The following is a 63461-nucleotide window of genomic DNA, read 5'->3' on the forward strand; positions in this document are numbered from 1 at the left end:
GTCCAGGCAGCTCACAGCTGCCCCATGACCACTCACACTAGTTCTGCTAATGCAATCGGAGGTAGGCAGAGACAGAATAGCTGGCTTTATGCTATCCCTTTGCAAGAATGCAGGAGACCTGCATGGCATGTTCCTGGAAATGAAGGGGGCTTTGTCCAGTGGTTTCCTATATCCCAGCTAATAGATCAGTTCACAAGGACAATTAGCAGCTAAGCACAATTTAAGGCATCCCCTGTGCACAACAGCAAACTATTCAGCACCAAGGAATTTCAAACTATGGCACAAACCCAATTTTGCTTTGAGCATAGTTCTGGCAGGCATGTGAACTTGGCCCTTCTATCACAGAGGTGAAAGTCTCGACAGCATAAAAGTTTGCCTTCAGTTACAATGCATGACCTCGGCAACTGAAATCCCATCAAATCCACTGAAAGCCTATCACAGCTTGTTAAATTACATTGATAATGTCAGTGCTAGTGAGGCCATGTGACAAGCACTGTCATGAAAAGTTGTGTGCTACAGCTTCTTTGAAAAAGGACTAACAAGTTACTAGAGGTAATAAACTGCTCACCATCTACCCTTCACACCAAGAATGATTTATTGCTAGCAGACACTGTCCTGCTAGACTGCTGATGCTCTGCACGAGGTTGAAGGCACCTTCCTTCTCAGGACCATCTATATGCCAGTGACTTTGGCAAGGCTGAATGGGAACAGATTTGGCAGATTATTTTTATAGGCCAAGGAGTCAGCAAGACTAAAAAGGAGTCAGCATAGCACAAAGGCCTGTGACCCAAGACATCTGCTTTTTATGCCCTGCTTTTTACTCTGTCACTGGCCTGCTGAGGGGGATAGAGTGCTATATAGGATCCAGAGATCCAGATATTATTACTTCAGAAATAAAACACTACTTGGTGTTTGCATAGGTCCAAGGTCAATATAGTTTTCTTAACCTTCGCTATTTCATGGCAAGTCTCATGTTATGTGACCTTTTCCTTTAAGCCCTACGTCGGAGTCCTGCACATATACCACCTGACACTCAGCTTTCATCTTTTCCCTTCGTGGCTATGGAGGAGTTCTGGAAAACAAGATTCTCATACTGCAAAGCCCAGAAAGGCTCCACATCTATTATATTGTAACTTGCAGGATTTGTGTGTCAATAATGATTTTGGGGCCTGACTCCTGGAGTTTGAATTCTGGGGTTTGACAATCCCCTATTTCTGCCCTTGCCTTTTATTTCCTCAGAATATTTGCAAACTAGTTTCTTTAACAAATAAGGTTATGGATAGGTTTGGATCATTGCCTCTCAGCTGGTTATGAGGTAGAGGGTTTTATCACCCCTATGTAAAGAACAGTCTATTTTGCATTATGCTAGTCTAATGCAGAGAAGTCCAAGTGCAGAGTTACGTATGACACTTTACTTTCTGGAATGTTACCTGTCCAGGGTAACCTGGCAGTTAATTAATTACAAAAGGCACATGGAGTTTGTATTTTAAAAGCTAACAAAACCACGTGCTGGGGCTCCTGCATGATCCTTTTTGCCTCCTTGCCAGGTCTACTGAGGGGCTGAATGTTGGTTAGCTTTTATCCTGCTTCTTTTTTGAGCATTATTCATGTTTTTCAAATTTAAAATATCAGCCATGTCAACTCTAACATGAGTTTGCTGGAGCATCTGTTACTTCTCCTACCTTGGCTGAAGGCATGAAAATGTTGAATCTTCAGCCAAAAGCTAGTCACTGAGGTTAAAGCAAAGTGTTCAGGGCCTCTCTAGACAACATTAAAAAGGGAGCAGGAATGGGTTTGTTTTTTTTCCATCTTTAAGGCACAGCAAAATCTCTGGATTTATTCACTTTGTTGGCATCTTCACTATGAGAGACAGTGGCTATAGCAGCCTATAACGTAGATGGTTTGCAGTGTCTCATGTGACCTTCTAGTCCAATCCAAGATTGGCATGATCTGTGGCAGTGGCTGTGAGTGAACGTATCATGGTTGGGTGGTTTGGGAGCCGCTTGCTTCCTATGGACTCTTTTCTCTTCAAGCTGTTCAAGCCAATTCCTGTCACGGATGTTGATGCCCTGGTGGAGACGATGACACCGATTGTTCCGATTGCTTGCCAAGGTTTCCTACTGGTCAGGATCAATTCCAAATGCCTTCGTATCCTGCTTGCATGTGTCTTTGTAGTGAAACTTGGGACATCCTGTTGTTCATGTTCCCTCTGATAGTTCCCCATATAGCATGTCTTTGGGTATACATCCTTCTTCCAATCTGCTCAGATGGCCTAGCCAGCACAGACATCTCTGCTTAAGTAGGGCTGTCGCACTTGGTAAATTTGTGCTTTGAAGAACCTCTGTGTTGGTAACTTTATCTTGCCAGTTGATGTTCAGCATGTGGTGTAAACAGCGCACGTAGAAGCTGTTTCATTTTTTCTCCTGATGTGCATAAGTTATGCATGGTTCCTCACCATACATGAGCGTGCTGAGTACACAAGCCTTGTACACTAGCATTTTGGTCCTGATAGCAAGCTTTGAGCTAGTCCATGCTCTTTCAGTTAGTCTGCAGAAGGTGGTGGCAGCTTCTCCAATGTGAACACTAAGGTTTTCATCCAGGGAGAGGTTGGTGGTCACTGTAGAACCTAGGTAGCTGAACTTCTGGATTACTTCTAGCTGGTTCTCATTTAGGGTGACTGATGGATCTTGTGGATCTTCCTGTTATAATACAACGGTCTTCTTTATGCTAATGGTGAGAGCAAAAGCTTGGCAAGCTCTTGAAAGGCAATCCATGAGTTCTTATAGTAGGTCTGCATCATGAGCTGTAGGGGCAGCACCATCGGTAAATAGAAGCTCCCTGATAAGCACCTTTCTAACTTAGTCTTTGCCTTAAGTTGTGACAAGTTGAAGAGTTTCCTATCCAGTCTTGTGTGGAGGTACACTCCTCCTTCTATGTTTTTAAACACATGGTTCAGGAGAACCAAGAAGACGATTCCAAAGAGTGTGGGGGAAAGAATGCATCTTTGCTTCATTCCGCTTTCATCTCAAAGCTGTCCAAAGTGGACCCATCAAACTGAACAGTTGCTTTTATGTCACTGTGGAAGGAACATCTAAGACTTAACAGGATTGGTGGACATCCTATCTTTTCTAGGACTGCAAATAGGCCTGCTCTACTGATGGTGTCAAATGCTTTCGTTAGATCCATGAAGGCAATGTACAATGGTCGGTTTTGGTGTCAGCACTTTTCTTGAAGGTGACACGGAAAATACCATGTCTATGGTTGAACTTCCAGCCCTGAACCCACACTGAGATTCAGGGTAGACACAATTCACCAGCTGTTGTAGGTGCACCAAAATGACCCTTGTGAAAGCTTTTCCTGCTATACTTAGTTGTGAGATGCTTCTAGTTGTTGCAGTTATCCTCATCTCCTTTATTTTTATACCGAGTGACGATGTTTGTGTCATGCATGTGTTGTGGTTCCTCACCCTCTTTCCAGCATTTGAGTAGCAGCTGATGAGATGGCATAGAGAAATCTCTAGATTTATTCACTATTGTAAGAGGATTTGTAATACTATCATTTGAGCACGAGAATAAATAAATCCTTCTGTGGCAAAGACAGTCCTGCATTCATTGCTCCTGCCAGCTGCAGACAACTACGAAATTACAATGCACTCACTTAGATGAAGTGAATACTTCATTAAACAATTAAGCAATAAGGCTGAACAGAGACTGTGGTTTCCCTGCCTTATTCTGTAGTTGTATCCTCGAGCATTAGAAGTAGTGGTGTGGGGTTAGTGCTGTGATTTAGGTTATGATTATCCTGTGAAAGCCTAGTCACATGGGATTAGGATGTTGCCCCAGTGGAGTTTTCTTCTGTTTTCTTGGATTTAAATAAAAGAAGTCATGGGTGTGACACCTGAATGGAGTCGCAACAACAAACTGGAAAGTTGGGCTAAAATCTTGGCCCCATTCAAGTAAATAGTAAATCAGATACTGCCTTGACTGGAGTCAGGATTTCATCCCTGTTTCCTGTGTGTGGAGGGGGGCACCTACAAGACCTTTAATTCTGACTGAGCCATAAAAAGCAGGCCTTCATCCCCAGGATGGTGAGTTAAGGAAAGATATGGAGGCATCTAGACCCCATGGTAGCAGACCATGGAGAAAATCAGGCACACAAAAAGGATGAGCCAAGAAATTTCACATCCTGAAGGAGTGACATCTCGAGCTAGCCAATAGGCAACTGGGGCATGTAGTCCTCCATAGTCTCCCAAAGCCAGGCTACATGCTTTTATCTGCTCAAGATCTAGCACCCAGTGTCCCCTTGTGAGGTAGATACCTAACAGAGAGGTGCTGATTCTTTTTTAAACACAGGGTGTAGTGGTGTCCCTCCCCACTTTTATGTCATAACCTTGTTGGTAGAATATCCACCATGGAGCCTGGTTTTCTCTGACTAAAAAAATCCACATTTCTCTGATTAAAAGAACCCCAAATCTGCATTTTTCCACTATGAAAGTAAAATGCCGATACACACACACACATTCTAATATTATAAAAGCCTTAGTCGGTCGGTCTGTCTGTCCATAACGCTTTATTCGCACTCCGATTGGTTGTCTGAAACAACCAATCAGAGTGCTCCAAGAGCATTCTGAACAGAAGGTGGCAGTGGCGGCACAGTGGAGTGCCACCATGTCAGCAGGGATGGAGAGAAAGGAGCAGGGGGGCAAGGCTGGGAGTACTGGCCTCCAGGGAAAAGGCCGGGAGGGGGGCAAGGCGGCGGTGAGGAAGCAGATGGAGCAGAAGGGTGAGGCCCCAGACTCAAAGCGGGTGGGGGGAGCAGCCCCAGCCCCGAAGCAGCAGGGGGGAGCAGCCCCGGCCCTGGCGCAACAGGGGGAGAGGGGGGGAGTGGGCCCGGTCCCAAAGCGGGAGGGGAGGAGCAGGCTCGGCCCCAAAGCAGCCGGGGGAGAGGGGCTGGACACAGGCCTCTGTCGCTGCCTGCCCCCCTCCATCACTCTTGATGGGTAATTTGTGTGTGTGTGCGCGCGCGTGCACGTGTGTGTGCGTGTGTGTGTGTGTGTGTGTGCGCGCATGCGTGCGCACGTAGGTGTAGGCATCAGTTGAACCCAATGATTATTAGTATATTTACAAATTTAAAGCAGTTTGGAAGCCTTGCAGTGCCTCAATCATTATAATACAAATAATTCTAAATACCTATATATTTTGGCATTTGATTTTGGTTTTTTTATCACAGAAAATCAGAGCTCCCCCTTCCCCTTTCAAACACCAGGATGTGGGTCCAGCTGCAGCTGTGTGCCGCCCCCCCCCGCTGCTTTGTGGTGCTGAGCAGCCCTGCAGGACTGCAGCCTGGCTGGACCAGCTCTGGGCAAGAGCTGCCTCTGCGTTCCAGTGGGAGAGACCTAGTGTGGAAAGCAGCATCATGCTGCCATGGCTGCCAAAATGAAGCACAGCCGCGTAGAGTTGTGACCCCGACTGCTGCAAGGTAGGCGGGGTGTACCTCACCTTGGCAGCCATGGCAGTACAGTGTTCCCTCCCATGCCTGCTCCTGCCCAGAGATGGTGCAGCCAGCCTGCATCCCCATACCCCATACCCTGCTGTGGGCACAGAAATCTGGGGAAGGCATGTGCCTTTCCCCACCCCCCACATGTCACCTATGCCCCTTCCTGCCCCCAACTTTACCTGGAAGGTAAAGTTTCTTTAAAGGAGAAAATCCATGCTTTTGCCATGTTTTTCTGTGGCAAATGAAAAACCCAGATCCCTGCTACTCACTCAAAAAGTTTTGAGCTCTGGACTTGCCTTTTCTTGAAGGGTCTCAAATTGATGCCAGGAGAGCTCTGTAATGACAAGGCTATAGGATGGGCTAGATGAAATCAACCTCTGCCCTGCCTGTTGAACTAGGTTGCTGTGTAGCCAACAACATACGAATCACAGGGCCCAAAGGAGAGCAAGCAAGGGGAGCCTGACTCTGGAGTACTTGGGAAGGGGAAAAAACACTGAATTCTTCCCCTTTGCTCAATTCTACCTGCTTCAACCAGCCCAGCCCAGGTGTGGAGAAAGGCCCCAAAATGAAAACTATTAATGCAGAAATCTGACAAGAATTAAGAAGGATTTTTTAGTATAAATAAGGTTCTCCCTGCATCTAGTTTCCCAATGCAGTACACCTAGACTCAGTCACTTAGCACAGTATCGACATTGTGTAGGGCGCAGATATACCTTTGGTCTGGACGCTGAGTGACCTCCTTCTCCACTTGGGATGCCCAAGGGATGGTTTCACAGATCTGTGCTCAGTCCTACACATAAAATTCATGATTGATTACAGGATTCGGCCCCAAATAGATACAACAGCACTGACTGTATCATCCGGTATGCTTAGTTGTTGTGCTTTTTTTCTGGATAGTTGCCGAGCAATGATAAAAGCACACACAGTTCTGTAATGACTTGTTCAGCAATGACACAAATGCCAATACCCCATGCTTATTAGCAAGCAGTGACATAGGAAGGAGTTATGTGCCTCAGATATTTTTAAAACAAGTATGACAAGTTATCAGAGTGCTGGGTGAGGAAATGCTCTATAGAATATTCTGTCCAGGTCAGATGCAGGTAACCGTACACCATGAATGTCACTACCTTCAAGACTGCAGGTAGATCATGTCTCTGTGTTCCCAGAATAGCACTGGCCCTTTAAGATGAGCAATTAAGCTCACAGACAATGCTGAAGAATGAGGAAAGAAGACAAAAGCAAAAGGTTAAATAAAAATAATATTTTGAAAAATTCCTTCCAGATATGCCACAGATGAAAGAAAAAATGTAGCTAGAACCAGTTTCTGTGCATAGTGTCTTGCATTTTGTTCTACCAGACACTGAATGACGCAAGTACATAAAATAAATGTTGTATTGGAGCCACTAAGTTTTGGAAAGGGATGATCTCCCTCTATGTCCTCACCCACTCTGAGAAGAAGCCTTCAGCTCACCACATATGGAGTTAAGATAGGCTAAACAGTATGCAGTACAAATAACACTTTGCAGTTATATGTTTCGTTAGTGGATCTCGAAGCATTTTATAAACACCGTACAAGAGCCCCGATTTAGAAAAGCACACAAGTGTAAGCTTAACAGGAAGCACATTCTTCAGGTAGACACATTCCTGAATTCAGATGCATTTTCTGAATCAGGGTCTAAACACTCTGTGAGATGAAAATGGGGACAAGAATCATTCCCATTTTACATATTGACAGCATGAGGCTCATCTGTTAGTAACACAGTTCAATATTGTGTATGTGTGGTTGACACCTGTCCAGAATTATACAGCAAGCCACGGGCAGAGACAGGGGTGATGAGGTATTGCTAGAAATTTCAGATGATCCATTTCCTCAGGAGTACCATCATCATGAAGAGGTTCCCTCTGTTGGTGATAAGTATTTCATAGCACCCCACACACGCATCTCAGTTACGCTCATTTATGTGAACCTAGCCTTTTCTTTTGAAAGCCTCCTTCTGCTTCTCTTTGAAGTACTACAGAAATCATTATGTCATGGGAATAGGTACAGAGTCAAGATTTCCACAAGAGCAGTATAAAGTTCAGTCCAGATAATAGTTTGAAATCTCTGCTCTGGTTTGGAAAATAAAGGCGTTGATCTGATGACTATCATAGAGATATGATAGCTTTCTATTAATACCTCAGGGCTAAACGCCAGGAAGAGCTATTTAAGATAATGGATCATGTTGGAACAAGAGAATAGTTATAAACTGACCATTGGTTTAAGTTCAGGCTAGATACACAAGGTTTCTAACATCTTTAACATCCCAGCTTTCCAATGGGAGAACTAGGGCAAACACACTAACTAGTTTCAGGATAAATGTATGAATGGGATTCAATGACATTGTTGCCAGGGGCAGGGCTTGACTTGATGACCCAAGAGATCCCCTCCAGGCCTCTCCTGTGCTCTTTTGACCACATGCATTGTAAAGTACTGTGGCTGTAACTGGACTATCACAATATGTTTGTTAATGTCATGACTTATAAGGGACTTTACAATTGATTCGGTTTCTATGCTACTCAGTTTAGAATCTTATGTCAATAACCAGGGTGTTTGAGCAAAAGTGTTATGGCTACTTTTGAAATGTTTTATACACTGTTTTATATGTATCAGATCTAGGACTCTAACACATGCCATGTGCAAGCCTCCGGCCTTGTAGACATCTTCCAGTATATACCCCAGGAGTACAAGGATGCATCCATCATCCACTTGTACAAGTAGATGTACAAGCATCGACCGCTTGTACAAAGGCAATAGACAATCCTGTGACAACTATCGGGGTATCTCCTTGCTGTCAATAGGCGGTAAAATCCTAACCAGAATTCTGTTGAATTGCTTTGTGAGAGTCAGTGTGGTTTCAGGAAAGGACACAAGACCATAAACATGGTGTTTGCAGCTTGTCAACTTCAGGGGAAATACCAGGAAGAGAACTCCAACCTGTACGTGACTTTCATTGACCTGAATAAAGCATTTGATACAGTCAGTTGGGAGGGCCTGTGGAAGATCATGGCAAAATTCAGCTGCTTGGAGAAATTCATTGCAATGATTCAGCAATTCCACGATGGTGTGCTGTCTCGCATTGTGGATGACAGTGAGTCATTTGAACCATTCCCAGTCACCAGTAGAAACAAGCATGGCTGTGTCCCCCAACCCTCTTTAGCATGATGTTCTCTGCCAAGCTTATAGATGCCTTTCATGACTATGACATTGGGGTTGAGATCAGTTACTGGATTGATGGCAAACTCTTCAATTTGAGGAGACTACAGGCGAAGACGAAGTTACAGGAAGTGACTGTTCATGATCTTCTGTTTGCTGATGTCTGTTTCCTGAATGCCAGATCTGAGTCTGGCATGCAATGGAGTATGGACCATTTCTCTTCAGCTTGTGACAGCTTTGGTCTTACAGCCTCAACCATACTGGAGCTACCGTCTATGAGTGGAAAAAAAACTGCTGAGGCAAAGAAGAAACGCAAACAGCATAAATCTCACAACAGCAGCAGTCCACCGTTGATCAAGCAATCCAAAATAGCATCTCTTGCTCAGCGTGCCACAGGCAGTTCAAAGCACAAATTGGCCTGATCAGCCACGCACATGTTCACAGAAACCAAACCAACCAATGATGTCATGGTCATCATCCAATATGAAGGATGAACAACAAAGAGAAGTGCAAAGTACTACAGTTAGGAAGAGAAAAAAAACAAACGCATGAATCTAGAATGAGAAAATACTGGCTAGGCAGCAGTACTGCAGTAATGGGGATTAGAGTGGATTGCAAACTGAATGACAGTCATCAAGCTGATGCTGTTGTAAAACAGAGGTTTAACATAGTGCTGTTTGTGTAAGACAAGGGAGGTGACTGATGCACACTACTCAGTGGTGGTGAGGCCTCAGCTAGAGTACTGTGTCTAGCTTTGCACATCACATTTTAAGAAAGATTCATCTAGATTCATTAGAAAGTATGAAGGAGAGTAACAAGAATGATAAAAAGAATTAGGGGTGTAGAAAATATCACCTAGAAGGAAAGGCTGAACAAATTCCATTTGTTTAGTTCAGAAAAGATTAAATGTGGTCATGATGACAGTCTTCTAGTATGTAAAAGACTCATAAGGACAGAACAAAAACAGAAATTGATTTGATTTCAGCAAAGACTGTTTAGGTTTGAAGGCCAGTGAATCAGTGGAACAGGTTAACTAGGGAGGCTGAGGAATTTCTCTCATTGGAAGTTTTTAAGAGCAGGTTAGAAAAACACATTGGTGATTCAGACATACTTGTTGCTGCTTCAGACAGGGGGATAGGTTAGATCAACGGTGGGGGCCAACATTTCTGCTAGGCTTGCCATAAAATTAGCCTGTGCCCTTCCTGAGTGCCACTCCAATCCTTTTTTGCTTCTGCTCCCTGCCCTGCGCTCCTTTCCTGATTTGCCATGTGCCGTATACAAAGGCTGCCCCTGGACTAGATACCCGACAGCCTACTTGTCTCTGACCCTGTATGGTAGTTACTGTCTCTTACTAGTTGTGCACAGCATGTAGCACAATCATAACACAGGCCCTGTTTGTGCTCAAATAATACAATTAAATAATAACTAGAAACATGCACTAGAAATCCAAGCTAAGTTTCAAGGAGTGCGTTTCAAAAAGGCAATGCTAAAACTTAAAATTGTAAAGAACTTTCCAGCTGTGTTGGCTTAAATTTATCTTTGGAGAGATAATGATATTTGTCACAGAGATGGAGAATTCATGGGTGGCACTGTTTAACAAGGCACGCAGTGAAGACAAAGGTTAAGAGTGGGAACAGCTTGTTTTTCCTCATTAGCCTCAAAAGAAAAAGATTTGGGGGGAAAAAAATCACTCCTCACTTGGACACTTACTGATTTTTTTTCCATAAGATTTGTCACCAATGCGGTCCCAATAAAGATTACAGTGGCAGAGGATCTAGGGCAGATACTGACAGACACTGCTTGTGGTTTATCACAAATCTCTCAATATTCAATTTGCCTCTTACCTCAGAACTTGTAGGCAGGCAATTACGTCACAATTTTGTCCTTTTTTGAAAAATAAGTTGGATTGCAAAGAAAAGCTTGAAAAAATGCAGCCAAAAACCTCAGAAGGCAACCAAAAAGGAGGCCTAAATCCAGTAAAAAAACCAACAACACCAACAACCCCTACAACTTCTAAGCCAGTCAAATGCGTGTTTTTGGTTTATGTTTTTGAAACACTTGGAGTTGGCATTGTCCACAGGCTGGCTTTTAACCACCACGCCTTCTCTCCCCAGAGTAGGTGACATGACTTAGTTTGGGATGGTTTAGTCAGGGGTGATCCTGACTTGAGCAGGGGACTGAACCTGAAGTGCTCATGCCTACTTTTCTATGATCCTATGGCTGAAATATTAGAGGCCGCTGGAGCCCTATTACAGCAACGCACTCAGCACTGCTAGAAGCACCCATGACAATGTGAAGATATGATGGAGCAAGTCACCTAGTGACTCCATCTCTGGGTTCCCATGTCCAGAGGGATCCAAGGGGGTGCAGTTGCACCCTGCTTTGATTGCTGGTCCACCCAAACTTTGAAACCAATTGCCTGGGAGGGACAGCAGCATTTCTGTTCAGACAGTGCTGAGAATGCCAATTGATTCATGGCTCATCATCATCTCCCTTATTCCTGCTAATCTCTCTCCTTTTTACTGGTCTTGGCATTCCACTATGCAAATGATCCTTTCTTCTGCAATTCTGCTGTTTCTTAGCCATTCCTGGTACATGCCTCTCTTCTTTTTCACAGCCCTGCAGACTGTTTTTAGCTGTAGCTAAAACCGTAACACAGGTGTGATAATATTAACTCAGGTGTAGAAATGACTGGCAGCAATGCATTGGAGGCACTGTTAGAACATTCAAGCAGGCTAGACTTTGTTTAACGAATCTGAATACCAGATGTACACTTAAATGATGACACATACAGGACTAATGACACAGTATCTTTGGACTATTGTTTGCCTAGCTTGTTCTGTTTCTCTATGTAATCTTAATATATTAACAGGTGCAATATATATTATATATAACTATTGCAAATTAGCACCCATTGCAATAGTTACAGTCGTTTATACCTTAATCTTAAACCGAATAACGTGGCACTGGCCCCCGAGCAGATTAGCAGGGATCCTGATTAAAAAAAAAAATCCTCAATTTTTGGTTATAAAAGTAACCCCAAATCCACATTTTTTCCATGATTTAAATGAAACATCACTAATATATATAATATTAGTGGTTTCATTTAAATCCTGGGGAAAGGTGTCACTAATATTTCATGTCACTAAAATATCACTAATATTATATATATTAGTGATGTTTCATTTAAATCATGGGGAAATGTGTCACTAATATTTCGTGTCACTAAAATATCACTAATATTATATATATTAGTGAGGTTTCATTTAAATCATGGGGAAAGGTGTCACTAATATTTCGTGTCACTAAAATATCACTAATATTATATATATTAGTGAGGTTTCATTTAAATCGTGGGGAAATGTGGATTTGCGGTTACTGTTTTGTAACTGAAAATTGGAGATTTTTTTTAAATCAGAGAAAAATTAGGATCCCTGCAGATTAGTAAAGCTTCTAGTTTCTCTGTAACTGGAGAAAAATGGGTGTTGTGATATATGGGATGATACGCCACACTACCTGCACTCTCCACCCCCTGCTTCTCGAAATCATACATCCATGAGCAGGGCTCTGAGGTAGCGAAGGACAGCGTTGCCACTGCTCGAGGTTTATATCACAAGTCTCTCACTCTTCCCTCAGATGCTAGAAGGTAGGATGGAGAGGTTTGAAAACGTGGGGTGAAGATGCTACGATGCATCGTCCCTTCTGAAACAACTCAGATTTTTTTCTCCAGTTAAAAAGAAACTAGAAACTTTACTCACACACACGCTCAGGGCCTAAGGCTGGATGATTCAGTTGAAGAGGGAAGCAAAAACCACTAGGGCTTCATGGAAATGAGTTAAAATCTGCCATTTTGACCCGCGTGGAGGGACTTAATACACATGACACCACGGGTTTTACTTGCCTGACACCCGTCCACCTTCCCCACAGCGGGGGCCGCGTCTCAGTGACAGTTGAGGCGGTTGAGGGCGGCGTGGGCGTGGCCAAGCGCGGGAGGGGGCGTGGCCGCCGGGCCGCGCATGCGCCCAGCCCGCCTGAGTCAGCGGCGGGCGGGAGCGGGAGATGGTGCGCGCTGCACCTGCCCGCGCCCCGCACAGCCGCGCCGGCGAGCGGTGAGTGCGGGGCCGGGGCTCACCTCTGCCGCTCCCCCCCTTGACAAGCCAGCGGGAGGAGCCCAGCACCCAGCCCAGGGGTCCCCAGCTTGTCTGCCCCCCACACCCCAGGCCCCTCAGAAACTCCAAGCGTCTCCTGATTTGCCTTTGATCACATTTTTGTTCCTGTTGCAAAGACCTCCCACGGGTGTTTTTAGCCCTGACGGAGGATCTGCTCCGGGCAGACAGGGAGGCAAAAGGCTGACTAGATTCCAGTCCGCGTCGAGTGGATTTTTATTTTTGGGGGGTGGCTAAGTGATAATAGTTGTGCGGTTTTCGTCCCGAGCCGTGCCGGCGTTGGGGTGACGTCCCCATCGAGGTGATGGACTGAGGAGCTCGAGTCGGGGTGCAGGTACGAGAGCCCGGTGCGGTGGTGGGAGTCTGGGTTTTAAAAGATCGAGTGGGCTTTTTTCTGTCTTTGGCTAACACAAAGTATTATTGTTGCGAGACGGTGGTTTTTAGTGCACGATCTTAACTCGCGGGCGTGGAAGCAACAGTCTTGGCGTAGGTTGCCGGTAATTGGTGTCTTCCCTTTGGTGTTACGGCAGTTTCAAAACAGGACTAAGCTTGTCGTTGAACGTGAATGAAGACGAGCGCTTTATTAAACAGGCAGATGCACGTGAAACTAGTGTGAGATGCTTTGTTGCTCAGCAATAGAAGAGACTTTATAAAGTCGATAAATGTGTTTAATGTATATACTTCCCCGCTAAGATTAAAGGGACAACACATTTTCTGTTTAATGTATATTCTTCCCCACTAAGATTAAACAGAAAATGTGTTGTCCCTTTCATGTATATACTTCCCTACGAAGATTAAAGGGACAACACATTTTCTGTTTAATCTATGGTTTTTCAACCCTAAAATTAAAGGGACGACAGTCCCAAATACATTTGAGCTTCTTTATGGACGAGGGCAACTAGTAAACGCCCGAGATGAGGATTTTTGTTCTTTCGCTGTTTCTCTTACTCTTTGAATTTTCTTCAGTCGCACAGTTTCTCTCTCTTGTTTGTATGCCTGCCTCAGAAAGAGAAATATTACCCAGGAACGTTGGCAGGGGATTGCTTAGACGGGTGTAGCATCCCAGGCGACTTAACTCTTTAAAAATTGACTAGAGTTCACTGTACCCATGTCCTCTAATGACCAGAATATGCAAATATTTGTAGGAAGATGCCTGAAAAAGCGACTGCAGTGTCGCTTGGTACCAAAGAGTCCGGTATCCAAACGCCTGTCAAAACAAGAACATCTGTAAAAGCAGTCCCTCGTCACATAGTGATGTTGATAATGTGACTAATGGCTTCAGTAGCCTCGTCTCCAGCCGGCTGTTCTGGTTAGCCTTATACCTGTAATGAGGGATAAGCTTTTGTCCATGCAAGTCAACAGGGAGGATTTTTGACAGCCTCTTGCCCTTTGCAGATGGCCCTTCACATGCTGACCTACTGTGTATGTCTACCTCTCCTACTGTCTCTCTTTGGGGATAATCATCCCCTGACCACTTTGTGTGCGTGAATCTTCTCCAGCAGTCTCGCAGCATGACCAGGCAGGCCGATAGCCCCCGGTGACTTGCAAATCCTGTTGCTAGCCTGTGATGCAGCAGCGTAAGGGTGGGCTGCCTGGAATGGATGAATATTCCCGTGCCTTCCCAAATACAATGTGAAGCTGTACTTGGTTCACCGCCACTGTGTACAGCTCTAGCATCAGTTATATAATGAAACCCTAAACCCCTGTGATGTTACACCTGTAACAAGACAGAAGTTGGCTAATTACAGAAGAGTCTGTACTGTTAAATTGTTTCTGTAGCTATGTCTTTCCAACATATCAACTATTGCAGCTGACAACCTTGGATTTCTCCGTTTGGTAAATTAAACTTAAGTAGCTTTTAAAGTCCTTTTGGGGCAGTTTGCACAGACGTCAAACTCTAGGGAGACTTCTAATCTAGGACATGGTGAACGCCCTGCATAAAAGGGGTCTCGACTTTCATGTTTGTATCTTGTTCTTCCCTGAAACAGACGCAGGCAATCAAATCTCTGCTGTAGCCTCTCAGTGAAAGCCTCCACATTTATCCTCTGGTAAGAAGTTAATCTAAAGAAAACTGTTTGTCATTGGCTGAGTTTCAGTTTTAGGTGCGGCAGGAGTGATTCTGTTTCTGCTAATAGATCAAGTTAAGAGACCTTTCTCTGGTGGTTTAACCCAGTCTAGTGCATACCAGTCTTTCGCAATTGTTTTTATTTGCCTTTGAGTTGATAAAACTGCTTTTTATGTGGCGCAACCTGGATAAAACTGTTACTGAGTCCGAGTTACAGCTGCAGGTATTCACAAGCCAAAAGGCAAAGACTTGAAACAACTTTTTCCTCTGTGTTGTTCAGATACATTCTTTTGTGAACCTGGGTTCAAGCTTGAAAAGCAACGTGCTAAAAATCAGGCTCGAAATTGTAAACATGACTCTAATGCGAGGTCTGAAGGACTCTTTTATGTGACCATCTTAAGGCAGCATTTCCAAAACCATACAGATGGGCTGGAATCATGTGGCACCTTTATAACAAAGGTCGGAAACTGCTGGCACGTGTGGTAGAGCCTGGCACGTGATACCATTTTGCCTGGCACTCCACAGCCAGCCCGAACCCTGGGCAGCTGCTTCCGGCCATGCAGCCCAGGCTGCTCGCAGCAGGCGCCTGAGAGGCTGCAAGGCCTGCTGAAGGCAGCCTGGGCTCCGTGGCTGGCAGCAGCTGCCGAAAGCCTGGGCTGGTTGCACCCAGGAGGTTGCAAGCAGCTGCACCAGGCTCTGGAGGCCCAGCTGGGCTCTGTGGTGGCAGCAGCTGCATGTGTACCTCTGGGCAGATGGCAAGGGAGGGGTCTGGGGCAGCGCAACCCCAGCCTCACCCCCTCTGTCTGCCTGGAGGCACGCGTGTAGCCACCACTGCTGTTAAGCCAGTGTGCTCCAGAGTCCAGTGCAGCTGTTTGCAGCTTGCCTGCTGCAGCTGCTCAGAGCCTGGGCCAGCTATGGCAGGCAGCCTAGAGGTTGCAAACAGCTGTACTGGGCTCTGGAGCCCTTGGCTGGCTTTCGTAGTGGCAGTGGTGGCTTCACGCACACCTCTGAGTGGATAGTGGGGTGGGGCTGGGGTTGTGCTGCCCCAGGCCCCTTCCCTGTTGTCTTGCCAGAGGTGTGCGTGCAACCACCAGCAATAAGGATTGGGCCCCTTGTGGCTCCTCCCACGGTCTGCCCCTGGCATGCCAAGTCAAGGAATGGGTCAGGGTTGGGGTGTTTTTGGCACTCTGGCTAAAAATGTTACTGCCCCCTGCTTTCCAACATGGAATATAGTAAAAGTTTCTCATTGGAGCACCAATGATTATCTTACCTCCACAGCTTAACAGTCTCCTATTGTTTGGTAAATACTTGCAGAAGTGTATTCCTACAAAGAAAAAAAAAAAGTTGCTCTTGAAAATCCAGAAAGACCAGTTAAGAAATGGGGAATAGATCTATTTTAAGTATATTGAGTCTCAGAGTAGCTCGGTCAAATCTGTAACCTTAACCATCAGTGTTATACAAAATGATACTTGAGTGTCTGTTGTGTGAATTGAGGTTTCCTGTTGTCTGGAGGGTCCACTGGAAGCAATTGTGAACCAACATTTCCTTATTCATTGGGCCACTCTCTCCTAAATTTTAAGCTCAAACTTGGCCATAATTCTAAGCATGGGCTTAAGTCGCAGCAACGTCTGTGGGACTCGAGCAGGTACTTAAATGCTGTGATGAAACCGCACTTGATTCATCTGTTGTTTAAAACCTTAAGTGTGTAGGGTTTGTTTCAGTGTTGGCAGCTCTTGTGACTCTTATTATTGTCTCATGATATATACAGACACATGAATCTGGGAATCAGGGCTTTCAGAAATGCACTGTAAGAATCTCTGCTTTCATTTAAAAAAAACCCTTACCTTCATGATTGTGGAGAAAACCTTGAAAATGTGACCCCAAAGCATCTTCAGAGCTCAGCAGCCAGAGAGTTAATATTGAGACTAAGGTTTTACAAATTTGGAGAGCCTTATATGCCATCTGAATGCTTGAGTTAGTAATATTGTGCTAGTGTTCACCTGTTCCAGCCTATTAAGTGCTGCCCAAGTGTGTATAAAGTCATGGTCTCTGCACTGAGCTCTGTTTCCATGCTGCTGTGGCTAAATGACACTGTTTACCTGGCTTGTGTAGGTTAGATCATGCTATAACTTTATTTTTTTTTAAAAGCCAGTACACAAGTAGTCTTGTCTGTCATCAGTCTTTAGGGTACAACAGTTACCATAGCCCACAGGCTACAGCACTTCTATGTTGACCAAATCTGGGTTAAGCTCACTTCCAAAGTACAGCTAAGGAAAATATATCTTATACCCTTTCCTCAGTGCATTTAATTAGTATGACAGTCAGCACTGTGTTTTCCGCAGCCTGAATGAGGACAGTCATGTTCTGTGAAAATGTCACCTAGTTATGGTTAATAACAGTTTTTAATGCAACTTGGTCCTGCCTATGCTTGATGTCAAGCAGTATAATACCTGTTTCTTAAATTTTGTTGTGGTAATTGCACATGTGGGATTGAGGAGGGGGAATTTAACTGTAGCGGCTAATCCCAGCATAGTCCAAACAAATTCCTAGCTTAATCTCTATTTCCTGCAGAGGAAGCAAAGCAGCTTAACTGAGGTAATATCTGTAGTTGTACCATCTTTGTTAGCGTTTTAAAACTAGCTGTGAGCTGTCCTGTTTTAGGCTCCTCTTCTTTGAAGTCTAAACAACGCATTTTCAACCCTCGCACATGTCTGTAGCATTGACATGCCCATTGGTCCTGTGCATCCAGTGCTGTTAAACATGTTGTCTTCTCGCTCCCTTTATCTAGAATGTCTCTGTTTCTGTCTCCCTGCTCATTTTATTGCTAGAGAGCAGTTTATTTGCAGGGTTTAATTCCTAGATTAGATCCTGGAGGAGTTGATGAAAGCTACTGCAGTTGGTTTGCGTTCCCCAATTTAATGAGTAGACCTGTCCACACCATTAAAGCAAACATACTTTGGAATGGCCTATAAAAGTTTATAGCCGAACCAGTCTTATGTTTGTTGCATTGGCTGCTCAAACCAGCTTGTTCAGCCGTAATCTTGTGCAGGCTGTTTGGGAGGATGTTTGTTCCAGTAGCCTTTAGCTTAATAAGGCCCTGATTCCAAGACCAGTGAAGTTAATGGAAGGACTTCTGTTCACTAAAGGGGGCTATCAGGCCTTCAAGCATATTTTCAGGTGCTTAAATCTAATGGTGTTTCATGCTTGTGCATGAAATTTTACCTATGTATTCCCATGTAACTTAAGTGTGTGCACATGCTTAAGGAGTACAATTTTTGAGGAAGGGTGGGGCGGAAATTCATCAAAGATTTTTCTGGTATATTTCAATTGTATCTTTTTTTAACTATATATTGTGATCAGGTTTTTAAAGAACAGACAAAGAATTTGCGTTTAGGACCCGCAGAAAGTTCCAATAGCATCCTGACTTGGATAAATTCAGTTTGGTGAAAAGAGATTTCTTTCCAAATAACCTTTATATACTTCAAAATAACCTTCATGTACAGTGGAGAAAACGGAATGGTACATCAACATTGTGGCTTTTTAAAAAAATTGATAACTTTCCAAGAAGTGTGATCATTTCCTTAAATATATCGTTGTGTTCGCGTAACTGGAATGGTGCTCTCTACATCTGCTACCTCACTGAGTCATGTAGCGCGTGACTTTTTTAACCTTTGGATACTTTCCATTTTGGAATGATCAATCTTCTGGCTATTAAGCTAGCTCTCTCTCACAATTTGTTTTTGTGGTTTACTGACAAGTACGTTACTTAGGTCTATCTACTCAAGACAAATATTCTGGATCTTTTAGATGCTCAGTTGCATAATAAACTCACATGGCAAAGTAAGAATTTGGCTTATTGCAATAAAAGACCATTCCTTAAATCTTTACAGAAACTTGGTATAGTGCCTCCAAGCCATATCTTAGGTTAAAATTGAACTTTTGAACTAAAATTCATTGTTAATTAAAGAATACTCAATTTTCTTTCTATCAACTATCAGTGTACTTAATTGCAGTTCGATGTAAGACTCTTGTAGCTTCTAAATCAACCTTTTAAGTGAAAAGTACCACACCGTGCATAATTGGGCAGGGGCCATTTGGAAGAATGAAAACGCTTCTGCTCTCTGGCAAGAACTGGCCCAAATATTGCAATGAAAGTTGATGGCAAGTCTGTTTTAGCACCATATTCGATTACTCCAGTGGCACAGGCAGTGCATCTAAAGGCCTGTAATATGTCCATAATTAGTGTGTTGGGTAGACTAAGAAATAAACCCTGTTGTGAGTAACTTTCATTTTTAATGCATCTCTGAAGGTCAAGAAGAACAGTTTCCTATTTAACCTGCTGTTCCACCTCTCTGAGATTTGTTATGCTATTTTGACCCCTCACTGGTTACCTCGGCAATTCTGTTGAAGCATACTCTGGGGTCTCCTTTTGAAGCATCTTGGCTACCTCTGATCTAAATTAATAAAATTGTCCCTTCAACCCTCCCTAGTACAATTAGAGGCTGTATAGACCTGCCCATATAGTGTGTGGCAGAGCAGCATATCAAACCCAGATCAAATCTCCTTCACAGTAAGACTTCACCATGACCATTGCCCTCTATTTCAGGTGAAAGTCATGGAGCCTGTTGAAGGCTTAGTTGTAGAAGCACCTAATTTGTTAATCAGTTGCTAGCTTGGGTAAAGACCTTTGTCTGAACTGTGTTCTGCTTCATTAGGAAACTGCTTTGATTAAACTACCTGTGCAGTTGGGGCATAATGCTGTTAAATGTAGCCTACAAGACCAAATCTGCTATTAAAACTTTTTCTTCTAAATTAAAGAAGCACACTTCTGCTTTTACTATGCCAGAATGCTGAGCCTGTTAACTGATACACTGTGGGCATGTCTACATTAAAGAGCCATAATCAGCAGTAGTGCGCATTAGGTCCGATGAACACTTCTTGTGCATCATTTAATACCCACTGGAATAATCTGCTGTGCGGTAGTGCATTATCCTGGCTTTTGCCAGCCGCGTTAATATGCAGTAGAATTAGTCCAATGGGCATTAAGTTTCTTGTGTAGATGCGCTCTGTGTCTCTGAGCCTGATGTGAACAAAAACTGTAAAAAAGCTAGGGCTTAGAGGACAAGGCCATAATTTGGTATATTAATACCTGCTGCCTGTTGTTGTAGCTGAAGTGCAGCCTTTTTTAAATCTCCGGTGGCTGTGTTTAATCATTGAGGAGTTATGCAGAGCTTCTGAGCCTGCAATCTGGAATGAACAGCAGAGGGTTACTGGAAAAAAAGTTGCTCTACAAGTACTAGTTAGTTGTACCAGTAACACACACATTTCAGTACTGCTCATTATATCTATGTGTTCTCATTTTTGTGTGCAAAGAATACCCCACTGAAGTGCTGGTCTCTTTTAGGTCAAGCCTTTGGTCAGAGATTCTCTTTTGTTTTGGTAACCCTAGTTCAAATCCTGATAAGGTTACTTATTTAAACACTTCCAAGCTTTTAAATATTGGCATAGATGCCACTGATGCAGCCCATGCAGGTTCATTCATAGTTAAACAATAAGCCATGACCTTTTGTGACAAAGGATAGGGTTGTGAATGGTACAGAGGATCCTAACCTTGTGCCTCACCAAAATTCACTGTCAAGAGAAGGAACAAATTGGACACGCCATTGCATTAACTTTGACTCCATATTCTCTCACACACTATGGGGGTAGGTCATTTAGAGACTCAGCTGAGAAGCTGGCACCAAGTTTCATTGCATTTCAGTGGAAGATGAGCACTGACCTCATTTGTGACTCTGAAAAAGCTCCCATCTCCCCCTGTCCCTCCTCCATCTGAACTGCACAGTTTGACACATGGGATGAAATCTTGATGCTACTCTGGTCAGCAGTAGATCTCCCATTGCCTTCAGCAGGGGCAAAATCTTTTTGCCCAGTACTACCTTGTACCAAATCTGCTTTTGTGTGCACAGGGCAGTACTGTATCCAAGTCTCACTTCAGAGATGCTAGGGCAGCATGCATTCTTCATTCAAGCTGCTTATTTTAACTTGGCTTTCTCCTGTACATACAGGAACACATGTACACATCTGTCAGATCAGTGTGTGCTCCAGCAGCGTTTAACACACGCCTGTCTTATAACCAAAAGTTAAAGTTTTTATAATATACATGTGTGAAACAAAAACTGTGGGCACCTATTTGGGCATCGCTGCATAAAACTGCAATCTCAAGGAAGAATCTGATCTGTTTAGGAGAAATGAAACAAGTGGGATATGCTCATTGCAATGGAAAAATGAAATGTTTTAAAGAGGCTTCCAGATTCATCTTAACCATTTAAACTTGTAGTTTGCAAGTGGGGCTCTTTCATATGTTAGCTGTGTTTGCTATGGTAGAAATATGCTGCTCTGTTTAGCTTGGACTATGCTTTTGGGACTTGCTGGATTGCAGCCTAGCTGCATTGCGTGGGAGTCTTCCTGCAATACAAATGTTGCAGAGATGTTATAGCCAAGGCAACACTCAAGACATACCTCTAACACTGTCTTTGCTCTCTTTTTGGGAGGAAATCATCAGTAAGATAGAGATGTTAGTCGAGTCTTATTGACTGCAGAATACTAACTGGCTACCAAGAGGCAAAAAAAAAAAAAAGGGAGGCATGAAAACTGGCACTAGTGAGGAGGAAGGCAAAATAACCCAATTGAAATGGAAATGCAAACTGGATGACTTTCTCCACGTCACCCTCAAGGAATTGGGTTGAAGCAAACTATAACTTGATTATAAGCTCTTCAAGGCAGGGCCTGTCTTGTTTTGTTTGAACAGCACCCACAGAGTAAGAGCATCCATTTCTAGTTGGACATCTGATAGACACAAGGTGATGGACTTGTGGGTACCAATCGCCAAATGGTATTGTGGAAACGTCACCTCTTGTCTATGACTGAGAAGTGTTTAATAGGAAAAAAGGTGCCAGGGAAAAGTTTTTAAAAAACCAAAAACGCCCCACTAAAAACCACAACACCATTTTAAATGTGTGACTAGAGATGGGGGCAGGTAGAGTGATGAACTAACATATAGGTCGGGAGTTGGCAATTTATGGCCTGAATCATAGAAAATTAGGGCTAGAAGGGGCATCAGAAGGTCATCTAGTCCTACCCCCTGCTCAAAGCAAGACTGTCTCCAGCTAGATCATCCCAGCCAAGGCTTTGTCTAGCCAGGTCTTAGAAACCTCCAAGGATGGAGAATCAGGCTGGATCAGGCCCATGAAGGGACTGGATTTTCCAGTCCATTTTCACCATGCTGCACCTGGGGCAGCAGAGGATGTCACAAGAGTCCAGCCGCCAGCCTCATTCTGTATTTTCTCCACAGCATCTGCTGCTGGCTAGGGATTTGCGACCCATGGAAGGGAGCTGGGGTGGCAAACAGTGCCTTGTGGCAGCAAAAGGTTGTCAACCTCTGATCAGGTTAATGAGGGACATCAAAAGGAGGCTTGTTTTTCATCTTGCTAATGTTTTGAGAATGAGGAAAAGATGCAAAGCATTGTAATGTCCCTCTTTCAAAGCAGCACACTGTTCAGCCAGATGCTACAGAACTGAAACCTAGGATATATGTATGTATATTTTCTGCCTCTCTAACCACTTCTGTATATGTCCATTCTATATACGCATTGGTCCTCCACACAGCACATGTCCATAAGTGAATAAAATGGAGAATAAAATGAAGGTAGAGCTGAAGCAGTTTTTAAAAATGCAGTTGCACTCTGAAATCCAGCTGTAAACTGGCACTGTCTTAAAGCTTGGATCTGTTCCTTGTGCATAGTCAAAACTGGGTCTGTTCACTCGAGCAAGGACGAGTTAGCCCTGCGGAGCTGAGAGGTGGAATTGGATTCTGTTACTCTTGTGCATCGCTCCAAACAGAGCAGTCCCACTCCTGCCCAGATAAAAGGATCGCGAGAGGTATCGTGTCTCGATTGCAGCATCTCATGATGTCATAATTGAAAGAGAACCTGCCTAAGATTCAGACTAAGTTATCAGGTATTTTCCATTGTAAGTGGGAATGCGTCTGATCTGAAAGTCTATACAAGACAGACATGGAGTCCTGCTTTGTCAGATTTTAAAGCGATCCTTTCAATAGAATGTTTTTTGGTTGATGGAAATGCATGTTGGTCTCCTGCACTGGTTTGTCTGGTTATAAGCTTGTTTAAGAATTATCTTCCTTATTTATCCTCTCCAGCCCTGTCAGTAGTTTAAAAACAGGTCTAAATTAACTTAACCTTTGTATACATTTTCAGACGTGACTGGCCCACAGCCTTCTAAGTAAGCCCTGACAGTGTTCTGCGCTGCGTGACAGGGCTAGCTCTGGAACAAGCAGTCTCTAGGGTGGGATGCCTAGAAACTTAATGTCGGATTTTTCTGAAATGGCATCGGAAATCTCGCCAAATTGCACCTTGGGGAACTTGGAAAGAAGTGGGAGCATGGAGAGTCGCAGAAGCCAGTCTAGGTGCAGGAACTTTACTTTGGTAAGTACTTGTAATCTGTCTGGTGCAGTGCCTTACCTCATTCAAAAAGCTGGACTAACAAAGATTACTTACATGGGCAAACCAAATCCCTTTGTAAACTCCCCTGTTCCTTTTCCTACAAAACTTAACACTTGATTTGGAAACATAACAGTGTAGTTCCAGAAAAGGAGTCGGAGCAAGTGAGTGTGGTTTTATTGTTATTATTATTTATTATTATTATTATTATTTAGTATTTTAACCCTTGCCCAAAATAAGGGCAGATTTAACTGCATCTTTGAAGTACCAGAGTTATTCATACTGCTAGATTGTAGATATGCTGCTTCCTGTTCACGTATTTTGCTGCCACTGGCTGACTGAAGGGTCCTGTTGCTCATTCCACCTTAATATAATTAAATGAGTAATAACTACATCATCATAAACACAGCTGTCTTTACATAAATGCTTGTGTGTGAGTAATTGCTGAGCATGTGAGAGGTCTGCATTTTGTATTCTCTGATTAGAGGAATGATTCAGACTGTTACCTTGACTATTATTTTTGCTCCACCGTAGAAGAAACCTTTAAAGAGTCTGGGGCTCTTCCATGCTTGTTAGTTGCTGCAGCCCTTAAGACTGGAGCCCTTTTTGTCCAGGGAATGTCACTCGTTCAGTTTGTACATCCCTCCTGAATGAAAGACCAGATCCCTTGATTGCAATTCTTCCTTGTTAATAAAGCACTTGTAGTGCTATGAAAACAAAACAGTCGTCTTCTCTCCCCCTCTTATAGTTAAATGATGAAAATACAAACATTCTGCGATGGCTGTCTTTCACCTCTCTATGTATTTCACCTCGTGGGAAGGTAATTTTGTCAGTGCTTTTTATCAGACTTCTTAGTCACTAGAACTGACTAAACTTCTGCAAAAGCTATCATGATGAAATTTGTCCCCGCATGTTTTAAATGGCAACTTCAGAATTTTGCTAGTTGTATTAACATGATGCAGCATCTCTTTCTACCTGCGTTAATTCTTAAACCAAAAAAAAACACCCAATCGGTCAGCTGGTACCGAACTACTCTGCACATGCATTGCTGTAATGTAGTTCTATGCCTTCTCAACCGCCCTCAAGAGAAAATTGGAGGGGGCCCACAGACAAATGGAGTGTGGCATCTCTGGAGATGTGAAACCCGGGTACAGGTATAGATCATTTATGGTAGCCTAGTGAGTAGTCCTTAGAGTGGTGAGGATTTTGGATGATCCAATAGTTAAGATGCTTGCCTGGGACGCTGAAAATTTGGATTAGTTTTCCCACTCTTCTCCAGTCTTGTGGAACTTTTGGCAAATCACTTGGACCCAAATCTGCAAAGTTAAGGCATCCAACTCCCTGTGATTTCAATGAGTTATATTATAGGGCCTCAGTTCCCCATGGGTAAATGAAGGCAATCTCATTTTCCCTATCTTCCAGGTGCATTAGGAGTATAAATACATTTAAAGATTTTGACTCCAAACAGGAGCCATACCGACTTGAGCAGAGAGGTTTGCCAATCTATTCACAGGATCTGGTGGAATAGGTTGTTCTCTACAAAGACTCAGTCCTCCTTGAACCAGTTGATCTCTAAGGAGCCACCCTGCCCTGCCTCATACCTATGTTAGAAAAGTTATGTTTGGAAACTTCATGTCTTTGGGAAGAAATGTACCTCCAAGCATACATCTAGCAGAGCAAAACTGGCCTCTAAGTTTGGGCCTGATTCACAATAGTACCACAGACCTACAGTGGCAGGTCTCTGGTGGAACATTTAAAGCGAGTAGGAAAAATTAGGCTGGGTACGAAGAGATTCAGCATGCACTCAGTGGTAACATGTTTTGTCTTCAGTGTTAGGGAGTAATTTAGGCTACCAGTTGAATGACTGTAGTCTAGTATATGATATTTGTCATGATACTTCATCATGAGATTAGAATTCCTTGATTTAAGAAGCCTGTAGGTGATAATGGTTTTCTGTACTCAAATTAGTGGAAATAAGAGCTGGGTGATTTGTGCATGATTGTCAGTCATGACACTGTTCAGAGATGCAGAGTGTGAAGTGTTTGGTGCATTTTCTGTAGGTCTTGCTGTGCAGCTGGCATGTCCTTTTTTTTTTTTAATCTATGTGGAGTAGAAATTAATCCTAGGAAAGCAGGTCCCTTGAAGTGACATCAGTTGGATTCGTGGGTGGCAAAGCAGAAGTATGGGGCCTAAGAACTGAATAGCATTAATTACAATCGAGCCTTTTGAACTAGGAGAAAATATCTTGTTCTCTTAGCTTTCGTTGGATATGAAGGGGGATCTACTATCCCTGTTTCCATGCAGTTGGCAATAAGTTGCTGCTACATTCTCTTCTTGAACTCTGCCACAAAACCTTTTGTGCATAAGAAGGCCTGTGGTACATCGAACAAGAGGGGCAGTGAAGGAAAGTCCTACCCAACTAGACATGGGTTTAAAGACTATTCACATCTTTAGTGCCTCTGAGTTCTTCCTTTTTCACAATCTGTCCAAATAAGAATCCTACAATCATCCTGTATCTATTGAATGCAGTAAAGTGAGCTTTAAAAACTCCAAGAGTGAAGGTCAGCATTCTTTCTAATATGCTTTTCCTCCATATACAATTAGATTCTCAGTTTAAAGTGCACTAAAAAGAGCTTTTGTTGCAATCTGCTGGGCAGATCCAGGAAACTCTTCCTTCACAAAAGGGTGAAAGGGGAAAATATTGATCAGAGCTTAAATTGATCACTGGAACATGTTCAGTAGATCTTGACTCCAATTGCAGTCTCGCACAGTACAGCAAGTCTGACCAGTAGCATGGCACTTTTGTTATAGAATAGCCCTCACAACTTTTCCTCCTCTACACTGCAGATTCCTTCTGCAGCCTTGGACAAGAGATGTTAATTTTTGCTTCCTCGCAGTGTAGCACAAGGATAATGATGATCTCTCATGAGTGTTTTGTAAAGAGCTCTAACAGCCAGGGCTGACAGCATACTTAAGTTCCCTTGGGGTCCATATTCATATGCTTACTGTCAAAACAGTTCTTTAATGTCTCTTTCCAAAGGCCATTATTGCAACCTTTAGACACTGCAAGGGAGTGCAACTAAAGATTTTAACCATTTCCATGGAGTTACCTGTCTTAAAATAATATTGCCTTGATTTTCTGTTTACCCAGATGCACACTCAGAGTTGGGGTCACTTTTTTGCTTTGCAAAACCTTAAAGGATTCAACAAATTATTAGTGTTTGATGACCTGACCAAGTTGCTGGAAGTTTCTTTCAAGCTGGTTACAATGAAAGGGTGTCCCATATCTCTAAGTACAGAAAATCCACAGCCTGTCAGCAAGCGCAACCTTTGGATGAGTGATCTCCGTGGAATTCAAGCACGAGGGAACAACACCTGCAAGTGCTTGGACTAACTAGCATGTGCAGGCCAACCAGACCCAGTCTAGTTAATGGGGTAGCTAAAAACAACAGCACCTAGTTCACCCTAGCATTGCAACTACAGAGCTGTACCAAGATGAAAGAGGCTTTAGGAAGAATAGGTATGTTCTCAGCAGACCCAAGGCCCATGAGCCAAAGTGCAAGAACCAGTGCATGCTAATAATCTGGCATTGCTTTATGTGCTAGCTTTCCAAGTTGCCTTCTCCTAGCACAGCTATCCACAGGGTAATGCTAGACTTGGTGTAAGCAGGTTGGTGTGCCTGCTGCCAAACAGGCTGGCTTGCCTTGGGAGCCCCCCGGTCAGTCCTCATAATATAAACACAGTAATCTATTCCGCAAACGAATGAGTAAAGCAAAACCATTAGCCTTTTTCCAGGTAGTAGGGGCCTTTAGCTCTGGACCGTTCCTAAAAGCAGGCTTATCTGAGTTCCAGTCTGCCTTCTGGCCACAAATTGCTTCTTCCTCAGCTCCAGCACATGCTTGCTCGCTCGCGCGCTCTCTCTCCTTGAGCTTTTGACTTCACCCACAGCTGGGCTTCTACCCCAGGGCTGGCTGCCCCACTTAAAGGGCCAGACTGCCCTGTTACCCTTGGATACAATCCAGTCCTTCAGGGAAAGCCCATATTCTTGCATTGAATATGAGCTTATTTAATGCTATCTCTGCCCACACTGTTCTGTTTGCAATGGCATTTTCCTTACAATTCAGGTATGAGCAATGATTACTACAACAAAGCAAAGCATGCACTTCATTTAAATGTGTTCTGCCCTGCATTGGCTCTTTTATAATTGTAAAAAGTCACTTCATTAAAGAATGGGGGGGTCTGTGTATGAGAGAGAGAGAGTGCACTTGTGCAAGTGAGGGAGATGAGTGGCCCTTCATGCCTACAGTCATTTGTACCAGTTAAAGTGTGTGAGAACAAAACCACATCTGAATCCCAACTCCCAATCCCATACTTTAAGCATATTCCCTTTCACATGGTGCAGGCTTGCCTGTTATTGTCTGGCTTGTTTTTATACCGCTGATAAAATGAGCGTAGATAAAACCAACCTAAGCACTTTAAGAACATTTTTATCTCCATCGTGATTCAAATGAGGTCCTGGCTAATTCAGGCTATTTGTCTTGAACTGCTCTTGAATAAACAAAACGCAAAAGGCCTGTTGCTTTAAGAGGCAAGGGCTTCTCTTTCAGTTCTTTAATCCTGTAATTGTACAGCAGACCTAGGTTGAGCCAAGAGCACTGAAGTAGATACTAGAGGGGAATAACAAACCAATTCAATAGTGTCACTTACTGAAACCACGTAGAGTGTGCTAGCACTTACCTTGGCTGAGCTGGGCTGATGCTGAACTGTTGTACTGAGAGTCTGCATTTGTGTCTTGGTTCAAGTAGGAGTTTCTGAAATGACCTGCATTTACCTTGTGCATTTGTGCCATTCAGTTCTGTGCTCTGTATTTGTGTGCATGCACAAGCACTTCAGTCATATGCAGAGGACCATGTTGTGCTCAGTTTGCCTGCTCTGCCAGGTTCTTCTTCCAGTTATGCTGATGTAGGCTACTTTTTTAAAAATAGGTTTTTGACCAAATTCCCCACTTGATTATGTGGCTGAAATTTTGATCCAAACTCTTCCTAATTGGCACCTGAACAAGGAAGTTACAAAACGCACATTCTTACAAGCAAGTTTAATTCCAACCCAAATTATTAGAAAGTTAATGTTGAGCCATGCTCCTGATGGCTTCTTGTTTCCGGTTCAGGCCATCCCAGTCAACATAGTCTTCCCAGTCCCAGAAATCCATAGGACAATTTGTGAGGAACTGTCAGTACAGAGGGACGGGTGACGTACCAGACCACTTGGATAGGCCAAAGAGAAAGCTGAGCACTTCCTGGCCTTCCTATTTATCCAAGTCTTTGCTGGGTGATCTGGCAGAGATCAGAGGACTGGTCTTTCTTCCTTCCACTCTAATACTTATGCCAGAGGTCATACATCTGTTCATTTTGCAGAAATGGTGGCACCCTGAGCCCACGTGATTATTTTCATGACTCTCAGCACCAGGATCATCCCCAGCCAATTCAGACAAGCATGAGGAGCACACCTGCTGTGTGGGGGGGCCCTGCTCTCATGAATTAAGAGACGCCTCAAACTCTGAAGAAACCCTGGGACCCCTTTTTTGAACCAGTACTAAGATTGGGTAGCCTGTGTGTGTTCTTCCTCCATTTCCCCATACAATTAAGCATACTATGCTTTATGCACTAACAAAGTGCTTGAACACTCAGTAAGTGGGATGGACTTTTGTTCAGGCCTCTGATCTGTGTTACTGCTAGAGGCCTTTTTTTTTATATTGCACCATTCGCCCTCCTAACTTTTTTTTCGTGGTTGTGCTTCCGAGAGATACTTGCTACCCTATGTCAACTCCCACGCTGATGTTAACAAAGATGAGGGAGAAGTCAATACTGGCAGAAGAGCCTTCTATGTGGCTTATGATGCAAGTTACTCCTTGAAAATTTGATCCCAAGGTAGGAGACTTCAAATTGGGCACATCTTCTGTCACCTCCTCTACGACTGTACTTTAGGATGGCATCTGCCGGAGGATGACTTGCACTGGTGCATATTGGCCTGGTGGAAAACTGTAGAGCAGTTACCCTTGCTCAGAACAAACCAGCTGTGAACCAGAGTAGTGTCCCCTCTTAAGGGGTCCAAAGGGTTGATCCCAAAAGCTCTACTGCAGCATTTCCCAGACTCTTTGGGGTTTATGCTAAACCCTGCCCGCTACTTTCCTCACTGCTGGTTGTCATTGCATCCTGGTGTCATGCCCCCACCACCCAAGTTTTTTGTATGACCCACAGTTTGGGAAATACTGCTCTGGTGCAAAATGCATTTGGCAGTCTCAGTCTTATACTCTGAACACATCACAGATTGGGTGACGACAGGTTGCTGAAACTCACTGTGAACAGTTTTCCGATCACTTGTGTGCCCTCCCTACAGTAATTTAATTTTAAATGGACTGCATGTCCTTAGCCTTGTAGTGTTGTGTGGGACCATGTCAGAAGCCTGGCAAAAGTCAAGTTAGGTGCAGTAAATGTAAGAGATCTCCTTGGTGGATTTCCTGCCCCAGCAAACTGGATTGTTTTGACATTAATTTGTTCATGGCAAATTCATGTTGACTGCTTCTTATCACCTCAGTGCTTACATACCGATTGCTTACTAGTGTTTCACAATCTTTCTAGGGATAGGTTGGGCTGACTGATCTAGAGCTCCAAATCCTTCTTTTCCTACGCTTCCCACGCAGATACTGTGTTTGCCCTTCTCCATTCTCCGAGCCCTTTCTGATTCCTCGTGGTCTCTCAGATATGACCACTGATGGTTCAGAGATTGCTTAAACTAGCTCTATAAGTGCTAAAGGGTAAACTCCCTCAGACCCTCACAGTGTTCAGCACAATAGAGAATTAGAGTTGTTCTAAGCATCTGCTCATCACCATTTTTTTATTTTTTTTTTTGTGAATTGTTTTCACAATGAAATATTTGACATCTGTATTCATTTGTTGCTTGCCCACGGATCACTCTTGGCACTGGTCCTACATTTTCCATTAGCCTCTTTCTTCTAGGCAGTGACAAGTGGCTTGTTTGCCTTTTTGATGTGGCCAGGCTGGGACTGGGAGCAGCCCATCTTTTACATCTTGGTTAGAGCATTTGCTCAAGAAGTGGGAATTGGGTTGCCAGGGCACCTTGGCCATATGTTCATGTACTGAGAGAAGGCTGTAACCACTGGATCATGGTTAGTCTGGGCTAGGAGTAGTCTCCTTTCTTTGAAGCTGTTCCCAGATTCCAAACAGAAGCAAAGAAAATGAGAGAGCAAGAATCAGCAGCCCAGTGGTGAATGCATGTGGCTGGGGTTAAAGCCCTGGGATCGGATCTGATCCCTGTTCCAGGAACCGCTTCCTCATTTTCCAGGAACAAGTCACGAGATAAAATGCATAATATGCATTGGGAACAGGGTTTGGTGGTGGAGGGGAGAGTGCCTATGCCCTACAGAGTGAGCAGTGGTTAGGGCATCCTCGTGTGAGTGCTCGGGTTTGAACCTCTTTGGGCTGAGGGTGGTCTGGGCCACAGGGCTCCCGTTTCCTGGGCCAGTACTCGAATCGCAGTCCCCTTGTAAAGGGTGTGCAGCACCACTCACAGGAGCCATCTTTCTGAAGTCAAGTAGCCACAGTTGCTGTGCTTGGCTGAACTGAGCGATGGGAGAATGCATTGAAACGTAGTTGAGTATGTCCAAAGGATTGGGCCATGCACGGAATTGGGATGCCATGTGTGTGAATCCCTACTGCAATTTGGCAGTAGACATGCAGGGCATGTGCAGTAACAAAACTGTAGACTCCAAGGGAACTTTCCACAGTAAAATTGCAGGGTTTATAGCCACGTGGACCCATAGGCCATTCATTTGGGTGGAGGTGCCTACGTTCCAGCTAAGTTGCATTTCAGGTGCCAAATTCATTCCCCAGTGTTTCCATTCTCCACAACACTTGTTTCTAATCTTATATCTGTAAGTAGCTATCAAGAATCTCTGCACACACACGTGTCATTCTTGCATGGTGAAATGGCTTCCTAGAAAAGACACTCCTATAATTTTACCAATGGTTAATGCCAAAAAGTGAAAGTAAGCCCTATATCTTAATGTCCCAGAAGATTACATTTTTGCACTTGCATCCAAGAACATGTGGGGTTGTACAAGACGCTCAGCCTTATTTGTCCTGTAGAGATCCTTGACTTGATGTGCAAACAACCTTGAAATCTAAGGGTGCGATGGCAGGCGTGACTGCCAGTACCTTTTGCACTTTAAGTGAAGAGGTTCCCTCCCTCCCTCCCTAAAAAGTTGGCAGGTTCCTTGAAAACAGATTCTCCTCCCTCCTACTCCTCCCAGCTGCTTTTAAAGCATCTTCAGAGCCAATCTGTATGGTGGTAGGCAAAAACTTAGAATTCAGTAAAAATTACTAAATTGAAATAAGCAACAGCCTCCACAGCTAGAATTTTCTCTCATCCTTCACATTAAAACAATTCTGGATAGGGAGGAAAAGAATCTGCTCATTAAAGCTCAAACTCCTTTCCACAAAGCATTCCTGTAGCAAAGTCTCCCCTGCCCATGCTAGGAAGGGAAAAAATGTTTGGCTGCATTCAGCTCAAGATATGAGATGCCAGCCAAACACACTTGGCTCTTTCAATTCTATTTATAACTATAATTTCTTCCTTCCCCCAAATAGTTTTACTCTTTCATTAATAAGTTGTCATTTCAAGTTTTAAACTAGAGCTGTCCTTATTAATTTTAAAATGCTTAATTGTCCTTTTTAGAGTAGGAGGAGTTTATATTATCCTCCCCACCCCTACCCCCTTTTTTTCCTCTTTTCTACTTTCCAGTTCAAAGTAGCTGAAGAGATTCTGGCTTAATCTTTCCAAAACAAATTCCAGAGAGAAACAAAGCCAGAAAACCAGCCCAAGAAGAAGGTGAATCATTTCAGCATGTGAAATATGTGGAAAACAGGGCTATAATGGAAACAGGTTTTGTAACCTTAGTAATACTTGGCATGACCAAACCTATTGCAACAAAATTTCTCCCATTTTTTCTGAAGCTTTACTCCTAATTTAAGGAATACAGAAAAGCCTTTTGAAAGACGACGATGATTTTAGAGCAGCAGTTATTTGTAAATAGCAATCACTGCTTACCTCAAGGCCCTTCATCTCCGCTCTATCCGAGCAACTTTTAGTATTGAAAAATTTCTGTTGAGCTAGCTTGGAATGCAGGGACGCAACTCGTATTCCTATTTAAAAGGGAAAATTAAGACTGGTGTCTGCCAGAGTTGGAAATTGAACTCTTCCTGCATCCCAGCCATTATCGTCCATGACTGATCTGCGTTTTCATGGGAAATTGAATACTTCAGCTGACCCCTGCATAGAGAAACTATTTAAGGAAAGGAACTAGTGGTGATGAAACTGTAGGCTTCATTGAAAAATACTTTTCCAAATCTAAGCATATATTTGTTTCACCCACACAGAGCTAAGCCCATAGCTCTGATAGTTCACTTTGGACTTGCTTCTAAAAAGCAATTCAAACCGAAGCGGTATCATTGGAGCATAATGAACCATTCCCAGAAGCCGGCTGTGCTTGGGGAGCGTCCCCTTCCATCCCTTGAGTAGCATGCCATGGAAGCAAGCTGCATCCTGTGATATGCAGATTGCTTGAACCAACAGCTTCTGGCTTCAATTTGCAGGCTCCTTTTAAGTGTGGGGAAAGGGGGGAAAAAAACCAACTCTTTCCCTATCCTGCTCCCCTACCTTGCCATAAGACAGAAGCCAGCACTGGAAAATGTCACCCAGTGCTTTTAAATAAGCAACTGAAATTGGCACTAGCCTGGAAACATTTATGCAACCATTTACTTTACTTGTATAATTCACCCATTCTGGCAGGAACATACTTCAGGTGACAAGATTGATGTCTTGTATCATGGGTGCCAGGACCTCACTGCTTTACTCCCTCCCATCAGATGCCATTTATCAAGCCAGCAATAAATTTGAATCTCTGGGAATGTATCCACACCACGCATCAAAACCAACTTTAGGTTACCCTGAGAGAGATTTCAGTCGTGCACTGATTAGAAAAGTGTGCTGATATAAAACGGGGGGGATGGAACCATTTATAAACCAGCCTCTGGACAGGTAATCTGTTTTGAAGAAAGAAGGCAAGGTCATATAGGTGAATAAGGGCTACCTTTAGAGCCAGTCCTAAAGCAATCATTTTTAGCCACAGGTGGTTTTTAACAATATAGGATTTGCATAATGCTTTAATCCAGGGGTGGGCAAAATGCGGCCTGCTGGGCCATTCTATCCGGCCCACGGGGTCCCTAAAAAATTTAGAAAATTAATATTTATCTGCTCCTGGCTGCCTGTCATGCGGCCCTCGATGGCTTGCCAAAACTCAGTAGGCGGCCCTCCACCTAAAGTAATTGCCCGCCCCTGCTTTAGTCAGTGGGTTTCAGTACTCTGCAAAAGGAATAACATTGCTGTTGTCCCCTTTCTGGTGTCAAGGCTTAGAGGCAGAGGACACTATCCACACCTGATTTTTCGCTAATGATTTAACTATCCATTAACATCTTTATGCCATAGCAGGTTGACATGCCACTCCAGGATTTATTTAGTTGAAAGCTCTTTGGTCTCCCTTAGTGTAAACTGTATCTGCCTTTAATATTTGCAATGGTACCAGGATGCCTAGAGAGATGGCAGCCTTGGCTTTTCCCAAAGTCATGCCACAAGCAGAAAACAGGTGAGACTGGAACCTCAGTCTTCTTACTCCCAGCTTGGTGTCCTGTTTGCTGCCAGCAACTGTTAGTCAGTCCCAGGTATAAACATTGAGAAAGAAAGAGAAAGGAGATCTGGAAGAGCAAACATTTAGTTGCTTCTCATCGATACTGGAACAGGAATACATGAATGCAAGATCTTACACAGTCATTGCTATTAGGAAATGTCTTTCTATTATGATTATCTCACTGTGGCTCATTAGTAGTCATTCTCTTAAATGTTGAAAAAAGTTTGCCTCCCAGGAGGTGGGTGTGTGAAAAGAGCTTGCTCATTGCAGTTCAGCTGCTCATAGAAGCATTATCTGGATCAAGTTAACAGAGAACAATGAATCATAGTCTCAGACGGGATGATCCTTAAAGTCATTTACCATTTCCCTACTAGTGCAGGACTGTTCTGTCCTAGATAAAACAGCTGACGCAGGAGTTTACCGTTTGGGAAGCATTTCCTTCTATTTATTCAGGAAGTCCTCATTTAAAAAAAAAAAAACTCGCCCTGTCTGTGAACAACCTGTAGATATTTTTAGATGACTTTTTGTGTCCACTCCTATTTATCAATCTGGTACCTCAACATGATGCAATGATCAGAACAATTTTATATTTGGCTAGCCAGCTTGAGAGACCGTAGGCTGGCAAGTGCCTGGCACTTCTGAAAATCAGGCACCTCCAGGCTGCCTCTGGCTTGGCACTCAAAAATCACTAATCAGTTGTGAAAACATTAGGCCTATTCTCACTTTCATGATCTGTCTTATGGTCCCTTAACCAATTCTAAGTGAGCACAAACATTACCCAGCTTGCCAGCATGAGCAAGTGAGATTTTTTTTTTTTTGTAGCATGCTCTGCTAAAATTTAGCCATCCGGTGTCTGGGATTTCAGCCTGGCTATCAACAAACACATTCCCTAGTCCAGGCTACTACTGTTTAACCCATGTTTTAACCCATTCTGCTTTATACTCCTGACTTTCTTTTCAGTATGCTGTAGTTATTTAGTGACCACTCTCCTTGCCTTCTTTCGCACTTCATAAGGGAGAGACATTTCTGATGGTGCCTCTTAGGATTGTTCTTTTCTTGGAAACAGATATTGTATTTGCTTTGGATATTTTGTACTTTTTGTCAAATCTTGAACAGCTTTTCACTCCAAGGCACTCTTCTCCCCTTTACTGTAGGATGATGAGAGCCTGAAATATTTAACTCATGAGGAAAAGGATGTTCTCATGTTTTTTGAGGAAACCATTGATTCCTTGGAAGATGACTTTGAGGACCAGGTCCTACATGACAGTGGCATCCACTGTCACTCCCCAAGGTCAACAGAAGAAAATGCATCCAGCCATTCGGAGACAGAAGATATCATTGATTTAGTGCAATCGACCCCTGAGAGCAGTGATCATGAAGACTCTTCTAACAAAGATGCCCCATCAGGTAAAGAGGGGTAGCTGTTAGGGCATGTCCACTGAAGTAGATCTTACTGCTTAAGGTGTCACGGTGTGAACTCCTGCATAGACATGGCTCTCATTCTGACACTTGTAAACACTCTTAGGGCATAAAACTAGAAGCTTTATGTACCTTGCCATGGTGTGTGTGTGGGGGGGGGGTATTCACCCTAAAAGCTCAGCTGTTTGCTGTTACTACATTGTTCTGCATTCAGCTGTTCATGTGATGTTGAAGTATGCAGCTAGGTTTGCTACCTACTTCCCCACCTGACTACAAAAAGGAGCATCATAAAGTTCTCCCAATGAGTAATAGCTGTGGCGGTAGATAGTAATCGCTGTAACAAGTGTGCATGCACTAGTTATTTCTATATCCACTGCCCCCCCTTTTGTGGACAGTCATTTGTGACTCTGGTGGTGATACCTCTGCTGGGGGTCTAGTAGTATGTGGCTACACCAAGCAGACCGCATGTTTTTGGTCCCCCTAGATCCCTATCCACAACCAGTTTCCCCAGGTTTTTGCCCATTGGGAAGCATGCTGCCATGTTTTAAACTTGATGCAGTCCTTTTCTCCACCCCTGATAACCATGAGTGGTTGTTATAGGAAGAGAAGAAAGCTTCTTGTATACTAGATACGTAGCGGATATGAACTCGCTGGATTGGCAGAAGGAAAGCTAGTCATCATAAATCCAAATAATAATTGGCACTATAGAAATACTGTCCTAGGTAGGTGGGTGGGGGAATAGGAAGACACTGGTAGCTTAATTAGGCTCTTCAGGCAAAAAGCTGAGGTTCCAGCTTTTTCATGTGAAAAGCTGGGGTAATGGGATATGTATGAGGCCAGTCCTAGTAAAGGAAGGCCTTGCATTCAGCTATGTAAGAGCTCAATGAGATGTGTGTTGGGTTTGTTTGTTTTTTAGTGTCGGGGGCTGCTGGAAGAACCGATAGCCCTAAGCCAGAGGACAACAAGCAGCCTGAGAGGACACCACCTCCTGATGATGCCCCAGTCCTTCCTTTGGTGCCTCCATTGAACCCAGAGAGGTTTCCTCCTCCTCCTGTTGTGCAGCATCCTAAGCTGCTTCGCTCGGTCCCCACTCCACTCATCCTGGCTCAGAAAATATCTGAGAAGCAGATGGAGAACAGGGCACGTGCCCCTGGTTCTCCCAAGGAGGTGATGCCCGTGGAGAAGAAGAAAGTTGCAATGCAGAATGGAGATTATTTCCCAGCCATTAAGCACCCTCTGCAACCTGCACCTAAACCCCACAGGTTTCCAAGCAACATCAACATAACCAACATAAGCAGCAAAGAATTTAGCCAAACCATCTCTAAGGCAGCAGTCAACGTGCAGGAGCGCAGAGCACAGGTACTGGCCAACATCAATGGAGGAGCCTTTTGGGCTGCTGAAATAGAAGAGAGGCTGCAAAAGAATGATCTCTTGGGTCGCAACAGAAGCTCCTCCTTGAAAGATCTGACTTCTGAACAAACACGATACGAGGCCCTGATGAAACTAGGCCTGGCAAAGGAAAGGCCAAGTCACATCCAGGCAGATCGTGCTCCAAGCACTCAGAAACTTAGTGACATGCAATCCAAACAGGCAGGGACTGTTCTGAATGGATATCAAAATATCCATGAGATCTTAACAAGTGAACCAAGCCCTTTCCTTCCTGTGGGCAAAACAGTGATGATCAAACCACCCGCCACCATTGTCGGTACCAAGAGCACACAGCAGAAAGTTGCCAGAAGTTTTAACGAAGACAGGCAGGCTGACTTGACCCTAGACATCAGGAGGAGGTCAGGCTCCCTGCCTAGACCCTCAGGATTTCGACCTCAAGGAATAACAGTACAGTTTTCTGGCCGCGGCTCAACGGAAGAAGCCAGGAAAGAGGCTCTTCGAAAACTAGGACTGCTGAAGGAGACTCTGTAATTTATGGAAGGGGCTGTCCTGACAGCTGGGAGGCAAGGGAGGTGTCTGGCTTGGCTTGTGCTGGAATAATCCAGCAAAACTGCATTTTCTAGACAGAGGGGAGTGAAAAGCAGTTCTGTGCTCCTGCAAGCCAAGGAGGTACTAAATGCTGTGCAACCACAGGGCTGTCGGCCGTATCCGAAGTGGCACTGCTCAGTCAGCAGGGAGGTTCGAATGCTGCATCCTATCCAGTTACTCATCTGTTCTTCAGTGTGATTTTGAAGGCACTGTTTAAAACAGTACTGGACTACACCAGAGGGCATTGCATTAATGAAGTGTACTGTGCAGTATTCTGTTTTTTTATTTGTACATAGCTAGCAAATCCAATGGAGGAACTTCCTCATGCTCTACCTTTCTGAAGCCAAAAAACCCTACAGATTTCCGTCTAGACATTCAGAGGTCACGTACGTTTAAAGCTGAAGTCTTTGACCTATGTTACAAGCTTTTATCACTGCCCCTCACCTTCCCCACCCCTCACCTATCTTTATTACCCAGCTCCGGGAGGGACTGGAACTACTTTCTCCTCACCTGTTTCAAGTGACTTGGGACAGAGAGTGGTTTCCCCTTTGGCCTTCATGTAGGCACAGAGGCCCAAGATGAGAGTAGGTGACTGCATTGTCCTGCCACTAAATTTGTATGTTGCCCCTCTTCCTCACTAATTGCTTCTTGAGTGGCTACCGACTTACTCGTCCGGTCTTCTGAGCCCCTGGAAGACCGCGCGTGTCAGTATTGCACTGACAGCCAAAGCGTCTAGTGACAATCAGTCAGCTGCTTTCATTTGAGCTGTGAAATGCAGCAGAGAAGCCATAGGTACAAGCTAACTTTGTATCGAACGCGGGAGTCTTGCCTTTTAAACACGAATTCAGTGGAGAAAACTTGCCCTGAAACAATAGCTTGACTCCACTAAGAAGTAGTCCTGGTTCAGTCCCGTTCATCTGATTAGCTGACTACTGTTTTGCTTTGTGGTGTGTTTTGTGTTTCCGACTTGAGGGAAGATCCAGCTTGAAATGTGGGCTCCATGACTAGTGTGGGTGGGAAGGACCAAGGAGAGAGAAGCAAGTGCTCGCCTCCCCGTGCAGGAGCCACAGCAATTTTGCTGGCACCGCAATGCAAGTTCCTCAAACAAGGGCTGCTGCGGTGGCGCAGGCTCCCTGGGGGCTCTCATTCTGCTGCCCCTCTGAATCGTTGCCCTTCTTTCCCACTAACAAGTTAGTCTCTGAAGCTCCAGTCATTCCCAAAGTTGTAGGGAGACCCTTCTTTGAAGCACCCAGCCAGCTAGTTCATCATAAAAGATGACCCAAATCCTCGCATTTCAAACAAAATGACCAGCCCAGCAAGACTTCCAAAACAACCTGAATTTGGTGTCTTCTTTCTGGGCTCAGTCGGCAGACTTTACAGGGAGGCTGAAAATATTTAAGCATACATTTTGGAAGGTGTTTACAGTCCATACACACAACAGACAAGCTGCTCTCCCTCAACAACACCGGTTTTCCTCTCTGTGTGCATCCCCAAATGCGAAGGGTAGAAGCCAGTTTAGAATCAAATGCCAAAACCTCAGTCCGTTAAACTCCTGGTCTTAAATTTACATAACTGGAGGCCTAAAATATCTCACTTTTTCCGTAAGCTCACTCTCTTGCATCCTTTGAAAGCTTAAGCAATTTCTCCTCCTTCCCTTTTTTTTGAATGACTAAATTATAAATCTTGGAAAATAGGAGGGAGTAGTTACAATAGAAACTGGCACACCTATTATAGGAGCTCTGACACAACTGTGATAAACATGTTTATGTATTTCCTGTGATAGAAAGTGTTGCTTAAAATGCACCGTGTAGACTTTCATAAATGAAGCTATTGTGAAGGAAAATCTTTTTTTCATAATCGTCAACCTGCCTCATAAGTTAAAGTAATTTAAAAAAAATATATTTAATCTGTCTGCTTTGTTTGGTTGGTTGTTTTTTAAATGACTGCATTGCCTATGGAATCAGGCTGCTTTTCTTATTTAATTGAGGGATTCTTTTCAGACTATATTTTCACTCAAAAAGGATAAATGATCACATTCTTGGATGTAACAGATATCCTGTATGCAAGTGTTCAGTAATTTAAAATAAAAGTGACCATTCCTCAGGCTAGCAAAGTCCCCAAGTATGTGTGCATACCTGCATGTTGGACGTTAAACACATATTTACAATCTTTGCTAGAGCTGAGCCTTGGTCCCACTTCAGGAGAACACTTATGCACGTGCTTGTGACTTCTGAACTGCATGCTTAAGGGCTCTTCTGAATTTGGTGAAGTAAAAGTAACGTATTGCTAATGTGTCATAACTCACCTTCACTGTTCGAACACTTATTTTCCTCTAAGCAAAACAAACACAAGTGTTCACAGCTTTCTGTACATTGAACTTCTGAATTTTATTAAAGGAACATTAAATACAAATGCAGACTCCTACGGACCTATATTCACATGTGATCCATTATCTCAACAGTAGCAAGCATTGATCATGTGGTGGTTTGGGATTTTTTTTTTTTTAATTGACAACTGAGATGGTTTAGAGAGAAAGTAACTTGGAACGGACTTGATTTCAGTACCTTAACATACCATTGAAGGATGAATTTGGTGTTTAATACAAAAGTTGTATAGTTTTTTTGAGTATTAGCTGAATTATATGCCCCATTTTTTATTTCCTGTTGAATCTTCAGTTGGTAGATTTGCATTTAGATGCACCAAACTGAGGATCCAGCACAAAGTATTTATTGTGGTTCACCCACCTCCCACCTGTCCCACTTGAAAAACCTTCCACTGTGCCTGAAACTGTAGCAAGTAAAGCCATGTACTATGTGAATTTAGAGTATAGCTGCTAATAAATAACCTGTATATAAATGTTAGCTATATGTTATGTATCATGCGACTGTGTGTGTGTGTATGTAAATGTTGTGATTTTTGTTTTAAAGTGGAAATTTTATCTGGCACAAATCTAATTAAATTAACTAGGATAAAATCCAATGACAGAGTTGATGGAAAGTGGCATTTCTTCCTTTTCCCTTTATCCCTCTAATTAGCTGTGGTCAGCTGTCAGATCCTTTTGAAAACACGAATTAACTCTTCTCTGTCTGACGCCTGGTCTCTGGTGCTCGCAGAGCCACACCAAAACCAGCAGTCCTGTCTGGCAGAAATGTAGCATCACCATCCTAAGAGATGTCTGCATCTTTGCCTTTGTGTTATAAAGAAACTTAAACAGCAAGCGCCCTTAGGTATAACCCAGCCCCTTTGTTATTAAACCAGCAGAAGCAATGTCCTTCCCCTCCCCACTTCACTCAGGTGCACACCTTCATGAAGAGGCCGAGTGCAAAGCCATCTGTGAGCAGAGAGGGGTAGTTAGCCCAAGCTAGCTTTCTTGCTTCCAACATGAATTACGGAAGGTATAGTACATTTGTACCTTATGGACTAAATACATCACGGATGTATAGCATAAACTTTTGTGAGCCCAATCTGATCACAGCATCTGATGCAGTGAGCTGGGGCTCATGAAAGCTTATGCTATACATCTCTAATTTAATTAGGGTAGACTTGCACTTTACAGACTACCTGCTGCATGACTTCGGACTAACACAGCCAACGATCCCTCTCTCTTCCTAAAGAGGGAAGTTGTCAGCTACTATTAATGTCTCCAGACCTAGAAGAACCTGCTTGTTCCAGTTTGTAGTGTTGACATTTCCCAGTCCCTTCCTACTCCTTGACTTGTTTGTCCGTATCCTTAGTTATTGTCTCAGGCACTTCAATCTGTGGTGTCTGATGGGCCTGAGCAGTAACCGCAGTAGCTCCCACGAAAGCTATGACAGCTGCAAGTTTACAGCACTGTTGAGAACAACCGCATTTCTCTGTTTTTCAATTACCATATTTTCTCTCTCACCTTTTTCAAAAAATGTAGCTGCTGGAAGTTGGGTGTGCATCATTAGCAAGGAAACAAGGTAATAATTTTGGCAAGGGGAGGGGAGAAAGGAAGCAAAAGTAACACTTTTGCACCTGCTAAACTAGATGCACTTTTGGGTGCTGCTAACTAGATGCTCTCTCCCTCCAACGCCTGCCCTGGCAGCTGCAGAAGTTGCTGCTCAGTTACTGCTAATACCAGTATTTTCAAGGAAAGGTCGTCTTTTTCTTTATTCTGCCTTTTGAAACGAGGTATATATCTTATTGGTGGGGACATATTGTAAGTGAGAAAATACAGTACTTCATGCTTTTGTGATACAATTGCCTAGTCAAAGAGCAGGCCATGCTCAGAGTGGCTTAGTGTTAACAAAGGGTCTGATTCTTACTTACTATATCAGTGTCTAAACACACATTTGGCACTCGTATAATCACTTTGAAACGTGCCTTACTTAAAGATAAAAACCCTACTGCTACAACCTCTATATATAGCTATTCTGGCATACGTCCCTCAGTACTGCTTATTCCCCTGGCCCTATTGAAATGTCTGTACGGTGATAAGCATCTTCATCCTGTTCCCATCGTGTCCGCAGTGCAGGGTGAGGGCTGTGCTGACATTGTAGAAGCGCTGGGCTCTGTCTACACACCAGCTGCAAACCCACGTGGCACCTCTCTCTTCCTGTCGATGAGAATCTGCCCCAATAGATTAACCACTTTGTTCAGTTCTTTGTTTTTGCCAGGTTGGGGGCGTTCTTGGCTTTTGGGGTTTTGTGGGTTTCTTGTTGGGGTTTTTGTATTTGATATTGCAGGAAGGAAAAAATAAAGTGTTTCATGGCTGCATCTCAAAGCAAACTGCACATAACGGCTGAGCTAATTTCTTAGAGATCCAATTGCTGACAAAGTACAAACATGGGCATTATTTTTCACGTTGTTCTGGTACTGTATGACTTGTCTGAATAAATTTCTCCTCCTCTCCAAATGATTTATTTTTGCCCTAAATGACTTGAAATCAGAACTTTTCATTTGACTTTGGAGTGGCTTCCAGGCTCGGACGTCAGCGTCGGCATGCCCCTTACCATATTCTCCCTTTCCTTGCATACTACTTCATGTCACGGGGCTAGTGAGGCGGTGCTGGCTGCAGCTCACCTCTGTGTGGGTACTTCAAACCCGCTTGTTTTCTGCCTGCAGGTGACGTGACAATATCCTCATAGCCTGAAATACGCAACGTATATGGCAGGGAGAGGAAAACACAATCCCTCACCAGCCCACGTCGTGTTTTTGCCATACCCTGTCCACACTTCCCCAAAAGACAGAAAACTTAAAGGATCTTACCTGCTTCTTCCTACAAAATCGGTAGTCAAGCAACTGGAAAATCTGACGAGTTTGCAGTCATGATAGATGTTACAGTCCCCTGGACATGCAAGTAGATCTACTGGACCTTCTGAGGAGGCTTGGCAACCTTTACTTAACTTGATTATGGAGAGAAAGAAACAGAAGGATGCTCTGCCTGTGTGACCAGCTATTTTTCCTGCAACAGAAATACTTAAAAAAAAAAAAAGCCAACCAACCAGTGAGGTAGCACCTCAGCTGCTGGCTTACCCCTCCTGAAGGCCCATGGATATGTGTTCATTTATAGCAGCCAAGAACCTGGCCCTGTATCCATTGCTGCAGTCTTGACCGGGGTGGACAACTATTTGGGTTGGAGGGCCACTAAGCAGTTTGGTGAGCTGTTGGGGGAGCTGACCCAACCCCATCTACCCCACACCCACTGGGTAGGGACACTGGACAGAGTAGGCAGGCAGGGTCTCCATTGTCTCCAAAACTGGTTGCTGCCCAGCACCCCCAGCAGTGCGTACAGGGCAGATGGGCCGGGGTGCCCAGGTAGCAGGGCAGAGTCTGGCAGCAATGGTGGAGATGCTGGCAGTGGCAGCCAGGCAGAGTGAACCACTGCTGTGAGGGCTGCTGGGAAGCCAAATCTGGTCACCACGCTGTCCTCACCCTGCTGTGCACCTGGGGGTGGTGGGACTGGTCACATGTGCCATGTCCTGGCCTGCCCCCTTCAAGCCTGGGCTGGGCAGGTTCAAGGGACCTGCCGTAAGCCAGGTGGGGCTGAATGCAGCCCGTGGGCCATATTTTGCCCCTTCCTGATCTTGAAGCTTCCAGATCCTGTAAATGGCATTTTGTTTATAGCAGCATGATCCAGCTTTGAAGTACCTCCTTCCTAATCTTCAATCCAACATGCTCTCTATACCCTCACGTAGTAGAAGTCAGAGGAACAAAGGCTTTATTTGCATTTCATGTTGAAGTTCTTATCTTCCCATAAAGTGCACAGTAGCAGCAGGTTGTTAAAGGCAGCATCTTACTCTCGGAGTTATGCCTTTGCCTTCAGCAAGAGCTGGATTTAATGTATATCAATAATTTGATAAAAATAGGAATGTGCCTAGAGCGGGGAAAAATTAGGCTCCTAAAGGCCAACCAAAGGCTGTTCCATAATTAATCCATGCAGATTAACGTCTCAAGCAATGGGGTTTGCCTTTGTATTGTGAGTTTAATCTATTCAACAAAGCCTTTTAACATGGAGACCACAAACCTACTCTGCAGGCAAAATGCAGCATCTCAAAACATGTGACTCAATGTCTCGTACATGCTGTCTGTTTAATTGCACCGGGGATTCATCAGAATGCCTCAAAATGTTTTATTCCCTTTGTTTTTATGGTGATTGACAAGTTATGTTGTTAAGAGCTGTAGGCTACAGAAACAAATATGCAGCCAAATGTCAAATACTGAGAGAGAGCCAGGCAGGAGGCTGCTCTACAACCAGTTTTATCTTCTCTAGGTTGGTCCTGCACTGAGTTGTCTCTGGCGCCCCAGTAATTTGAAAAAATACATACTAAGCAGGGCTTGCCCATACACAACTCACTCTGAGATCAGGGACCAGAAAGCCACAGCATTTTCTAGAGTGCCACACAAACCTGCAGATGTCTGCCTATGATGTTTTACAGATTCACACAAACCAGGTAAAACAGGAAAGAGATAAGCTTCAACAGCCTACGCAGTGAAAACACCTACAGTCGTTATCACTGGTAATGGTATAGGCCAGATAAGTCATGTTGCTTAGGTAGCAAGCCAAACCTGTTTCCATACAATGAAAGTTTCCCAGAACCACAAGCTGGAAGGACTGAGCCTGAAATGTAAGAGATATTTAGACCCAACAAACCAGGCTGGTTCTCTCTCTCATTGCTGGAGGCACAAACTGTCTGGTTCAAGCTTACAGTGCAACTAGAGGCATAGGCAGAAAGAAGTGCAGCTCCCTGAATTAACTCATGGCGCTTCACAGAAAGTGCCATGAGTGAGACCAATCCTCCCGACCCAACAGACATTAGCTGTTGTGTCGGGACAGTGGGGGATCCATCTCCAATTTGGAGCTGATGCAAGGGGAGAGGCTGCATCTCTGCAGCCTCTTCCCCTAGCTCCCCTCCCCTCCCAGCACCGTCTCAGGATGAGAGGGGAGAAGGCAGGTTAGGGAGGTCTGTTCTGGGGTTTCCCCTGTCTGCACTGGAGTGGAGGTGTGGGTGGATTGGAGCAACCCCCAGAATGAGCTCCCTCTGTTCCCTTCCCTCCTTCCCATTCTGAAAACAGCACCAGGAGCAGGACTGGGCTGCGTCAATCCAGTCCCAGCGCAGGCAGACACAAGTTAATGAAGGTGCTCCACCTTGCAGAACATTCATCTGAACCCTCATATAATGAGGGTTCAAATTGTTGCAGGATTTAGCCCTTTTAAAGCACTCTACAGCCATGCACTGGTATTAGGTCCTGGCTGGAGAGTGCTTTCAGGGCCAGATCAGGCAAAAATTGGCACTTCTGTCTGCGCCTCTGATGAAGTGCTTCATAACTGAGCTCACTGAGGTGGAAATTGCAGAATGCATTCCTTGGCTGTCTCTTTAAAGTCATAATTATTATTGGCAAGCAGTGAGCCAAGGTATCATGGAAAGTACACCACCCCAGAACAAACAGAGCAGCAAGCTGCAGAACTGCTTTTGCAGCTTTACTCATGGTCTGGACTTCAGAGACATCTGCAAAACAAAGCTGCTCACTTCAAAACCTTTCAGTGCATTTCATGCCATGGCAGCACCCACAGCTTGAAAAAATACCTTGTGTTCCCCTTGGCTTATATGCTAGCTCCAAATAGTGGCCTGGAGATACACCTCATACAGCAATCGTACCGTAAGTATAGTTTAATAGGGAATATGAAATCATGGACCCAGTTCAGAGTGGAGTCTCAAGTCTGTGCATGTAACTTAAGTCTCCTTGACCCAAATGTGCGTGATGCCAATTAAATTCACTCTCAGTTACCAATGTGTACGTTACACAGTAACTCTACACTTGGGTCACTAGTCTAGATGCAGAGTCTATGGCACTGTCTGGGGTGTAGCTGTACCCTTAGTGTAGATGCCATTTACAGTAGTCCAATACTACTACCTCTGGTTCAATTTACCCCAATTTAAAACCATACAGACCGATACACCTACAAACCTTGCCTATAGTAGCAGGTCACAATAGGGCAGCTGCACTACTGGTACACGCTGGGTTTTTAGCAAGGCTTTGGAAAGGTACAGGTATAAGTTGATGCAGCACGTGCAGAAGAATAAGATCTGATAGTGGGCATTCAAATAGCCAGTATTGTAAGGCAGGGGTGGGTCTGACCTCTGGGTCTTCTCAATGGCCAGACAACTCACTTCTGGATCCAGCCTGTAAGGCTTTTTGCCGCAGCTCCCAGAGTTTCTATGCTGACATGGACAGCACCCAGGGGACCGATGCTGATCCTCTCTCCTGTGCCACTGGATTTCTGGTGCCCAAGTGCCATTTGGTGTGCAAATTAGTGATGGGGAAGCAAGCAGGGTGCAATTAACCCCTGTATCGTGGCTGTGCTGACACAGGGTGCTGGCAGTCACTGCAAGCAGGATCCAGAAGTCAGAGCCAGCCCATCCTATACTGCAAAACCTGCAGCCGCAGGGGGCCCCACAGCTAAGGGGCTCCCTGCATCCAGCTGCTCACCTGCCCCCACCCCTGCTGCTGTCCGCTTCACGTCTGACTGCCCACTGCCACCCCCGACTCCGCTGCCACTGGCTTCTTCGGCCGCTAGCCACCCCACCCCCCGCCACCGATTTTTTTGGAGCAGGGGGCCCCCAAAACTTGTGGGCCAGCCCTGCCCGAGGCTGGTCATCTGGACCACATAAAGCCCCGAAGTCTGCCAGCTCATTGGAGTTTGAGACCCTGCTCTAACCCCCACCTTCTCAGCATTTCACTTGCATCAGCTTGAACTCGGGTAAGTCAGCCTAACTTGGCGGCTTTTTGCACTCAGTTTTGGTGAATGCAGTTGTACCAGCACAGCTTCTCCCCGTGAACTCTTGCAAAGAAGCTAGACTAATATAAGCACCTTGATGCTAATAAGTCACGTCCACATCAGCGTCTGTGCTGAGCAAGTTAACTGTTCTGGTGAAGGAATAATCCAAAATCTGGGTGCAAGCCAACTGTAAATCCCAAGGAGCGTAAGGTGAGTCCACATGACTCATCCTCCTGCATCCCTGGTGAATTCGGCCCCCTCTTGTTCAATTCTCTGAACAATCATTTCCTTCGTGCAGGTTAGTCACCATTGAGCGTGATCCATTTTGGGTCTGTCTTTCCATCGAAGGACTCTTGGGGTGTGGCATCCCAGACTGAACACACCCATTTCTTTCACACGCTTTCCCTCTTCAAAACATTTCTCAGAACTGGGCTCTCCTCTGCCAGCTCAGGGCGACTCCTCCCAATTTAGGAAGTGCCTTCCCCAAGGAGCAGCTGGCGTGCCCCAGACTAACACAGGCTGAATTGTCAGGCATGTTCTCCTTACCTCCAGGGAACAAGAAAGAGAGGTTATTTTTGCTAAAAGGCTCAGCAGTGACTTCCTAGCCGTCAGACTTTCCATCAGGTCACGGTTACTTCTAGCAATTTGCTACCTACAAAATGAAAAGAAACACAGAGCAGCCAGTGGTAGCTGAGGGTTAAATTAAACAGATGGTCTGGTTGGTAGGTTATAAAGAACAGCCAGCTTCACTATCTTGGTCCTTCTCTGCTGTGCGTGTGCCTCTCTCAAAGCACGTCTGCATTTTGAAGCATCCACTATAGCAAACGACTTGTGCCGAAATGACATGCAAACAGCTGAGATGCATCATTCGCAGAGCGGCCAGGCGGTGACGGAGTCACTGGGAATTCAATGCCAAGTCAGCAGTGGTACGTTAAAAAACAACCCAGTCACCAAGGGCCAGTGCCTCCCATTTCAAATTGATTCTCCCTGCAGCAGGAACAAGTGATACTTGTTCACTACGCAGGAGGAGATAAGAGAGACTACCACCCACACGCAGCAGTATCGGTCTCCGCGTGCCTGAGAAAATACTCACTGTCAGAACCCTTTAGTAGGAATACATCCCATTCGAAAATAAATGTGGAGGACAGCTAGCTTCTTTTCTGGGTGCACATCAACTAGAGCATCAATCCGCACCCCAGTAAAATAATATTTTAAAGCAACATGTTTGTGCTGGAGTTGGGAAGATTCATCTTTACCCGACACATCTGCTTTAACTGACAAGCGCCACTTTCTGCCAATGCAGGCAGAGAGCAGGCCCAAGTCGCTGAATGCTGCAACTTGAACTTCCAGCTCAAATCCTGATGAGCGGGAAGCTTGCCAAACCACAGCTTGCTGGGTTTTCATTCAATGCTCTCCACGCTGTGCCCTCTCCACCTTTTCACTCCCAGGCTCTTTGCCTGTGGTTGCCACACACTGCACAATACCCACAACAGTGTCTCTGTTGTTCCCAGGTTTAGCAGTTCTGTCACCAAAGTATTTGTGATTACCCCCAGCACAGCACTTGCCCTCCCCTGGCAAGATCCTAATATGCAAAGGTGACCTTCAAAACATGCCACCCAGACAGCAGTATGGAGCCAAAGGGTAGAGGAATGAAGTAATAATATGGAACTTAAGAGGGGAGATAAGACGGGGTCAGGTCACCGAGTGTAGCTGAACGGTGGATTGCACCCAGTACAATAGCAGTGTGATCCAGTAAAGAGCCCCCTCGCATGGGAATCAAAAGGCCCCTTTCTTTTTGCAGCTGTGCCATTGACTAGTTCTGCAGGCTCCGACAAGACAGCCTCCTTATCTCTGGATTTCCCTATCTGTGAAAAGGGGATGAAGCACGAGATCTGCAAATAGAAAACATCAGCTAAAACAAGATGGTGAGGCTGGAGGGGGAGACACCACAGCATGAAGTTGCAATTAAGCTACCCCTGGGATCAGGCCAATGCCAGAAACCCAACAGAAATGGAGCGGTGTAGAAGGACGATCTGCTGGTCACAGCTGGGATCCAGGAGATTATCGCTATGGATCAAGTGTGCAAGTCTGTGTAGGACTTGCTATTCCAGGAAGCACGCACTTACACCATCTGTTCAGCCTTGGCCCTTGTCGCTGTCTGGCTGTACGCACCTGCTGCCTTTGGGGCGGGGGCTGCTGTCCTGTCCTGTTCTGCTGCCAAGCACCACTGCATGGCGACAGCCACTCCTAGATGCCAAAAGGACATTCATATCTAGCAGCCATGCGTCCGGGAGTAACAGGAGCTGAAGTAGTCATCCCTTACACCTCAACGTGAATGGCGCCCAAAGTCAGACACGTCGGGTGTCAGATCAGAGGTATCATAAAGATACGGTGTACTAATGACTCCTTCGTAAAGGCTATGCACACTGTCATAGCAATATTTTTTCCCTCCGCTACTGAATTCCTATGCCGCCCAGGGCAAGTCACTTAACCACACCCTGCCTTCATTTCTCCATCTGTAAAATAGAAATGCTTTATTTCCTTGGAGGTTTTGGGAAGCTGAACTGTGAATTCACCATCATGGAGGATGAGCAGAGGGAGACCCCCCTGAGCAACATGCCAGTTCTATATAAATGTTTATGGCCCTTATCACTGCATCATTACTTGACACCCTTCAATGCGTTTAGCCACACAACCCCCGTGTGAGCTAGGGAAGAGTCTTTACCCACGCTCCAGTGCTGGGAGATGCGAACGTGGCTTGCCCAGGAGGCACTCCTGAACAGGGGGCTGCCCAACTCAAGGAGGCAGCCGGGCAATTTTGTGCACACCATTTTCAAGGTATATCATAATAGGGTCCTCCCCATGCCTCTGATTGGCCAAGGGGCCCCAATGACCTCGCCCATCACCACTGCTTGGCTGAGAGGATGGTCTGTTATGTGGCCCTGCCCCTCACTGCCAATTGGTGGAGGGGGTGAGGCCACAACAGGCAGACCTTTTAGCCAATCAGTGGCAAGAGGTGGGGACAGCTGCTGCCTTAGTCTCCCCTGTGTGCTGGCAGCCTCCCTCCCCACTTCCCTTGCCGGCGGGCTGCGCGGCCAGGCTGCAGTAGCCACGAGGACTGCTGGCTCCCACTGGGGAGCCAGCATTTTATTTTTAATAGGGTTTTTTTCTCCACAGATTTCATGGGCAAGGCTGGATTTTGTGCTTTCCATGAAATTGCGATTTGAGTAGATCCCTATTCATGAAGTCTGGGTTGAAGCCAGAAACTGGAACGCCTACTCCAGTGCCCCAGGCTCATGCCTGGGTCATGGCCCATCCCGTCTCATCACTCAGTTGTAATGCTGGACTCTAAAACACTTTGGATACAGCTGCCCACCTAGAAGGAAACACCAGCCTGAACTTCCATGCGGCAAGACCAGCATCATCAGCACGAGTTACGTACACTGACTAAGCAATGCAGATAAACCCCCCCGTTGTGCTTGTGTTTATAAAGTGGAACGACACCAAGGGGAAGGAGCATTCAGAGAAGCTATCACAGCAGGAGAGAGATTATTACTTCATATTTAAACCTTTATTAGGAAACAGTTGTCAATGCATTTTATTTCCAATACACAAGCTACCGCTGAGGAACTGGATCTACGTGGCCCTTAGGCTTTGACACACAAATAAACTTCATTACTGCTGAACATTTCCTGTCTTCCTAAGTGGGTTTAGCTTGCCTGATTAGGTTTAATTTCTCATTTATGTTAGGAGAGGTTTTCTAGTGGGACTGAGCTTGGGAAATAAGCATTCTGCGCAATGCAGAGCTTTTGCTAACACACCCTGGAATAAATGTGTTTTGCACCAGACATCAGGAAAAGGAGGACAAAAGTCCCTGTGCGATGAGCATTGTTATATTGGCAATATGGATACATCCTTCTATATGCAATTCATGTGCAGAAGTTTGGCTTAAAAAAGTATTGCCAAGGAGGGGCAAGGCACACAGGATGGTCCTACTTACACTTTATTTCACTTCCAAAACTGCTATGTATTTCAACCAATCCAAGGAGCAAGGGAAACTGTATGGGCCAAGCATGAGGTTGTGGGCAACACCTCTCTGATGGGGAAGAAAGGCTGCTGCAGGTGGATTCAGGATCTCATATGCTGCCAGGACAGCCCAGTTGCCCCTATTTCCGTAGGGGACTGGATTGATGCAATCTGACCAACTTACCCCATGAGGTCTCCCTCTTTGGAAAAGCTTTCCCATCCTAAGCAGAATGCTACAAAAAGGTGAGTTTCTGTATAAAGGAAACATATTCCACAACCAAAACATCCTATAACACAGAAAAGGAGAGCTGAGAACTGTGAAGTTCACCTACCTGGGGTTCATCTCAGTCACTTCCTTCAGGGAGTCAGCGATTCATAGATGTTAGGGGTCGGAAGGGACCTCACGAGATCACCGGGTCCAGCCCCTCTGCACTTGGGCAGGAAAGACTGCTGGGCACAGGTAACCCCAGCAAGGTGCGCGATTCCCAGTCATTTCAGTTCAATAACCACTGGGATGCTCCTGCAATACAAGCTGGAGGTAAACTGGCAGATGGATTCATCCTACAATGATACCAAAGAGCATCCCAAGAACCGTGAAAACATGCTTCATTACTTGATCGATTCAAGTTCTTCCCTACTGGTTGCTGCTCAAGACAAAAGCAGAATTTCTGCCCTTTGTTCAATGCATCTTTATTGTTTTAAAATGTGGGTGGTATAGAACAACATGCTTAGGAAGCATTGGATGCCAGAACAGTAAAGGAGGCAGGCACCTGAACTGGACCTGAGCACGTGAGAGATGTGCAACTTTGCATCCAGAGCAGCTGCCATCTTTCATGTCAGAAGCGGTTACGTTTCAGCTGCAGTAACACAACCCTGTACTTACCTCCCAGGTGAGTGGGGAAGCTTCATTAATATTTCCTGTGAAGTGATCCTTGGATAAATGGTGGCATATAAACATTAATCAAGTACATTACTGGTGGTGTCATGATGTACCAAAGGCAATGGGATCTTTGAGACTGATTTCATGGGGACAAGATTTTACCCGATAAAAGGAAGGAATTTACAGTCTGTGTAAATCATCCCCTTGCAAATACAGAAAAGGCAACAAGAAGCATTAAATGAAGCTTCCAAGGTTTTTCTTCCCATAAAACACGGAGCTCGTGCTTTCATCACAGTAGGAGCCATCGAGCCCACATTTTATAAGCCACAGCAAAACATTAGCAGAGGTAAAGGAAAGGGATTTGTGTCCCCCAAAGATTTGCAAGGCTCAGTGGAATTTTCCTGCGTCATTTTATACACATTGCTGCTCAAGTGGGCCAGTCTAATTACAACTCTGCTTTAATCACAATCCCTTGCTACATGCCCATCAAACGCAATTTAAAGGAACACCACACACATTTGGCTGTGCCTTGACTAAGCCATCAGCAGTCTGATCCCTGCTGACCTTTTTAAGGGAGGGTGAGGACAGCACACCTGCAGTCATTGTGTGTGTAAATACACCAGGTGGCCTGGCCATCCCGACATACCATTGAGGTGAGCGGCATGCTGCTCAGAGCGCCGTGGCCCGTGGGGCCGAAGAGCTGGCAGTCGCATAGCACTACGCTTCAAACAGCCATGGCTCAAACATGAACCCTCTTGGTGGGCCAAGCCTGCAGAACTATTTTGCTGTTGGACGCCAGTCACAGCCAGATGCTTGTGTAATAACGTGATAACTTGTGCTGCCACATTTTTTTGGTAGCTACTTTTTTCATGGAGCTGAAACAGGCCACTGACTCGAAATGACTTGAAAGATGTTAAGTGACTCATCAGCAACATTACAGACCTGAAGAGGAGGCCCCAGGTGAGCAGACAGTACCCAAGTCTCTGCAGAGATCTCCCAGGGAAGCCTAAGGCTGGTTGTCTAATTATATGGAGGGGGTTTTTTGCTCTGGTGGGATTGAGGAGAGTGGGGTATTACATCAGTGAAATTAGAAGGGGCTTTAGTGGAAGGTTCAACGTCTTCCAGGGGTGAATCAGAGTCCAAAATGTTTGGATGCTTGGAGTGGCAAGTCAAGCACCCAAAACATCTCCTAGTTAGGCCACTAAAATGAACCAGCGGCTGCATCTTTTTTCAAAGCCTTGCAAATTTTAGGGGTAGTTGGGATAGGAACCTCAGTCAGCCCACATGCTTACATGTTATGGAATTGAAGCCCTAAACGAACACCCAAAATGTTAGGCTGAGGGTTCATTTGACACAGGAAAGTTTACTGCAAGAGGAGGCAATCCCACTGCATAGAAAAGGGGGCAAAGGGGCACAAATCCCTGGCTAAACAAGGAAATCCAGGAAAGCCTCAGGGCAAAAAAGGGACATACAGGCTGTGGAAGCAAGGGGTAGCTACCAAGGAGGAGTATACCTCCTTGGCTTGCACTTGCAGGGAATCAGTCAGGAAGGCCAAAGCAGCATTCGAACTCAGGCCGGCAACAAAAATTAAGGACAATAAGAAGTCCTTCTTCAGGTATACAGGGAGCAAAAAGAAGGTGCAGGGCAGCACAGGACCCCTACACGATAGCCAAGGGCAGTTGGTGACAGATAGGAGGGACAAAGCAGAGCTCTTCAATGAGTTTTTTGCCTCTGTATTATTGAACTCGGGTCTAGACAAATCTCTCTGCATTACTGACAGAAGCAGGAGGAACAGCAGCCCACTGTCAGCGCCAACCTGGTAAAGAAACACTTGGAGCAGCTGAATGCATTTAAATCAGCGGGACCGGATGAACTCCATCCAAGGGGCTGAAAGAATTAGCCAGCATCATAGCAGAGCCACTGGCACGACTGTTTAAGCACTTGTGGTGCTCAGGTGAGGTCCCTGAGGACTGGAAAAGGGCCAGTGTGGTCCCTATTTTCAAGAAGAGTAGGAAGGACCTGGGTAACTATAGACCGGTTAGTCTCATCTCTATCCTTGGGAAAACACTTGAAAAAATTTTCAAGGATAACATTTGTAGGAGTCCAGTGGGTAATATAATGCTGAAGGGCAACCAGCATGGGTTCATAGCAGATAAATCCTGCTTGACTAACCTTGTTTCTTTCTTTCTATGACCAGGTCACTAAAAGCTTAGATGCAGGAGTTGAGGTAGATGTCACCTGCTTGGACTTTAAGAAGGCCTTTGACACGGTATCCCATCCTATTCTTATAAACAAATTGAACAGCTGTGCCATAGATGATTACAGAGGCATGCATGTGGGTGGCAAATTGGCTTAAGGGTTGTACCCAGAGAGTGGTGGGTGTTGATGGGTCGGTATTGACCTCGAAAGATGTGGCCAGTGGAGTGCCCCAAGGCTCAGTCCTTGGGTCAGTGCTGTTTAATATCTTCATCAGCGACCTGGATGAAAGCGTGGAGAGAAACTGTCCAAATTCCCAGATGACACCAAACTATGGGGTGAAGCAAAAACAATGATGGAAAGAAACTGAATCCAGGCAGACATGGGCAGGTTAGAGAAGTTGGCAGAGAACAACAGGATGCAGCTCAACAAGGACAAGTGCAAGGTGCTGCACTTAGGGAGAGGAAATCACCAGCACACCTATAGGCTGGGGGATGACCTTCTCAGCGGCACAGTGGCAGAAAGAGATCTCAGAGTCGTTGCGAGTTTGTATCTTGGGGCAGTATACAAACTCACCGAGGCGGGCAGCAGGGAATAGGAGATGCTCTTTCTACCAGGGCAATAACTGGAAACAATGGCCACAAGCTGACAGACAGTAGATTTAGGTTGGACATCAGGAAGAACTTCTTTACGGTAAGGGTTGCCAGAATCTGGAACGGGCTCCCAAGGGAGGTGGTGCTCTCCCCTACCTTGGGGGTCTTCAAGAGGAGAATGGACAACACCTGGCTGAGGTCACATGACCCCAGCACTTTTTCCTGCTATGGGCAGAGGTTCAGACTCGATGATCCACTGAGGTCCCCTTCTGACCCTAGCATCTATGAATGTCCTCATATGAACTCAGTTATGGTGTTCGTCCTTCGCAAGCAAAGATGACCGCACCCAGCGGGTGTGGGAGAAAAGAGAGAAAGGAAGTGGGAAGAAAAAGGGAGGGAGAAAAGAGAAAGGGAGAAAGAAGAGAGAGGAAAGAGAGAGGAGGGGGGTGGAGGCTAGGTCGCATGGGTATGCAGATGACTTATAAGACCAATCTTTGCCCTGAACAATCTGCTGCAGTAGCAGTCAACAACAGATCAATCTTGAATGCAGTTATATGTTTTATACTGATATAACTGTTTCCATAAGGAAAGGGGAATGTGGGGCCACTACAGAGAGGATAGAGATGGATTTTTCTTTGTGGCCATAGGGGACAGGACTAGGAGCAATAGCCTCAAGGCTTAGCAGAAAATTTTAGGTTGGAGATTAGGAGGAACTTTGACTATAAGGGTGCTCAAGCACTGGAACAGGCAACCTAGAGAAACTGTGGTATCCTTGGAAGTTTTCAAGAGCAGGTGAGACGGACGATTGACTGGGATGGTGTAGGGGTGATCCTGCCTTGAGCAGGGGGCTGGACTAGATGACCTTGTGAGGTCCCTTCCAGCCTTACTGTCCTATGATCACACATGCAGGTTCATATTGTATAAATGGATGCATATTAGGGGCTGTACTAGCATAGCTATTTGGACAAAAGAAGTCACATTCCTAAGTGATAAAATTATACTGGTGCTAAAGCTACATACAAGAGGCCTCAGATGCACTGAAGCACACTGCAGCAGTGGGGGACAAAGTTCATACCAGTGCATTCATGATTTTTTGTTTTAAATGGACAGAACCTTAACTGTTTGTAAAGCAAAATGAAGCACCTGGCTCTGCAGAAATGCAAGGTGTTTCTCATAGCATACTTAGAAAACAGCTGCAGATAAATGATAAAAGCTGCATTCCAAGATAATTACCATATTGAAATATGATGAGAAAGCAATGACACTTCAATAATAGACTAACACTCCGCTAATAAGAAAGTGAAAATCCTTGAACCAAAACTGAAACAATTCAAAATTGTCCCTTCACTGGCAGTTGAGGGCAACTGTGATTATATATAACAAGTAATAATTGTGAGAGAGAAGGCATGAGAATTTACTAGGTCATGTACATCTTACTAGGCCTAACATCTTGGACTTACTCTACAAAGGTCAGGTCTACGCTAGGAAAGTTTCCAATGTAGCTATATTAGAAAACCCTCCAACTCCACTGTAGACAATATAAACTGGTCAAAAATTGCTTTTGGTAAAATAGCTTATACCAGCTCCTTAACAAAAAAGGAGATACTGCTTTTGCAGATGTAAAAATGGGGACTTCAGGTCTCCATTTAGTGAGGCACAAGTAAATTAATATTTGGCATGCAACTAAAATGACAAGTGAAAAACGTGTTGGTTGTTTTGCGTTTTCAAGAATTGCACGGCTGGGTCACAAAAGACAGGTGACATTTTACTGGACCTTCACAAGGGAAGGGGAGGGAAGGGAAATAGTTTTTTAAACTGCTTGCAGACATTAAAAAACGCCCAAAAAACAGAACTGGCACATGCCCAGAAGAGGCAGCATGTTGAATCCAGCTCGCCTGACGTCTGTATGGATTGGGTGCTTTAGGAGAGCTTTGTTGGCACTTTTATCTGATAGCTGATTGAATCACCTTTAAATAAAAAGCACCAAAAAGCCCCGCTGAAGTGACCAATCAATACAGATCAGACAGAGCTAGGTCAAAGTCATGCACCGCTTCTTCCGGTAAAGTGCATTTTTGTTTGTTTTTTGGGGGGGGGGGGTGGATTTTGTTGTTTTTTTAACATCTGCAAGCAACCTTAGGCTCTTAAAAATTCTCATTGAAAGATAAAGCAATTAGACTATTGGGGAGCATAGAGATTGCTACTTTAATCTATTAAAATAAACATGCAACTGCTGAGAAGGTAGCGGAACATGCTAGATATTTAAAGATTAGCTGAATGGCTCTCAACCTCGTTGGACTTAAGGCCCCTTTCATCAGACTCCAGGCACCCCTTAGAGAAAGTGCCAGCTCTTAGCTTTCACTCAGTTTTTGACCACAAGAAAATAATAGCACAATCAGTATGGTTAGGGGCCTGCAGGCAAAGCCCTACAAGGAGAGGTTGAGGGACCTGGATCTCTTCAGCCTCCGCAAGAGAAGGCTGAAAGGTGATCTTGTGGCCACCTACAAATTCATTTTGGGTTGGGGGGTGGGCAGCAAGGAATAGGAGATGCTGTTTACCAGGGCACCCCTTGGAATAACTAGAAACAAAGGCCACAAAGTGATGGAGAGCAGATTTGGGTTAGACTTCAGGAAGAACTTTTTTACGGTAAGGGCTGCCAGAATCTGGAATGGGTTTCCAAGGGCGGCGGTGCTCTCCCTTCAAGAGGAGACTAGACAAGCACCTGCCTGGGGTCATCTAACCCCAGTGCTCTTTCCTGCCCAGGGCAGGGGGTCAGACTCGATGATCTGCTGGGGTCCCTTCTAACCCAAACATCTGTGAATCTGTCTTTCTTACAAAGAACTCAATTATCACAACAGGGCAGAAAGCTTTTGACACTATGGATTTGGGGTTATATAGTGAATCATGCTGGCACACCAAGCAGTGTTAATATTGAACACCTTTAAAAGGAAATACTTCACACTCCTAGGGTGCTGCAGCCGCCTGGTCGAGAATTGCTGGTCTAGCATGAGTCGGGCCAAGAAAGGAACCTAGGTAAGTGGATTTTGAGAGGGTTTTTTTGTTTGTTTTATTTTGTGTGTGTAAGTCATACAGCATATACAATAAAATGTTGCTTAAAAAGTAGGACAAAAAGTGGTTTAATCTCTCTAATAGAAATTAGAAAAAGCCTAGTCTGGTTGTAAAATTAGGATGGGTATCTTCATTTTAAAAGTTATGTACCATTGGATGCTTATTGTTCAGCAAAGAGTCGATAAGATGTAATTGCCTTCTATATATAAAAGGGATTTAGTTTCCTTTCCACAACTCCTTGGTATTTATAATTGTTGCTGGAGCACTAGAAGCTGTCCTTACACTTTGACCTCCAGAAATGCTAATCACTTTCTCCCAGTAACTGTTATTTTCTAGTGATTTTCCTACATCCATTTTGTTTAATCCTTTATTAAAGCACACTGCATTACGTTGTAGCACCTCCCCGATGCCCCTACAGCTGTTGTCTACTACCAGTCAGCCATCAGCCTAGAAGAGATAAATGGCTGAGTTCTGCCTACAATATAACTGCCATGGTGCTGGAATTCATTAAGACATACAGTATCGAAATGGATAAGAAGTTAGTTAATTTTCCAGGTTGAGTTTTAGCAAGCGTATTGCCAGCAGTAGTCAGAAGTTCGAAGAGGTTGGGGACAGCAGGAGACAACAATTAATACTGATATCCAAGCTCTGCCCACAGACTCAGTCAGGCCTTGTACCATAGCTTATGTTAAGGAAATATTCTTAAAGTGCCAGGTAAAACTGATATGTTGAAGTATGACTTCCCCCACTCTGTGAAAACTTATTCTGGTCTAAATATGCCTTTTTGGATTTAAGCTAATGTTGCATGAGAAGCAGTCTAATGTCTGGTCTGTTTGAGAAAATTGCTTCTTGCATTCCCTAAAATAAGCTCTACTTTGCCAGTATAATAGTGGTGAAATAGGCAAATATACACCTGACCTAAACTAAACCTTAAAAAAAAAAGAGGCCTTTTATGCCAGAATAAGAGCATTCCCACGAGGATTATACTGGTTATTCTGGCATTAGCCAGGAGAGGGGATAGCAATTCATAAGGCTTTTAAAATACAATATATTTTCAAATACATTTTTTTAAAGCTGATGGAATTTGAGTGGAATTTCTAAACAGATTTTTTTCTGATTTAAGTTAAATGTGTTTTTCTTTCTTAAAGCTCAGCATGTTTAAACATGAACATATGACAGAAAGTGCCAGCTCTTAGCTTTCACTCAGTTTTTGACCACAAGAAAATAATAGAACAATTAGTATGGTTAGGGGCCTGCAGGCAAAGCCCTACAAGGAGAGATTGAGGGACCTGAAACAAGAATTAAAACGCAACTAAACCAACGGGCAGAGATGTCCAGGGCTAAGCATTAGGGTCCAGAATTTGCTGAAGTGCTAAGAAGAGTCAGGTATGTCTCTAGGTTAATGTCTCATAGTTTAGCAGCATAAGTGAGTATCTCCTGTTTAAGTTAAACTCTTTTGGAGTAGGTTCTAAGCCATTTCTAAAAAAAAGTCACATCTGCAGCTGCACAGGGACTATTTTCTTAATTTCAGTTTATTCAGCTTGAGAAACTACCTAGGAACTTGAAAAGAAGGAGGAAAAAAAAAAGCTTGCTTTCTTTTCTCTTCTAATCTATAAACAGAAACAAAGCAGGAAGACGAGATCTAATAATTCTAAAAATTTTCAAGTTATGGTTACATGAAACATTTCATTGATTTCAATGCAAAGGGTTTTTTTTTTAATCTATACAGCACCCTTAAATGCTTTAACAATTTAAAAATGCTGTCCACATGCATCAGAATTTGAACTTCCATCCAAACATTGCCTGGCACAGAGTTGAAAGTAGTAAAACATTAAACATTAAATAAAAATGCATAATTTGCCTCTTTCTAATACAATAAAAAGGTTTAAAAGATTCTGAATAACTGTGTGTTATGTGCAAAAGCTATAGTTGGTTGCAAATCAAGAGGTTTTATTAGTTACCGGCCAATAAGAATAAACCTTTCTTCAGGGGAATAAAATTATACAAAGTAGGATTAAAATCAATTATTTAAATCAAAGTTTCCTGCTTGCTGGTTTAATTAATGATTTAAATGAGCAAATTGATTTCAATGATCATGGGCATAAGTGCTTAAACTTTTCCTTCTAGACAAGCCTGACGTGAATGTTTCTCTTGAGATGATTTCTATAATACTAATTATCCTAAATTTTATTAGGCGCTCTCACCTCCACCAAATTGAATGGAAGCAGTTAGTATCTCTAAAGTATTATCTCAGGCTTTCAGGAAGACAAAATTGCCTTGTTTCACACAACTCGTATTGTTACAGTTATTTGAACTCTGCAGAAATAAAATAGTTCACCAGAAAAATGCTCTCATTGTTATAGCTGGGTCAGTCAAATTACTGTACTGGTAGGCAACTCAGCGATTCATACCTGAACGCTAATTATTCTACAGCTTCTCTTGGTTCACAATTATAGCTACAAAATTTTCTAGTTAAGTGTGGCACTGACGTGGCCCTACAAATTAACACTGAACCACTACCATAAATAATATGGGAAAACTTACCGCTACCAAATGTTTTACCATTCCCCAGAGGGGAGAGTTTCAAGCTATAGACAATGCTTATCCACTACAATTTTACCAGCACTAGAGGCACACTTCAATTCAAAGGCAGAACCAGTCAAATTGGGAAGACATGACAGAAATACCATTCCTGTATATAACGTACCAGAACAAAGAAAGGTATGTACAATACTAACACTTCCTGCTCATCTAACTTCTATTTTTCCATTAGCGTTCATTGCTTCGATTCACTTGAGAGAGACGAGAGAAGGAAAATATTGCACAAAACATTCTTTTATTAAATCGGATAATAAATTCCAAGCATTTTTTAAATCGCAGTCTTACCCTAATAATAGTAAGTCCATAACTCAAACAATACAGGTAGATGTTTTGACACTTAGACAGTTGTTCGATCCCTTCTCAAATAGTTTCCTATTCATACCATACTCAGAACGGTCTGGGACTGGTTAGAGAGTTTATTTATAGATAGGTCCTAGGAGAGAACAATAATGTATCATCTCAAGAGGAATGTCACAGGTGGGGTAGAAATCCTAAGATTATGGGGAAAGGGTAGCAGGAAGATAAACTAGACTGAAGCAGTGTCCTCAGTATTTTGTAAGGAAAATGAAAAATAGGCATTTTCTTCATGTGGCAAAGGTTTGGATGACTGATAATTATTCAGTAATATGTTAGGGAGTATCATGGGGCTTCTTAACTCAGTTTGGTAAATCTAGTTACTATCCTTTTCACTTAAACCTAGCTTCAGAACCATTGTGGTACAGTGAGTTTTAAGCAGGTTCAGTGATGATGGGCAAGGAACTTTACAGTCCTGATCACTAACACTGTCACGGATAAAACCAGTATTCACTGCTCGCTTCAGAGGTCCCAATTAATCCCTTACCCTTGAAAGTCTTGACCAAGTCCACTGGCTGGCCAGCATGGGGGAACCTCCACCACTTGCATGGTACCTGCAAACAAAAAACTTAATTCCCTAGGGATGTCACTCCAGCACCTGACATTCATCACGGTGGAGCCTGAGACAGTACCCCCTCACTAAGTTTCAAGCATATTGCCAGGCCACATAAATGATGAGTATATTTTCCCTTAAAACAGACAAGGAAAAAACTGAAAAAATGCTTCTTCTGATACAGAAGGTCCTGAAAGCTTCTCTAAGCTATGCATTTGAAATAGTATTTATGTACTTGAAATAGCAGATTTCAACTTCTCCAGGAGGCCTTGAGTGCTAGTGGAATTACGACATCAAAAAGATAAGCTGCAGCAATTAGACAGTGGGTGTTATGTAAGTAAATGAAAACACTGCAGCAGTAAAATGGTCCAGTATTAAAAGCAGGGAGGGGGGGGAAGATTATTCTAAGTTGTATCAGTTATTTACAGCAGTTCAAGGTTTTTTGGAGAAGATGCACATCTTTTGGCAAAGAGAGTCTATTACATTAAACAAATCCATAAACGCATTCAAGGCACGTTTACACTGTGCTGGATCATGCTAGCAAAAGCCACTGTGCAAACATGCCTTGCCCATTCACTCCCTCTTTGGGCATCAAAAGCTGAAAAATCCTGTGGGCTGCTCTTTGGCACAAGTCCAGCATCATTTTTCGTTCCTGTTGTGTTTAATAGTGGCCCTGGTCACGCCCAGCACCACTCTACCAATGACTTGGCACATTTTGGTACTCTGCAAATACAAAGTAGGAGTGGACAGAGGGATGTGTTTTCAAGGCAGCACTCCCTATTGTGAGGTCTGATGTAGTTAAGATGTGCCATCACTATCTTGACAAAGGAGCAACATTTATAGGAAACCTAAGCAATGTTGTAGTCTTTAGGGCACCATCCAGTGCTCAATTTCTAAATATTAGGGAGCATTCCAATGAGTGCACACGTGTGGCATACCACCAATTATATGTGGTGCACGTGCAGCTGGGCTGCTAATTTGCAGCACGGAGATCCCCGTGTCAAAAAAACCCACCGCTGAGAAAAGCAGTGTGGAGCGTGCGGCAGCAGCGTGCACCTCGAGAAACTGAAGTGTGGCTGGCCCAGGCCACAGTCTGGCTGCTGGCCAGGCTCCGAGTGACCGGCTTGGCACCACTGCTGCCCCGCAGGCTCCCAGAATCCCAGGTAAGGCTGCTGCCGCCAACACACGTGCTGGCCCCTGCTTCCTCCATCCCACCCAAGACAATTTGCTTCACGCCAGAGTACATGTATGAAATGCACACCCCTGCATGTGAGTGCTCATTGGGATACACCCTTAGAGTGCTTCATTTCTCCTATAGCATGTCATTGGCTCCTAGCAGAGGAACAGTGATGCAGTATTGCAACAGATGTTGGGTGTGATTTTCAAATGCTCTCAGCTGGAGCCTAACTGTTCCTTTTGAAGTTCAAAGGAGCCTATCTGAGTTCTTTTGAACATCCCACCTGTCAAGCACAAGGCAAACTGCATAGATTTCTGATTCTCTTTATGTAACAGCAGGACCAGCTTATTTTTTACATTATTCACAATGCTAGTCTTTAATGAATGAGCACAGACTCTACTGGTTGCAAGCTATTTTCTTCTCTGAGACATGATGCAGACGATTCTTGTACTGGCTTATAACTATGTCCGTTAGAAATGGCTTTTCTTAATAATACAATGCTATTGATACAACTCTCACTGTAGATGCAGTTACACCAATTAAAAAGACCTCTACACCTATACAACTTATTTCCCTTTCTAAAAATGTATAATATATAGAATCATAGAAAATTAGGATTGGAAAGGATCTCAGGAGGTCACATCTAGTCCAACCCCCTGCTCAAAGCAGGACCAGCCCCAACTAGATCATCCCAGCCAAGGCTTTGTCAAGCCAGGCCTTAAAAACCTCCAACAATGGAGATTGCACCACCTCTCTGGGTAACCTGGTCCAGTGCTTCACCACCCTCCTAGTGAGAAAGTTTTTCCTAATATCCAACCTAAGCCTGCCTTGTATACTAATTTAACTGCATCTACATTAAAGGAATTGTGTCAGTTGATCCAAAAGAAGAGATTTTGTGTTTATTTTCAGTCTTATAAAAATTTAATTTAGCATCTTAAAAATAAAGAAGAGGTTTGCTTTGAACTGTAAATATGAACACTGAAAAAACCAAAACAAAAACCCAGCCAAAACTGTGCCCTGGCCTGTCTCCAGCTGCTGTCTCTCCATCCTGACCTCTGTTCCTGTCTTTTCTCTCCCACAAGGACAAAGGAGGGTAGAGAAGGAACAGGGCTGGTCCTTGGAAGCTTGTTGAAACAATTCAAGGGAGAGCCCTGCTCAGGTCCTAGAGCCATGGGAC

General features: G+C 44.2%; 1 protein-coding gene across 3 annotated transcripts; it reads left to right on the forward strand.

Annotated features, from left to right (window-relative positions):
* The first annotated feature begins 12735 nt into the window (after positions 1 to 12735).
* On the forward strand, positions 12736 to 40573 carry PROSER2 (proline and serine rich 2). Of its 3 annotated transcripts, XM_014607566.3 has the most exons (5): positions 12805 to 13189; positions 14844 to 14903; positions 23194 to 23421; positions 35353 to 35605; positions 36534 to 40573. In XM_014607566.3, the coding sequence occupies exons 3-5, from the start codon at positions 23287 to 23289 to the stop codon at positions 37535 to 37537; spliced, it is 1392 nt and encodes a 463-aa protein (XP_014463052.1). In that variant the 5' UTR covers positions 12805 to 13189; positions 14844 to 14903; positions 23194 to 23286; the 3' UTR covers positions 37538 to 40573. The 3 variants fall into 3 exon arrangements, with proteins under 3 accessions (XP_019343112.1, XP_014463052.1, XP_006261007.1); XM_019487567.2 differs by lacking the exons at positions 12805 to 13189; positions 14844 to 14903 and adding an exon at positions 12736 to 12798; XM_006260945.4 differs by lacking the exon at positions 14844 to 14903.
* The last annotated feature ends 22888 nt before the right edge of the window (positions 40574 to 63461 follow it).

This window comes from Alligator mississippiensis, chromosome 4 (assembly GCF_030867095.1).
Source record: "Alligator mississippiensis isolate rAllMis1 chromosome 4, rAllMis1, whole genome shotgun sequence".
Taxonomy (NCBI): Eukaryota; Metazoa; Chordata; order Crocodylia; family Alligatoridae; genus Alligator; species Alligator mississippiensis.

What these genes read in the sequence shown, in the direction of transcription:
- PROSER2 (XM_019487567.2), top strand. Translation starts at nt 23,287, where the DNA reads ATGCCTAGAAACTTAATGTCGGATTTTTCTGAAATGGCATCGGAAATC. An exon ending in GGTGCAGGAACTTTACTTTG is followed by an intron (nt 23,422 to 35,352) that starts GTAAGTACTTGT and finishes CCTTTACTGTAG; the next exon opens with GATGATGAGAGCCTGAAATA. An exon ending in TAACAAAGATGCCCCATCAG is followed by an intron (nt 35,606 to 36,533) that starts GTAAAGAGGGGT and finishes TTTGTTTTTTAG; the next exon opens with TGTCGGGGGCTGCTGGAAGA.